We start from the raw sequence: 60,882 nt of genomic DNA, 5'->3' as shown, positions 1-60,882 counted from the left end.
GAACGGAAGCTTCCTTCAGGTGAGCGTAAATCATTTTTCGTAAAGCTAGTGGCGTAAGAATTGAGCGTTTTGTAAGCAGAAAACAATAACTTTCGTCTTTGCCATAGGCGAGAGCTTGCAGCAGTCACGAAGGCGTGGCGCTGAAATTCAAACGTTCCGCAGCGCATGCGGGTCCCGTCGGAAGTTGTGACATTTAGTTCAACTAGTTTCAGGAGGAATTTGATCCAGTGGTTTATTCATTTGTGTCGTTGATAAACCATTAAACTCGCTCCCTGCAGCAACTATTTCTTTTAAGTATCACAAATAAGTACTTCCTTTTAAGAAAAGGTATCTCAATAGTATAGCTTGCTTCTTTCAAGCTTGCACATTCTTAATTACGCATCTTTATTTATACCTGTCTTATTGATTACTGATGCCTAGAGACCGATAGTATACGAGCAGTAGTTTCATGCATTTTGGTACCAGATAAAATAGTGCCAATAAAGGGTGATCAAAACCAATCGGTACATATTTGTTAAAATTAGATGCTGAGGGAAACGTCAAATCGACCTTTGCACATATGTTGTACGGCCACGGCGACATGAAGTGAGATAATAATTGTTACCATCTGGGCTGTAATTAACAAAAATCTAAAAGTGAGTTTTACTGACTGAAGTAAACTGCAATATTTATATTGGAAGCTTAGAGACTGCCGTATTCCTGCATAATTACTTTTGGTAGAATTCGAATACGCGTGTGTTCGATGATATTCGCGCCAAACGTTTCAGCTCGATTTGTGTAATTGCGCATGCAAGGTAGCGACGACTGGGGCGGAAATCTTCCCGGCGTGCCGAGGCGTTTCACTTACCAAAGGCATGGAGCGGTTGGATCAATTGATACCTGTTTTGCTTTCACTTTCGCCTGACGAAACGGAAGACGTGCCCGACGTAACAGTTGGTTCATACAAGGCAGGCTCTTAGCGCCGACTGCCACCGCCCTGCTTGCGTAATTACGCGAAGTCAGTAAAAACTTAGGGGGCGAATATCTCGGAACTCGCGTGCTCTACCAGAAGAATTCTACCATATGTAGAAGTCTAGAAATGCAGCTACATCTCTGCTTCCAATATAAACATTCACGTTATCCTCTGTGACTAAAGAGTTTATTGTTATATCTCATTGATTTGGCTACTGACTGCAACAATTATCTCACTTTGGGTCCCCTGGCCGCATAACTTTTGCGCAAAGGTGGATTTTAGGTACCCCTCAGCGCCTAATTCTAAGAAATCTGTAAATCCTAATTTTGACACCCTGTATTTTATTTGAATAAATTTTGAGCATATCAGGTGGAGCTCATGAACAAAAATCCCTAATGCTGCACTTATCAGCTAACAGCGACCGATTCCCCCCCCCCCCCAAAAAAAAAAAATATTTTGCACACCTACGTATGCCCAAATGCCAAGAATATTTCGCGGCCAAAAAACACCTTCTTGGCTCCACATAGCTTCCTTGTCGCAATGAGCGTAATATTATGTTTTCTCATTCTTGCTTCATTATGACGACAGAGTTCTCAATGTTGACTCATCTTAAGCTCGATAACGCTAGTTTCCAAAACTAGTCATTTCTCCTTTCTGTGCGACTGCTCTCCTCCCCACATTCTATCAGCTCAACTTTTGTTGAATCCGTAGAAATGTTAATATATCACGCACGTTCCTTAGCAGGGCAGTAATCTGGACACTACTGCAATAAACTCAAACAAAGGTCACGAATGATGGTTCCTTGTTTTTGTTTGTTTCTTTGTTTGTGGGAATTTAACGCCCCAAATCAACTCATTTTGTTTTTATTACTGATTAATGTTTTTGTTTGTTATCATAGGTGCACAGGGGTATCTGGCTTTCGTTTTCAATCATGACCACAAGAAAGCTAACGGCAGGGATTGCACTGACAGCCTTGGCCGCGATTTGTGTTCTGGCTGCCCCTCCAAGTAAGTTTTAGTGGTTTTCCCGAGTGAAGACATGCTTCGCCCCGCAATGAAATGTGCCGATGTCTGTTCATTGTGTTCAGTTTACAACAAAATCTGCTGTAACCTCAGTACATAAGTATTGAATGCGTGTACTAGATGTCTGAGGTATGAGGTATGTCTTAGATGTCTAAGCTGAATGCCGACGGCGAATTTATTTACACGGCTTCTTTTAGGGACCGCGGTGGTGAGCTATCTTTTTTGGGTCATTTTTGGCGTGCATCAATCGCTGCTCTCTGTCTTTTCTCTCAGGCTACAATAGAGGCGAAATCTTATGTATCTGTATAAAGCAAGGGTCACTTTCACCAAGTATGCACGCGGACGACCTTAAATAACCGTGCTTCTTTTTGAACAACATTGGAAAGATAGCTATTTTCACGAACCTTTCTCGGCGCGTAATTGCCAGTGGGTAACATTGGTTATACTGGCTTACCGCTTATCTGCGACACTTTTGCAGATCATGCTAAAATTCAAACTTACTGCCAATGAACGCCTGACGGCAGTTAACTAGTTAACTCGTATCACTGTCAGTATTTTGAAACAACTTGGACGTTCATGCAACATGCTTCAGAGGCAGGAAAGAACTACCTTGTATATGGTGTCCGTGTCGAAGCTGAAGAAGCTGTCTCTTTGCGGATGCTAAAAAAGGGTTGGTACACAGCAAGGAGACAGTTTCAATACCGCTTATTCGTCCAAGCCAATATTTGCAAAATGATGTACAAGTGCGGTCGAAAGTAAGTGGGGCACGCTACTGCAGTGTAACATTTTTCAAATTGCCAGCAATGGTCTGCACATTATAGTTGGGGATGCAAGTGCGCTTTGTCATAGTCAAATAATGTTTCTTTATTTTCGATAAGGAAGACGTGATTACACTTAGAAGGCAATCCCGTGCTCCGTTTACTTATGTCCGCACCGTACACCGTATTGATACGATGACTTATCGATGTTACGTATTTTGTTACTTTTTTGCTTTTACTAACTGTGCTAGGCATTTTTAAGTTTTTGCCACTTGTTCATTTTCCTACAATTACACCCCCCCCCCCCCCCCCCCCTGCAATAACGCCCTTGTGGTGCTTCATGTTCTAGTATATATAAGTAAATTAATAAATAAGTAAAAAAATAAATGAATGAATAAATAAGTAAATAAAAATAATAAATTAAATAGATACTGAAAGCGAAGACGGCGGTAACCTAGTGCGCGTTGACAAAGCATTCGAACTCTGCTAGTGCTTTGGGGGCAGGCGTGACGCAGCCGCCCTAATTTTGTAGCATATTAGAAAGGCTCATATTATGGGTACTTATACTTTATTAGCAAGGGGAAGGCCTGCTAGTCATGTAATGTCTCCAGTCTCAGGTGGGACTGCTCTTTAACATCTTTTCTATAACCCATTGTTAAAGAAAGTGAGAAGAATGCTGCAGCCAGCACCCTCTTCATCTTAGTCTTTTCTTACCAAGGCAACAAAGAATATTTTTGCGCCCGAACAAACAAGGAAGGAAGAAACGAAATCAGCACTTGTTTTTTGTGCGTAAATACATCGCTGCGTTGTAGCGCGCCTCGCAGGTAACAATTCTAACTTAATATTCCAGAAATATGATAAAATATTGGGCAATGAATCGAGTTCTGTTGCTGAAAAGCCACGTATAACATACGACCTATATGGCCAAAATATGGCCAAAGCCGCCCTTGTGCCATAAAAATTCACAATCATCATCATCATACAAGAGACGACGATTGTTAGCTCTAAGTGAGCGTTACAAGTTTCTATTGTTATTTTAATCTGCTACTAAGGCATTAACCTTTTGTTTCTCTCTGTCCACGCTGGACCAAAGACTAACTAAAAGCGATGTTTAGTGAGTACGTCAGATAAATTTCTTTCTCGGACCATTCTTCAAGAGCAGTGGCGGAAAGTGGCTCAGCAGATTTTAGTGTATAACTAATTACTCTTTGTATATAAGTGCTGCCATAATTGCATAAAATGACCTGGGGAAGCAAGGACACCAAGACAAAGAAAACTAAATCGCTGGTTGTGCTGGGCTGTGACCTAGGATATTGTGCCGCTAATCGTGAACGTTGTTTTCAGGGCTGAAGTTCGGCAAATAATAACAAATTCTGTAAATAAGAGTGCAATGATGTGTACCGCAGGACGGAACTACGAGAGCTTTGGTGCAACCAAATTAGAGTTAACTGTTAATCACCTCTTAGCTTCTTGTTCGGCCAAGTTGGGTTCAAAACTTGCGCCAAATTCAAACATCAAGAAAATCATATGAATGTTTTTTGGATCGACGTAATAGTTAAAAACCCTTTCCAAGTTAACGTGCCTTCTCGTGTCGCCTAGTGCTCTTGCGTCTCGATGCAGTGAAAAACTGCTTCGAGGCGCAAAGTGCAGTGAGTATCTCACACTCAACCAATGCGCGAATTTTCGCAGAATTTTTGTTTTTGGTCTCTTCCAGGCATAAACTGAGCTGAATGGTTTATCAAGACTTATATTTTTATATCGCTGTGTGTCACTTGAGTCACTTGTGTTTTTTGCTGGTTTGACGTCTATATGAAGAAAAAGTTTTGAGTTTTTTTTCCTTCAACTAAGCTTGCACGAAACTTTCCGCTAACATTAAAAAAGAAACGGAGCCGCCGACGACTTTTGATATCATCAGCAGTGCAAATTTTTTAGAACTATTTGCAACAGGGTTGAAGTTATAACAGGAGACGTTACCTCTGATGGTCTCTTCGGCGGGGTGAAAACAACACGCAGTGATGTGAAAGAAAAGTGCAGTAACGCGTGGCTTGGTATCAGAGCATACAAGACGACGAGTTGTGACGTGTAGGAACTATTGGCGAAACGTCACCCTTTGCTCTATACATGATAATTGCTTCTGTCTACATCAAATCTTCAAGGTGACGCTGTCTGTGCAGGACCCGCACAAGTCTTTCTTTATAACTCCGGACATGAAGAAAGTAACTGTGCACAACTCTCCTGTAATGCATTAAAACACTTATTAAAGGAAAAGTGTATTAATTCGTATCGTCGTTATTTTAGCGCCTGTTCCAAAGAAACACGCGGGGATAAGCTCGCTATCTGTGGTCATGTTACACTCACCCCTCACACGCTAGAAAACCCCTTCAGGGTTTCCGTCTCCCGTTCAGGTAGCCACTGCGATCATATTTAGGCTTCTTCACACTTAGGTGCACACCGCTGTCGCGCTGTCTTTTTACAGAGCCATGCAACCCCGGCGAGCACGATGACTACGACGAGGAGAAGGAGGTGAACACGTGCCAGGGCTTCAGCCAGGAGAGCGACTGCCAGATGGTCCTCGAAGCCGACGGCTGCCGACGCTGCCACTGCCCACGCGCCTGCCCTTCCATCTACTGCGGGCTGCGCTGCCGCAGGGTGCTCAGGACGGGAGCCTGCCCCTACTGTGACTGCCGGCGGGGAAAGCAGGTCTACGTACTCGGCAAGAAGCCGAGCACGTAGACGGGCCGACCGGGCCGAGCGGGCCTTAAGACCTTCGGAGAACTTTCAGTGTTCTCACTCGATGCGTTTACAAGCTTGTGCAATTCTTTTTCGCAGTTTACAAGACGCATGCGTACTTTTTCTGCGGTTATTTTGGTCATTTTTCTATATATACGCTATAAACGTTTTCCTTTTGTGGGAATAACATTGCAGTCTAACAGCAGATTAAATGACGCCTCTCTGCTCCGGCGTTTCGAGGAAACTAAATCTAAACGACGCCGCAGAGACGGTAGCTGCTCTATTATAGATCACTGTTTTGCGGGAAAACTATGTATATATAAAGCACTGTCGTGACACGAAATGACCTGCTTGATGATCATGATGATGTCCTCATGCTTAATGCACATACCCGCGGCGGCGGATTCTTCTGTTTCCTTGATTCGCACCCACATTAAAAGGCTTCTACACCAGAAGTGAGCACGCTTTCGTGTGGAAATAATGGCGTTAGATGTTTTACCTCATTTAGTACTCTGTGCTCTATTTGTTGCACAAACATGAAATAAATTGTTTAAAGATAATTGAACCATAATTCTTGGAATCAAGAAGAATGAAATGACAGGTTATGCTCTGCAAGAGCAAGGTTCGACTGCGCTAGCAAGCAGTAGCATGTGATGTGGCGGTCCTGGCTGGTCCATGTTTTGTTTGGCGCGAGGCTAATGGGACTGGGTTGCGCACACAAATTTTATAGGAACGTGCGAGGTAGCTTTCCATGACGTCAACGCAGGTGGAGCTTGCATGCGCCATGCAACTTGTGTTTGCACAAGCCACCTAGAATGACGTCATAGAAAGTTCCGCCCCCCACTGCTGCTACCAATTCCTCTATCACCTCCTTACCTCTATCTCATCACCTGCTCTTAACTTTCAATCACCATCTGATCATCCGTCCGATCACCTTCCATCACCTTGATATCGTGATATTGCAATTCACTCACGAGCACAGACTTTGTCACCTCTGTCCACCAAGTAACACAGCACTCGTCGTGGCTGTGAAGTTCTGTACTCGTTTCCAACGTGAAATTCAGGGCTTCCAGAGTGACCCGCGGTTTTTTTTCTGTTTGCGTGACGCAGGAAAACAGAGATCGCCGAAATGCTAGCGCTAATGCTAATGCTAGCGCTTTAAAAAGCGCCAACACATATGTTGCTGTCTTTTTCGCCAACACGATGTGAAACTTCATTCATTTATATTGTGCAAGTGATGGCGTATTTCTTCGCCATAAATTTATACTCAAAACAATTGCGGCTGACATTTTGAGAGATTTTTTAGTCGAATGGATTAAACTACGCATCGTAGTTTCCCTAGACTACGTGTAAATACTCAAAGCTATCACATTTTCAGCACAGAGAATTTGTTATGAAGAGGGCTCAATGCAGAACAACATTCACTCACAGCTCACATAAAGTTCAATCAAAGCCCGCCCTTGCGAAGCCATTTTTACTGGCAACTACTCACGGAAAGCGTGAGAGCTAAATGTTAATGTTTCCAACCACCAAAAACCGGCAACAATGCCTACCTTGCTCTGACAAGCCAGCTACGTAAATCAGGATGAAAATCAGCAAAAACTGCGTCCCACGGAGTATGCTCAAGCAAGTAGCAAAATGCCGGTTTCTGGGCTTTCTCAGGGCAACTTTGGTGCCACTTATGCAGGGAAAGTCCTGCACGCTCAAAGCTAGAACTGTTCGCTGAACTGTAGTTGTATCCTACATTGAAACACTTTACAAGAGGTGTCCCGGAGAACCGGGTTTTGATATGAATCACAAGGTTTTGATAAGAATGAATAAAATGGCAAATGACACTTGCAGCTGCGGAAGTCACACTGCCAAAGGTGTACATCTAGTAATAACCTAGTAATAATGGATGCCAGTGTAAAAACAACAAGCCCAAGAGTTTGTTGTTCTCGAGTACTGAGCTGCCTTGACACAGCTGCTTATCGCGTCACAAAAAGGAACGTACACTTGAGGGTACAGTTTCACTAAAAAACAGAAGACGGAAGGAAGACTACGCAGGGCAGGTGCTTACTGGCATCCACAACTGTCTTCCAACCGTCTTTTCTTTCTTTGCGCTGCACTGACAACTAACAAGTGCAGATAACCGCGACTTCCTGTCCAGGTTCCAAAGTATGCCCTAACTGGAAGGAGGGGAGTGCATATGAACACAGTATGCTCATTGGTGATAAACATTTGAGCTGGTAGAATGCTGTTTTTTTTTACCCCTGCCCCTCTCTTCACAAGAAATTAAATAGAATAAATCATTATAAACGGCATCCGGCATTTCCATGAGCCATGGTTGCCACTCGCAGCTAGGTATGAATCGCACGCGAAGAAATTGTTCAACCCATGCTCTTAATATCGACTACCTCCTCAAGCGGCGCTGTACGAGTTCAAGTTCATGTTTATTTTTATCAGAATGTTTCTTTTGCTCTGTTGTAGCTCTTTCTAGATCGGCGCGATAATTTTTTTTTTCTCAATGCTTATGTTCGTGGAAAAAAAAAGCTTTCTGCTTTTCAGCTTACCGAATAGCTGGCTGCATGTTTTTTTCTTCGTGTACTAATTTTGCTTTTGCACAAGACTGTGCAATTTATGTGGCTCACTTTAGTGTGGTATGTGTTCTAAATTTGTCTAAGGTTAAAAGAAATTTCGTTTTCACTTCTCCAAAGCTTGCAAAGTGCACGGGAGCCACTAAGTCGCAGAAAACTATACCAAGAATGATCCTCACTATGCATTCTTTGGGGAAAGCCTTAACCAACTAAAAAATAGAGTCATTTCACGTGAAGACGTCCAAATGCAATCGAGATACGGTCAATCTAGAGCTGGGCAAGACAATACGACCGGACTGATAATTTAGGCGTTAAATAAGAAATACGTTATATACTCGTCAGACCTCTCGAGCACCGTAATACAGATTTTTGTTTTACTTACTTTTTTAACGAACGCATGACTTCTGGAGTCTAAGCTTTTGTAGAACTCAGAGAGTATTCTGTACACTCTCACATAGTCAGTTGTTCAAAACTGCGTAGCAACAGGGACACCACTGAGGAGCGTTCCCCAGCGGCCAAGCAAGTGCTAAGATTATTTTGAACCTAACAATGAAATTGTGCATAATTTTGACTTTCAGACGCGTTCTGTAGTGTATGCATTCAAGTAAAATAAGTCATAAAACATTGCTCCTTCTGTTCGAAGGCACAGAGGCGCTCAACATAGAGCATGGAGAAACCTCCTGGACGTATGTCGGTTGGGCCTGCGCCTGCAAAATTTTGCCGCACAGTAATGAGAAATTTGAGTAGAAATGAGTTCGAGCATTCATTTATTGGTTACAGCATATTTATGTGTGACAAGCACAGTATTTTCTGTTAAGTTTTCTTCATGGCGTATAATGTCAAAATGTCATTCTAAAATTTAGTGCAGAAATTACCAGAAAATTAGCATTTTTTCCAAACATGTTTCTTGCCACTCAAATTTCTTGCGACACTACAATCCTGGGAACACCAGGAATTCAGAAATTTTAAGGGTTAATGCTGGATAACCGACATATTGGTCGCATTTGACGAAAATGGGAAATTCAGTGCTCTGTGCATCTGTGTTAGCGTATGAGTGTGTAGTAATTAGACGTTAAACCGAGCTGCCCACACGGTAATTGTGCACACAGCAAAATGTTTAACACCAGTTCACTCGGCCAGCGCAGAAGCGTAAGGGAGAAAAGGGAGTAAACAAAAATATGGAAGGGGTAAATTTTCAGTCGTATCTATTCTTAGGCTAGATCATGAAATTAGCCTATGGCGCACAAGAAGTCTTCTTCTGGGCTCGGATGCCTGATTTGGATGCAGACCAAGCCCGTCCAAATTGCACAGCCTCTGCAATCAAAACGAATAAGGAAATCACCAGGTCATATATTTGTGTACCACAGAGGCGTACACATGTTTATTCCGTTAAAGATGTTTGATGCTCCTCGTTTACCATTTTGTTATTCCTTTTTTTCACGTATGATTTAAATTAAGGCAGCAGAGGAAGAGTCTGAAGGTCCTTATTATTAGCAAATGTGGATTGTTTTGAACCTATGTTATCGAGAGACAAGTCCGCCCTGTAATTTCCATCGTCCGACCAGTTCTTCTTCGCATGAGGGGTGCGGGAGGGTTCCATTAGCGTTTATCCACCATTCCGCGGGCCTTGCTTCATGAATCCTGCGGGTAAAAAAAAAACAAAAAAATCAAGCAAAATTTATCAGAGCCACTAAATTTTATTATGCTGAAGAGTATGGCCTATTTATGACTTGCGCGTGCTTTTAGAAGGTTTCACACGCACTTTCTTTCTTGAATAACCTCTCATACACCCCCCTCCTTTCCCCAGATGAAAGAAGTCAAGTTCTACTTCATGCATTTGTGGATTTCAGGCAACATGCTTTTTAGATGAAAAGCGAAAAAAAAAAAACTCAGAAAACGTACGGTATACTTTTTGGGATTTGAAGAAATGACGACAAAGCAACTGAAAAAATTACTGGCATATTCCCGTAAATAGTTGACAGGCTTTGTCACTTTTTACTGCAGAAATCGAAATCTAATAGGTATACACAATAACATGTGTTACCAATTTCCAAGTTTTCATTCTGATTAATTTGTTACTCTTTTACTGCTCCTTGGCATGCCAGACTTCGATTTCCCATTCTTACATAGTCAGATCTGAACAAAAAGAACGGTCCGCACAACGTGCTCCTTAGATGAAAGAGTAAAAAAAAACTTTAAAAATGTAAATTACACTTTTTGGAATTAAAGAAATGACGACAAAGCAACTGCCAAAATTACTGCCGGATTCTATAAGTCGCTGGAAGCATTTGACGCTTCTCCGAAGCGGCACTCATCACGACCCTCTTTCTTCTCCTCCTACCCTTCCCCAGTACAGGGTAGCAGGCCACATATCAATCTTCCTGTCCAACCTCTTTGCCTTCGTTTAATTAAATTTATCTATCGTCCGCAGCCTGCCGCTCGCACGAAGGATGCTCACCATTGCACATTGAAATTAGGCAGGGATATCTCTGATTTGTTTCACAAGCCAATTCGCTCGATAGCGAGGGTGAGGCGACTGAGCTGCAGTGACACTCCTTTCCTATGCAGTGCAGTCTCTTGTAGAAAAAGTCACGAGATGCGATGCATGCAAATAAAATTATTCCTGGGTTGTTTTGCTAGCAATCCCGCTGGCATGCATTAGGTGGACGAACGCTGCATATTCTCAAATTATTTCAGGATTTTTCAATGAACTAACCTGCCTGATCGCGTGCAAAAGTTTTTTTCCCCCCCTTTTTTTTTTGCAGAGCGGCATCCCGCAAGCGTTTCTCTATTACGGTACACGTCGAGCAACAGAGTTTGATTACAAACAGGAGACCTTCCTAGGATTCTATTTATCCAGATGTTCTTGAAATAAGCAGAGAATAGTGGATGATCACTGTTGAGAAGTAGACTAATTCAGTTGAGCAATGTTAGAAAAAAGTGGTAGGGTTTTAATGTAGCTAAATCGAGTAGACGTGAGAAAGCATGTGTTCAACCTGATTGGCTCAAGGTTTTGTTTTGCTGGGTAGCCGGCCCGTCTGGCGACGATATTAGACTAAGGTTAAGCACTGATTGAGATTAAGCAGATCGTATCTGTTCGCGCTGCAGACGGAAGAAGGTGAAAACGGTGATGTGCAATGCACAGCGGGCGAGTGTGTTGCATTTTAAACCCAGGCCTGATTCTATCGTGCAGTGCGAAGCCGATCTTTTCGCCCCGCCGCGGGTTTGAAACACAGCCCCAGCAACGTTTATTTTATTTCTTAACCCTCAAGGCCGCGGACGGCACAAAATTATTGGCTGTGTTTGACCCCGTGAAGTAGTGCTGTTGCACTAAATTAGAGGACGTAATGCGAGAAGTGCATTCGACAGCGGCTGAATGGTTCTAGCACGGCTATTCAAAAGGCTGCACTGCATTACAGTAAATTGCTCTAGGGTGCCTCGATGCCAGCGCAGGTTGGCATCGAGGCACCCTAAATTGCTTTGCAACACTGCGCCATCTGTGGGTCGCACGGAAAACGCGGTGCGGGGTCTTCTGGGACTCAGCGACAGTGGGCGCTTCGCTCGCAACTCTAGTAGTCTGGTCTGCAGGGCTGCGCGCAATGCGGCGCTACTATTAAACCGGTTCCGACTGGGTATGGGTATATTTCGGGCCTCACGTACGCGTCAGCCCTCTGAGCTCTGTGGCTTCTTTCCGCGCAATTTGAATAGCGCTATTCAGCTACTTATTAAAAAAACGCCGCCATCGTGCCGATTGTTTCCATGACCTGCGTCGTTAACATGTGCCAAGCTGTGCTAAAGGCCGAGAACGGTCGTGTACTATAGGCTTGTCGAGTCCTTGGCTCTGAGCTGCGGTAGAGGCAGCGGCCCATCGTGCATGTTTCGCTCTCCGAAAGGCAAAGCGAGATACTAAAGAGAAAAAATTCGGGGCTCACAGAAGAACGTTTAAAAAAGTAGGGAAACGATTACTTGTATGTCTAATGTTTTTATGTGTCCAAAAGACTGAGGTCGAGGAGTTCGGCGTGTCGTCATGTCGTCGGACTTTCTTCGTTGGACTGACGTATGCTTAGACAGCAGGTGTAGCTATAGGCAGGGATACAAGTCATAAATTCACGCCACCGCATCCCGGAGAGATGCAAGATATATAACTGGTGGTCCGAATATAACATCGCTTAGAAAAGCTGTTAAGTGAGGCAAAATGAACGTCGGTTGGCAATTCTTTCCAATCGCGAATTCATTGATTAGTGACAACCTGTAAGTTACGTTACATTTGTTTAGAGCAACGAATTTGGAACAATTCCTTACGACAGCCTAATTCAAAGGAGGCAAGAGAAGGAAATTGGAACCGTGAGGGTCATGAATAATTGGTAGTAGCATATCGCTGATGCGTGTAACGGGAGAGTATTCACAAGCTGCTCACACCAACTTTTGTTGACTGAACAGTGCATGTTCGGGTGACTTGCGAAGAAACAGAGGAACTGTCTTGATTTTACTCATTTATAGAAAGAGCAGATGACCTCGTAAAAAGGCGCTGAGGGTCTGCACATCCAACCACGCCAGAATTCCTCGCAAAAAAAAACAACAAAACACTGAAACTTAAACCTCAGCGTTGAAAGAACGTCTAAATTATCCTATATATCAGACAAGCAGAGCTGCATGCATACACGTTTAGTCCTGTAAATCATAATGAATGGACATGAACTTTAATCTCGATTTCATGATTACTTATTAAATGGAACCTGTCCGAATACCGGTGTCTGTCTATAGTAAGGCTGGCGTTAAAAAAGGCCTTATTTCCGCGCGGTTCTTTTGCGCAACCAGATAATACAAACAAGCACTGGCATCGCTTTGAAATCCAGCCAGCCTCGCGTTACTGTGATCGCAGCTGTTTGGCGTAAAACCTTTTGTTTTATGTATTGCTGCTCCGGGCCGATATTTGAAGACATCCTACTTAGAACAAGGAAGAAACGGCCGTGCGCAGGGCAAGTAATACGAAGGCTGGACAATTGATGGTACTGTTATTAAGGGTGATGGACCGGATTCCAGTACATGGCAGGCGTAGCAGGGGTCGTCACATAGTAAGGTGATAAGGGGATATTGGAAAGTTTGTTGGAATAAGGTGGCCGCAGCTTGCACAGGACAGGGTTAATTGGAGAGATATAGGAGAGGCACTTGTACTCCCGTGGACGTAGCTAGCCTGCTAATGAAGATGAATGATGATGACTCAATGCAAGAGGTCTTTGCGTCAGTTAAGCCACCAGGCGAAGCAACTACAGCTGGTCATTAGTGGTACTAAGATTTTAGGATTACATTTAGTCCTCTCTTCAAGACGTATTTTCAATGCGAGCGTTGTCTGGAATAAAAAATAGAAATCGAGAAAAAGTAAAGTCTAGAGTAAAGTCTAGCGTCTAGACGGAACGCACTATGAGCGCTTCTTTGCCTTCGTGGCACCGCTGGTCGTTTCCTTGCTTACGCATATTTTTAGACTTCACATGCATCCAAAAATATCCTAATAACCACAATTTCGCCGTCTCCGCAAGGTGTTCAAGGTGGCAGGATGGCAGGGGCCATTTTTTTTCTTCTATCCACGGGTCCGTTCCGCGGGCACTTGTCTGTGCAATTTTTGGGCTCCAACGGTGCGTCATGCGACGAATGCGGCTGGAGGGCGGATAAAAAGGCCACGAGTAGAACGATGAATAGAAGCGTCTGTTCCTCCTCGCATCGCCCCTGCGATTCTGCACGCAGGGATGGGAATGGCGTAATGGCCGCCGCCGCTGGCGGCTCGAGGTGTACATCGTTCGTGGTGGTGACCGATTAGAGCTGGCGCGCGCTGTCAGGCTTCCGGGGCGCTATTTGGAAAGTTGTTTGGGCAGGTGGGTCCGGCTGCTTGGGATGCGTCGGTGAAAGCAGTTCGCCTCCGGCGCTGGTCTCTCGATGCCCACGGCCTCGCCGCCGCTAACCATCATAGTTGCGTGCTGGCGGAGACTGGCGCTTTCGCCACGCCTGAGGAATACTGCGCAAGGCTGTCCCATGAGAAAGCATTTCTGTTTGTAGTTTTATTTTACATCTCTGATTGATCGCCTCAATCAAGGCCGGGTGGAAAGTGCTTGCACTTGCAATCGAAGGAAAACATTCAGTTCAATACATTCGGCTGTTGTTTCACAAACAGAGCTGACCCAGAAATGTTCAATAAAACATGTAATCGGCATTTACTTTCTTGCAACATTCATATCTATGGTGGAAAGTTATGAACAGTTCGTTCTTTCCTCTAGACATTCACAGGGAAACGACTAGCCTGGGTCACAAAGCGCAGTGCAGGGCAACGTTATTTCAGTCTTAGAACTTCGCTACACTGCGAAGGTGAGGTTCCATTTTATATAGCGTGTCGGGCCGTGAGTGCTAGTTTCCACCTTTCTTCTTTATTGTGACCAAATGCATGCAATCTGTGGCCCACAAAACTTTCCCCATTATAAGGCAGTGTAAAAGTGGTAGGATTTTTTCTTGATTTTATTTTTTTACTAGAGTAGACAAAACTAATAAAATGAGTAATCAACTCATGTCCTCGTTTGATATCATTTTTATGCGTACCTAAGTCAGAGCTTCCAGTTCGCGTATCGGTCAGGCAGCTTGACTTTGAGTAAAGGCGCAGTCCTAGAACGGGCCTCTGGGTCAGCCTGATTCTGAAAATTAGCATGTTCCGCTGCCCAATCTGCTGGTTTGCTGAAGACATTTTTCGAAATTTTAAAAATATTAACAGTGCCCATAAGTTACAATACAGATTTTTTGTTTTAAACACAAAACAATACCAGTACTCTTAACCTCGAATCCAGAACAAAAGGCTTTTCTATTTATCTCCAAGTAGTTCTGTCCTAGAACTACCTTTGGAAAGCTGGCCATTGTCTCCGCTGTTAAGCACCAAATCATCGCCGTAAAAGCTATCGACAAGGTTGGAAGGGCGAAATATATTTCCGATCATGGTACAGAGTTTGCACGAAGCGTAATAGGCTCTGATCGGTCATTCAGCCTGGGGTGAACAAACCAAGGGTGCGGTAATGTGAAAATATAATTCAAATACTCTTCCATCTTTAAACTCGTGGCCCTCGGTCTTTGGCTAAAACCACGCCACGCACTCGCCTTCGCCTCTATTTCTTAGTGGTGCGATCGAGGAAGGAAATGAATATTGCAGAAGGGAAATAATCACGGTATAACACTAACCATGCGTGATATGGTATAAGCGAAGTTGCTTTTAAATACAGTCGGGTAAAAGTCAAGAACCGGCGGACGCCCTTGGCTGGAAGGAGGTCCTTTGATGGGCCGAGGCATTCTTGACTTGTATCCGACTCTACTGTCTCTGATGCGTTGTCAAGCACTGGCTACTCTCATACAGACGTTTAATTTCGTTACTCTGCACTTCCCTTGGTGCTGCCAGGGTATTTACGCACCATATGCGAAAACCATGGCAAGGGTATGTGCTTCGGTTTACCCGGCCATAGTCTATGTGAGACGACACCCTAAATATTGCCAGGACGTACCGCACTTGCAGTAGGGGCATTTCCCTGTTCTTTGGCGAACCAGGCATCCGTACTCCTCCGGACAGTTGCCAATCGGGGGGCACTTGTTGCCGGTCACCAACGCTGCGACGGGATAAAATGGAAAACAGACTGTGCTATGCACTCCGATAAATCGTACCATCACATGGCGGCACTGCAAAGGCAAGCTATAGTGAACTAAAAAGCCGAGCAGGTTCTGACCAAACTTAAAAGACGAGATGACTGAAATGTGGCAAGCAAAGCCAGGACATAGGAGGTAGAGTTTGTTTGTTTCCTTAAAGATTAAAAGAGGGCCCACAAAGAAGCGCGAAGCCAGCATATCTGCAGATTATGTGAATCCGCTTTTTCATGATGGAAATGTACAGCGCAAATAAAGATGAGGACACAAGGAAGACACATGGATTACACGAGCGCTCGTGTGTTCCATGTGTCTTCCTTGTGTCCTCATCTTTATTTGCGCTGTACATTGCCATTACGAATCGCCATGTGACCAACGCAACAACAACAACAACTACAACAACGAATCACCAACATACCCAGAGTGCCACCTTACTGCTCTTTCAACAAAGCTTATGCATGATCTTGAACCAATTCACCAAACTTTCTTTAAACCTTTCTTGCTGCTTGCATTTAGTTACTTTCCTCTGCCATTTTGTTGCTTGTAATGGTTAATTAGATTTAAGCGTGTCATCCTGTCCCGCTTATAACAGGCACGGGTGTGCAGAATATGATCAGCACGCTGGTGCCCTGTCGAGAGGCCTTGGAAATAACTGTCGGTGGTAGGCTGGTATTCCTGGAATTGCTAATTAAGTACTAACAAGACGCACATCCATCGATCAAGACTTCGTTTACTCAGGAAGTGTGCTACTACGTTTTGCCGGCACCTATGACCTCCGGATTAGCCTAGACAAGGCGGGAAGCATAAACACTGTCTCTTTAACACACAGCTGCACACTTTTATCCCACACTGCAATTAGTCTGAAAGTGGCATTATTTACTCGACAGGTTAGAGTTGTGCCCAAACGCGACCATCAAAAAAGAACTCTTCCCAGTGCTTTTTGTTTTTTTTATACAGTAAAAACGACAATGCCTTGGACTTCAACTTCATTAGCTTCAAAGCGCACAATGGCATTAATAATTCTTTTTTCTTTGAAGCGCACACTTAGGCAAAAGCATATAAAGCCTAGAGAGTTATAGAATCTCCGCTCTCCCATATCGGGCAACCCTAATGACCAAACGTTGCGGAAAACCGATAGTTGTACTCCTGGTAAGACAGCAGTGGCAGTAAAAGGCCGAAACGTCTTCGTTGCAAGCGCACAAACTCCACGGCGTGAGGCCTCGAACGAAGCAACAGTCGAAACGATTGCAACAATCGCTATTGTCAGACTTAGTGGACAAAGCTCTGTCTCACTACCGTCAGTACAGGTCATACGCACGAGTTCTACCGTCAGGCTTGCAGGCGGCTGTACGTAACACTTATAACTGTGGCCAGATACACCAGGAAGTGCTGTACAGCCATGTAGTGGGTAGTCTGCGGCAGCTGTGTCACGCGAACCCTCGTTGATGAGCGAAGCGAGTAGTTGCCTTAACCTTCCGCTTCAGCCGTTTCATAAATGCCCAGTAGTACAACACGGCTAGCTGATAATCTGCGCTTGGTTCATTTGAGCAGTGTGATGTAGTTCGCTCATTATAGCAGTGTTTATAGGCAGGCTCGCAAGAAATCTTAAAAACTGCAAATCAGCCACATCCTTTTGAAGTACTCACCGCATTTGCAGTAGGGGCATTTCCCTCGCCTCTGTAGAACATAGCAACCGGTCTCCGATGGACACCGTAGCCGGGGACACTCTAAGTGGTCGTCTATGATTACTTGGTCCGCATAATGAGGAACAAAGGAATCAAAACACACTGTGAGCATCGCGTGAGCACTGTGAGCAGGAGGAGTACGCGCTGAGCTATCAAGGTAGCCAAGTTTATTTCAGAGGTGAGAGGGCTCTTAGCTATGGTATCATGGTTGAACTGTCGAACAAAACACAGGTTCCGTTGAGGAAAATGAGGTCGGAGAACGGATTTGAGAACTGACCACATTCTTGCATTGCCATTTTAAAGCTGTGAACGTTTAAGATGGTCTTTCAGATTTTTTTCAGCTGCTGCTCAAACATCAATGTCCCTGTATACTTTTTTGTATCACTAATGTTTTAAAGAATCGGGTGCAATAAACACCTCGTATCACACCAGAGGTTTCCGATTTTTTTACATCTTACAGCTCGTACAGCATTAGGATTGTTACCGTGACCTTCTTAGAGTTATGAGAGACCTTGTGTAAGGCACTAGATCTGCTCTGTGGTCACTGGATTTGCGAGTTATAATGTGATCAGCTACAGCAGAAACGCTGCTAAACTCGGAAACGGCCCATAAAACGCAACGCTCTAAATATCTAAGCGTGCGATTCAAAGTACGATGTCGAGCGCGAAAGAATGATATTTGTGTAAAACGTGCGTCTCTGTGCATATCTTTAAAATTATAGAGCCAATTAACTTTCCGCCGCGGTATCAAGACAGCCTTTGGTTCACTGGAAAAAGAAGAATAATGCAAGGCTTTCGCTTACGCATATTTCGCGCAGACAAAATATATACGGGGGTTTACAAGTGCAGTTACCCAGCGGCAAAGGTTTAAAGGGCTGCAATTGGGCTCCAATTTATACGAAGTAGGCGCGCATGCGCGAATGTTTCCAAAAATTAGGTTAATGCTAAATGAGGTGCTCCTAGTTACACATAGTATGTGTTGCAAACATGAAAGGAGGGTGAACTGAAGTTAAAATTGGCGAATCGGCCTTGAGATGCAATGTAAACTAGTTTCCTGACTCGGAAAACAGTGCCGAAATGTTCTTCAGCGCCTTCGAGCTTTATATGAACAACTTTTTACGTAAATGCGCAAGAATTTTATAATAAACGAAATTGCACCCGCGGTTAAACTGTGTTCCAGTACTTCCTTTTTTTTTTTCGTGACAACTGAAAATCGATTGGAAATGCATGTTGACGTCACTAGCCTTCCTTCTATGCAGCAATAATTGAACCGTAAGCATTCGCCTTACTTCAGAGAAGTAAGTAAATCAGAATTGCGTCCTCCGGCGTGTCCGACGCCGCAATTTTTTTCTGGCTTACAATACTGACAGCCAACAGCTCTGCGCTGATTAAAAGATAATACGAACCGTGTGCACGCTGGGTTTTGTATTCGTTAGACAAAAAATAATAATTTAGTAAAAAATACTCATATTGCTCCAATAGAACCATATATCAGAATAACCTGGATTACGCTCAATTTGAGAGTAAAATGACATTTCTGTTCGTGTAGCAATTTGTGCTAGGTTCAGGCGTAAGCAATTTCTCATGTCTGAGAAATTAGTTTGACTAAAAAAATTAGGACTTCGCCAACCACGAACTCTTGCCCCCTTTGGGTGAAAGCACCACTGCTACAAACAGCAACTGCAGCGGTGCACAAACATGACATCAAACTATAACGATATTGAACTGCAATACTTTAAATTAGTATTTGGCAAAAGCTCACCGGGAGGCAGCTTAGTACGCCTTGAAACGGGCGAGAAAAAAGGTAGGGGCTTACATGGTCTCCTCTCCCGATCGCTGTCGCTCGTCGCACTGTTGATATGCCCGCAGTGGCAGTGTGGGCACCCCGTGAATGGTTCTCGCGTCACGCGGCATCCCAGATCTGTCGGGCACTCGAAGCTCGGGCAAAATGTCTTGGGCTCTGCACATGTGCAACATGATTTGAACAGGCGAGGACTAAGCATTTTACCTATATTAAGATACAGAACATCATGAAGGATGTAATGCATGGTGCATTCGTATGTCAAACGGTGCAAATGGCAAGCACGGTGTCAGTTGAAGGAGCCAACAGTAGAGTGATTACAGCCGTCGTTCTCGAATGTAAAGACAAGTGAAGGTGTGATAATGATACGACACATACAAAGAATTCTTTGAAGGATTACACAAGTATTTGCTCGGTGCGTGCATAGCGACCTAAGTTACATATTTCTCGCTATTTGCGCGTACAGCAGTCTCGGGCATTATTTCACAAAAGAAACAGTATGACCTGCCGCGCGGGCAGATGGTGAGTGCCAAAAGGCAGCGTCCTTGCGCCGATCTCTAGAACGGCCGACCCGAAAAGGAACAATGTCCCGCACCACATTCGCGCCCCTCTGCTTCGCCCGAAACCTTCGCACAGCATCGACGGCGTTTTCTGACACACTCACAGGGCGTTGGAGCAAGCTTACGGCCGAAGATGACACTTACTCCAGCCCTCCACCGTGATACAGCAGAGCGCGGTCGGCAGGTAGCGGGCGAAGTCCGTCAGTTTCCACACCACGAGGGAACAATGAGACGCACTGCCCGGCTACTCCGACCGGGCGGCTAATGGCGTGCCCACCGCGGTCGCCTGGTAAGGTAGGGGTCGACGATCCCATTCACCCTACCTCTCGCCCCCCCCCCCCACGGTCTTGGAAGACCAATTGTGTCCGCGGCGACAACCAGTGTCTGGAGGTGGCGTAAGGTCATCTCAGCCGCCGGCAAAAATCGGGCTGCTACACATGTCCCTTCTTTTTTGTTTTGCTTTTTCTTTTGTTGTGCCTTGATTGGCGGCGTTTAATGGCCGGACATATGCGCTCGTGCACATGTCTGCACTTCTGGCCAGCACAAACACGGTAACGGTGACACAGAGCAAGATCTTAAAATTGGTGTCTACTTCTGTTGTATCCTGTTTCTAAGTTTATTTGCACCTCAGTAGGATAATTACGGCTACCGCCACTATATTAGGGGCTAACTAAACAACGCGCATGCGACATATGAATACCTGTGAAGTGGTTCGCGCAGATAACTGAGGCAGTAGTGATAGGCTGACATACGACCGCAGAATTTCCGACCAATCACGTATCAAGAAATAGAAAATTCGAAGAAATTTTGAAAGCTCGAAGAAAGTTTGTCTCCTTTCTTTTTTCCCAGAATATGAAAGTAACGAAAAAAATGAGAGCCCCAGTTTTGTTAAGCGCATTTATGTTGTATCCGAGAACAAAATTAGAGAACAATATATTTTTGCTGCAAAACAAAGATGTTGCAAAGCCCTTTTTAGGAAAAGATGGATATATACTTCATATAATGAAATCGACGCAAAGCATTATATTTGACTAACTTGCCACTGCTGGGTAGGGGAATGCTTGGTTATCTGCAGTTTGCTTCGTTGAGGTTCGAGTGCACATACACAAGTTTTTGCACGCGCGCTCCCGCAAGCCTGTCGAGCATCTTCGAATGCACATTCCCGAACTGCGACCAATTTCTTTCATTTCACGCAGTCGATGGGGGAATTCGGAGCAACAGTCGTGTGCCTGATGTCCGGAGTTGGTGGTTGTAAACGCCTTGCGACTGCATGGATGGCTCCAGATGTTTAGCGTACTCCCAAACAGCCTTATAAACCAAAATTTACAGTGCGTACTGAGATCTTATGATACATAAAACTGCGTATGAATATTTCTAATGTTTTCTACATTCAGCTGGAAGTGACAAGAACGAAGAAAAAATTTATTTTTGCTCTAAATTCTCTAGGCTACTTTCGGGTACTTGCATTTCTAGTTCCAACATGTAAACAAGATTCACAACCATGGTTGATTTGCAAGCACCACCTATGTAACTACCACTTGAGCAGCAAATTTACAATCTCTGGTGCCACGTACGTTGCCGCTGCAGTCGCAGTGAGAGTTTTTCTTGCATGCATTTAAAACGTCAAAAACAGGTGAACTAAACTGGACCGACACGCCTATCAGTACTTGCTATGCTGTAATAAAAACGCTTCGAAGCTTTGCAGTCTTGTTTTTTTCTGTGTCCGCTTATCGAGTACTGAAACGTGATCCTAAGAGATATTTTCAGTATGCTAAATTTCTCTGTGCATTGCGACATAGTCTTCCTCCGTGATTGCGGTGTACGGCGCTTCGATTGTATTTTCCTCTTGTTCTCCTCGATACTTGTTTCTCATGCATGTGTGCTTCTTCTTACCTCTCGTTCACCTTTCTGCTCTCTTTGAAAGTGGACACGTGTTGTTTTGACTGTTTGTTTTTATTTGGTTTATGACTGCTTCTTATTTTACTATTTTATGTGAATGCCACGTGTGTTTGGCTCCTTATATTTCTACTAACTCCTGCCTTTCAACACCGAAGAGCAGCAAGCAGTATTTGAAAAATAAATAATCCTTCAGGGGATATTATAACTGTGTCAAGTTTTACATGAGCCCCATGCCGTGTGTTAATTTTAACGCACTGGATCACATCGCATTCTCATCACGATGATAACTTATTCGACGTTGCCCTTCCATCTTCTAGCCATTAAGGTTGCCTAAGTATATAGAGAGCGTGTGGCGTCAGCCCTAAACAAAGATAATTCTTTTTTTCTTCGACGCAATCTCGCTAAGTATTTGCACCACTGTCCTAGAACCCTGTTGTTTTGGTCAAGTGGACGTAACATGAGAAAAGCGGCTGTAGCGTACTCAGTGACACTGTGGATTGTGAGATATGTATGTTTCTTTGCGCTCACTCACTCCTGGTACTGCAGTTTTGGTCAGTGGAGCACCACAGGCAGGACGATTCAATGGTGCCCGCGGCATGAAAACTTGTATTATAAGAGCGGGCTCATTTCTTCCTGCTCCTCACTTAGAAAAAAAGGTGCGTGCACCATGAGCCACTGGAGAATGCGGGCGATAACAGCCTAGCAAAGAAACCATACACTGTGCCCACAATGCAGGAGGCATGCCACGTGCACTTCAATGAGTACTCCACCGCACGCCACTCATTTCACATAAAGTTTTGGTGCAAAAGCACCGTAGTCAATGTAGTAGGAAACGCATGCCATCACGCCTGACATAGAAAGCGTTCAGTTCCCGTGAGGGAGGCTTTTATCATTAATGTTATGTGCTCTTTGCTCAAAGGTTATACCACCCACCATCGTCACAATGTTTTCTATATCTTTATTGGGCGCTGGCAGACAAAGATCACGGTCGGCAAACTTCCGCCATGATGGTGTTGCCGCGATTTCAAGCACCGGGAACACTCTCATCTTCAATAACCTCAATTTCGGAGAAGCTTATTAGATTGCAAAAAGACTACGAATGACTCAAAAAGAGCGAGTGTGCGGCATCGTCAGAACGGAACATGAAGATCACCTCAGCAAATTGGACCACCAAAGACTGCGAGCGGAAGGGAAAGATGGAGCACAAGCGCTTATCGGCTGGAGCATTGAATATTCGTGAACGCAAACGAAAGTCGGAAATGGAGCATGGTGGTAATCAAGGCTCATTAATAGAGATGAATCCTCACGAAAAAGGACGCTTTAGATGCTGCCTCTTCTTGAATAATGTAGATACCTTCATGAGGGCTACTTGGTCATCGCAATGCTTGGCCGTTCGCTTTCAGGTCTCTAAGGATTGTTTTCTAGGCACAGGTTGACAAAGGAAAGACTGGCGTATTGGAAGAGGTCACACTTAACATAATGAGAGCACTTCGAGTGAGCGGGCGCCAGTAATGGGGCTATGACGATCGCAGATGTGAGCCCCCCAAAAACAGTTGTTCCCCAAAGTACAGTGTGTAAGCTTGTACGAGTACTCTTAGCTATGGCGATTTACTCCCTCCAATGGTAAATGACACCGATACCACGACGCCATTCAGTGTTTCTTTTTCTTCTAATGTTAGTTGCACTTGAATTGATCATATTTTATCACAAGCTCTTGCTTCGGGTGATGGTCCTTAGTACTTGCAGGAAGACAACTTCTGGATTGATTTCATGATCGGATTTAATTCTTACTTGAAAAAAAAGCAGCTTTTAGTGGTGGGAATGAAATGTATATATTGGCCTGCCTGGCGCCAGCCCGAAGAAGACATTTTGCCATGTTTTCTTCGCTTTCAAATAATGCTTAAGTTATCAACACCTTTTTTTTTAGACATTTCGCCTCACGATGAACAATGTAGTATAGTATCTGTCCCTTTTTTCGCACATCAGCTTTCGTCGCGAAATATCACTTTTAAAGTGCCTATTGCAAATTGCATCTCTGAGAATCGGGAAAAGAAAAACCTCCATTATAAGACCTGTAATCTCCCAGTATTTACGTGTAGATGAAAGATAGCACAAATAAGGGACGGTATACAGCATTACTCATTCCCCAGCCAACGAGGCTCACAGCCATTTCTATTTTTACTCTCACGCACGCTGTTGAACCACCTTTCTGCTGCTGACGTTCCAACGGCAAATAATTAGTCCTAACGGCCGCGAAGACCAATTACAAATGCCGGGAAGAAGCATCACAGATCCATGCAAATACTTTGACTTTCTTAGAGGTCGGGTACCCTGGCCTTCCTGAAATTCCATTTTGCACCGTGTTCAGAGTTATTCCTTAGCTCGTAACCGTGCTCAAACCATGAAATTGCTGTGAACTCGTTTTAGAAGTTTAAGACCTAAACTGAGACCCCATGAACTCAAACGCCTGCCACGGCTTTTGATTTTTTTTTTGGCTGTCACCCCTCCGATCGAAAAAATGTAAAACATCCATCGTGTTTAAAGTGGCTTTTCGCACGCGCTCTTCCAACAGCAATGGGCAACCACGAAGCAAAAGCAGCATGCACATATTTGTGGAACCATCACGAAACATTAGCAGGGAATCAATGTGTAGTGTTGCTCAGTGCTGATGTCGAGCACTAGCCTTGAGACCGCTGATGAATAAAAAAACGAAGTCAAATACCAGTGAATCACACGGCGAAAGAGAATAATTCGCATAGTTGTGTTGGATCCTAATGCAGTCCTTGTGGTCAATGTGTTCGAGAAATTATTATCACATATAAAGAATTCTCGCGCGTGGCATTGCTTTTGTGCACTTGTCGAATGCAGTATATGTCTATGCTGTAGTGTGCATTACCAAAGAGCAATACTTCTCTCCTAAGCACTTTCATCACTCTGTAATCCCTGGAGCGGATCAGTGCTCTGTGCAACCGGTCTACGTTGCAAATCAAAGAGGCGCGTTACAGGAAGGCGACTTATTCTTGTGGGTCCCTGTCAGGTCATCTGGACCATTTATAAATTTACCGTAAATAGCAAAACTTCCGTTACACCAAGATAGTAACATTATTTTTGCCTCCGAGTGGCGCAGTTATCAAACCAGCTCGTGCATGCTTTTCCTGCAACTTCAAGCGCCGCAATAAAAAAAGTAAATACTGCATTTAAAAATGCTCCAGGAAGATGTGCCTTGTCTGTGGGTAGAAGGCACTTGATACAATTCAGTAGCAGAGTGGGATGATGCTCGTGCATAATTTCTTCGGCGCATTTAGGATCTCATTATGACTATCTTTTGGAGCTCCCTACGGCAGTGCGAGCCTTGCATCTATTAGCGGTAAGGTGCATCACTCTTACTATTTCCACGCGTGGTTTGGTTAGCAGCTCCTCAGTTTCTCTACAAGACATGCGGCTATAATTATCCCGTTGGCAACAAGATGACTGCACTACTGCTTTATATAAACGCGCTCGTCTTCTGCGCATGACCAGCCTCGTTTTTAAGCTGCGAGTCACATGAATGAGCAACCCTCCGGGCAGCATATAATTATTCCGCCCAGCAGAGGTCAAAAGCCACGCGCAATCACGCCCAGAAGTGGGCAGGCCGTGGGCAGTATTTGAGAAAGATTAATCTGAAGGCCCGACTTTAATTGGCCCCTTCCAAAGCGGAAGTACTTTGGGATGCGCCCGCGCTTTACGGTGTGTGTGTGTGTAGAGATGAACGTCAGTAAAAAAATAACTGGCCAAATAGGGGACATTCTGAAGGAGCCCGAAGAGGAGTGCACGAACTCTAATTTGCAACGATCATTTAGACTTCCATCAAGTCTACACACTCAGTCATCGCAGGTTTTAATTGTGTGCCCCGCGGAACTACCCCTATTTGCGGCATAACACTCCTGACGCGTTCATCACAGTGATTGATGTAACAATTTCCAGGAGCATGTGGTGCCTAGAGGTAATATCCTACTTTACAATGTGAGAAAACACAATACGAAAGGTAGATCGGGGCCGTTTGGGTGAGGGGCGCAATTTCTCGACTTAGAAAGCGGAAATCTAATTCGTACTTTTTGTGTACACTAAAGATAATTATGTGGAGAAGCATGAAATAACTTCCCTTCTTGTTTCCGACTGTCATTAGTGCAGCACTTTTGACTACGCCTAACGCGTTGAATGTCGTGTACCGTCTGTTAGGCTTAAGAGCGAACTTTCAGGGATAATAGAGTCTACAGAACCTCATGGGACAGAGAACGCTTAGTAACCACGCAACCTGGAACGCACGTAGTTTTCACACGTTATGTTGTTCTATGAGAATCTGGAAATTACAATTAATTAAACGTTTATTACACGACAGCTGAACCGATCGGGATGTACAGTTTCTCGTGTAGAGTTCTTGTTTAGTGAAGGATGATGATGATGGCTTTTTATGGCGCAAGGGCAGCTTAGGAAAAATAGCGCCATGACACAAGGTAGTTCTCTTTGCACACGGTGGGGTCAAAGACCCATTTCTCAAGCATTTCACCCTAAAGAAGCCGAGCACCAGGCAGGTTAAAGCTTGTGCCCATTGTATCACTGGTCGCTACCCGGCGGTACAGGGGATCGAACCCCGCACCTCCCGCATGCGAGGAGGATGCTCAAACCACTAGGCCATGGCTGCGATTGTTTAGTGAAGGGAAACATACTTTTTTTTTCAGAGAAGAAACTTACGACTGGTGAGCTGGCAAGACGTGAAGGGAAGCAGACTTTTACGTCTTGCCAGCTCAACAGTCATAAGTTTCTTCTCTTAAAATTTGTTTTTTTCTTGTTGTAAAATATGCAAAAGATTGAGCAGTGTGAGAGGCGCTATCAAAAGGAAATAAATCAAAGAAAATAAAAAATGGCGCGCACCTAGTCAGCCGCAATTTCAATGTTGAAATGCTCTGTTCTCAAATTCCTAATTTCTCATGCTGAGGCAGAGCCAGTGAAAGCAAATGAATGACTTCCGGTAATTGCGGACGTTGCTTCGAAGAGCCGTGAGAATTCAAGCGAAGACGATATTCGATTTCAATCTTAATTAATTCCTTCGCGAGCACGTGCGGCAACTCAGCGGAAGACTCGACTAAGATCTTCCTGATTCAGGGACAGAAGGGCCACTCCTGCAATAATTTGTGACCAGCGGAAGCCCTGCAGTCACACTGTGGCAGCACGGCGGTAGCAGTTGGTGTCTTGGAAGCCAGCAGGTAATCCTGAAGCCGTGAGACGAACTGCGTGCAATTAGTGCTCCCACGAGAACGCGCGCTTGACCGTATTACGCCATAGAGAAGGGCATTGTGTTCTCGTGCGCGTGGCGCCTAATCAAACTATACGATCAGTGCTCTGAGCGCTGGTGTGTACTAGCGCAGCGAGAAGATAAAAGCGATGTGTTCTTTGTGGAAATTATTAACGCCAGCCCGAACTGTGCCGCTAAATGCAAGGAACGGAAATGCAGTTGCTGAGACACTTAATAAACAGAAGAGATAACCGGCGTTCTGTAGCTGATTGAGAATGGATACCGAAATATAGAGAGTGTCTCGAGCACGACAGAGAGTCAGCTGGAGACGAAATACTAAATGTGCGAAGATAACGTTGGTGGGACTCGCTCAAGGTAGAGTAATTTGAAAATATATGTAGAGGCATTCTTGATGCAGTTGAGTCTACCAAGGGATATGATATTAACAGTCGTGATGATGGAAATATTCTCAACACTTCCACTGCGATGCAGGCTGCGGATGAAAATTGAGGCGAATAATATAATGTTCATTGAACCTATTTTCTTAAGCGCACTTTTTGACTCGCCTTCTTCCATTAAGTAAGCTGCTCCCGTATTCGAGTAAATATGCTCCAGCTTTATCATCCCAAACATTGTTCGTCGTTAAGGCGTGGTATGGCTTGCATAGTTAACTCGCTGATTTCGTGAAGCTGCAAGGTGGTGGACGGAGTGCAAGCCATTATAACCCAGTGGAGCTACTTCACACTGTGGCAGCATGCTACACGTAGCCTCAAGAAAAGTTTTGGTCCCAGAGCCAGCGTACGTAAGAAACGCGCACTGCTTTGCATGGAGACAATGTTGTTCGCCACTTGCTCCGACCTTCGGCGTGAAGAAACACCAAGCTCTCGGCGTAGAAACAATGCGAGTTTCGACATAAAGAGAGCCACAAAGTGGAGCTAACGTGAACTTATGCTACAACTATCTAAATGATTTAAACGACGCGCAAACTTGTTTCGATTCATGCAAGCTCTCTCGCTCTCCCTATTGTGTCTAGAGCCGGGGCACTCTCGCTTACAGGCTTACACTAACCGCCTCCGGCCTATTGTCAGACTTCAGTGCCGCGCGTTTGTGAAAGCTTGCCGCGTTTAAAACGAGACGCTACAGCTCACTGAGCAGTCTGGAAGCGCATTCAGTCTCGCAGAAGCACCATCGATGCTATTTGCAAGCTACACCTGTCGCATTCTGGCAGCGTCCTAGAGAACAGTGTGCTTCAGCTTGGCCAACTCATTACAAAATTTTAGGCTTTCGTAGCTTATAGTTCAAGTTTGTACAACTACATGCGCCACAGGGCAGAGTTTTTGAAATCCTGTAACCAATAGCTGACAGAAAATTATTGAATAAAACCACCTTTGGTTGAGCGATAACATAAAATATCAGTTATGTTCGTGCCTAGATTCATTTTTTTGTTGAAAGTGGAGTCACAAATGTCACATACATCATGTATTTCATATTACTGTCTTTTGCGTGGGAAGCTCGGATACTATTGAGTGTTTTTTTTTTTGGGGGGGGGGGGGGCGGAGTGGGGAGGGGCGGGTTGTGAAGCAAACCATAATTTGCAGTGTTCTCTCTTCAGCCAGTTCTTCGTACTTCCTCTGCTAGATCCATAACCACCACTGACCATAATTAGCCTATATGTATCCCTTGATAATGTTATGGTGTTTCAGCGACAGTATAGTTGTAACTTCAGTCTGGCATTTAATTTGGCAGAGAAGCCCGGTTATCAATACCTGGCCCCGACTTTAGACATGGGGTGACTGTATCCTGAAAATTTGACGTAGACTGAACTTTGAGCCCTTTTTACGGGCTTAAAGGCAATCATTTCGGCGCCATGAGGGGCAGGTGGTGTCACAATCTATGGACCGTTCTGGCATGGCCGCTGCGCAGAACATTCAAGGTGCTTCAAGAGCTGAACTCTTTTGGCAGTAATGAACTGGCGGTATTTTCATCAAACAAAGATATCCAAAACTTCCTAAAGAAATACACACTGGTTGCGACATTCGCGTGCAAGCTGGCGCAATCTTTCCTAAGCCTCCGATTTATTGCTTCCTTCCATCATTTACATTGACAATGTACAAAAGCGCGAGCGCTCATAAATGCAGCTTTAACATTTCCAAGAGGAGCGAACTCTCCTGAAGTACATTACGCAAAGGCCGTTAGAAGGGAACAAAAGACTAACGCCGACCGTCGCGCGGAATGTGGGCTGATGTGAACGGATGGCCGCTCCACGAATCCCTCTTTCTTTCTCGCAGATTGAACAGCGCGCGGAGCTTATAACGCGCGCGGCGGCGCACGTGCACGCATGCGGCGCTGGCAGGGCATCGCCGCGGGTCATCTTTGAGAACGTATTCAGGTTTCGAGCGCAAGCGGCTTGGGCAAATACTGCGCGTGTCTTTTAGCGCCACCCAACCTTGGAAGAGCCGAGCCACGAAGCCCGTGAGGCGGAATGGAGGAGCGGGAAGGGGGGAAAGGAGAAAACGTGCTGCCTGATCAGTCACAATCATTCGCCGGTCGTTGCCTGGTTAACGCGAACGCAAGGGCGTTTGTCGAGCGCAACTCTGAGTGACCTCGTCCACACGGTTTCAGCTTGGATAGAGCACCGCTTTTACGCTTACGCTGCTTGTATGCGAGTGCATCAAGGGAAACCTTAGCGTACCTAATGGACAGGTGGGTGCATACGAGGAGCGTCTACTATTAAATGAGGCGGTGGCAGGAGCAACTCGGCTTAGTATTCAGTTCTCATATTTTTGAACGAATTACTTCATTCAGAAACAACGAATAAATTTTGAAATTTGCTAATTGTTATTATTTCTCAGCAACGTTACAGCTGTCCGACCGCGGCTGGTGCCCACAACGTGTCGTGTTCGTTTTGCCGCTTTGGACCTCTATGGAAGCGTCACTAATACTGGTTTGTCATCAGTACGCTGTAAATTCGCGCTGACGGAAATGGTTCCTAAAGCCTCGTGAATTTTTTTCCTAACCAATTTGGGCGCCCTTTTCCACGCACTTATTACGTGTTCTGCCTAGGCTCGCTGGTGTTCCTCTATATTAACGTTAGCAAAATGTCGCGACGTCGGATTTTGATAGTGCCCTTGATCAATACTTGGGGTGGCTGATCGCTTTGGCGTGTATGGGCGGCTGAACGATAGTGTGTAGTAAACGGACTAACACGTATTGATTAGGCACACCATTTCAGGCTACAACGAAGAAAGCATTTCTTGTTGGCTTAGCGAAAAATGTTCAACGCTGAAATAAAATGTGCGCCGAAAACTAAAATAGAGGCGTAATAAAAGCTGCCGAACCCCATTGCCCTCACGCGACAAACAAAACAAATAACGTCATAAGACAGTTTCTGAACAACCAGAAACCTTGTAGAACACGACTGTGCCGAAATCAGTGCCTTTAGGATACCTTCCTACATCTGTGAACAGCTGGGTGTCACTGAGCACTAATGACAGATGAGTTAACTGATACAAAGAAGGTGAAGAGCAGAGGTTAAGAAATTGAAACTGATTATGCGCATGCGCATTGCGCATGCGTCCGCCTGTATACGTTGGTAACTCGCGATTTCGCTTTTACCATTGAATTGTTCGACCCAGAATCGACAATGCTTCTAGCGATATGGTGCCCCTCATATTCAACACACTCACCTATTTAGATTGTCAATGGGACATAGATGCCTACTACTACTCCAAAATGAAGTCAATGGGACATAGATGCCTACTACTACTCCAAAATGAAATACACAATGTTCCGACTTCTGTGCATTCATTGGCTCTAAACTATAAATGAACACCACTTGACGTGCACCATGGCCCGGATAGCCAACCCGAATGACACTGCTTTCTGTCAAAGCAAATAGAAACCTACAAAGTCTTCCATCTTCTTAGATATTGGTCCATACGAGCTTCTGCGTGTACTCGTCGAAGCATATTCTCTAGTTTGTTGCGAAGTCAACACCAGTCCAGGAATTTCTGAAAAATTGCCCGAGAATGTTTCGAAGACCATCCGACGCGTTCAGTGTAGGCCTGATTTTGCTTGCCTCTTAACACCACTACCATCACCACATGGTTGTTTGCAGCAAGCGGAGATGACAAATTGGAAGACCGCGATAGTAGGGCACAAGCTCTGCACTGATGCAGCTTTCACAAGGGCTCCGAGGGAAGCGTTTCAGCGAGAAATTTAAGAATGTAAAGTTTTGGAAGAAAGGTTTAAAGACAGGAAAAAATTCCAGTGAAAAAAGGAGGCATTTACCGCATATTTACGCGCAAAACATGTCATGTTAAACGTCCGTTCACCTGCAGGAGAGTGGTTTGACGCAGCCACTACGAGATTCAAAGGTAACAGCGACGCTGATGTCGCTGCGATCTATATCGCCGATCAAAAGATTGAACGCCACTGGCCGCCGGTAGCATTGCATAACTGGCTTGGTGCGAAATCCGCCGTTCATTTCAGCAGCACAAGTCAAGGCTAGGCAAGCTTTCTGAACACCCCGAGGTGAGTGTTCTGCACTCGCCTCGGGACCTAGCTGTTTCCGACCTGTCTGCATGAAGCGACGACAGAAAAATGTCGCATTCGTTTGCGGCACGCGCTGGATAGAATGCGCAAATAAGATGCGAAAGTAATGTGAAAGAATAGAATCGTTAACGAGATGCCGCACTATCAATGACTTTGCAGTTCTACACATTTCATCTTTCCCTGCACTTGAATCTACCCACTTAAATGCCGTTGCCTTGTATTGCGCATGAATATTTATTAGCATAAGTGCGTGAGATATAGACTATCGCAGACGACTAGCACCCTTTCTTGCTACGATCTCCATTGACAATGATAAAAAATTGCATCACATCGGCAAAACAAATACAAATATCCGTACTAAAGACAGCTGCTCTCTCCCTTGAACCTGCATGGGGTGTGTGAACAGAAAATTTGGAAGGCATTGTGATCTCAGGAACACCGAAAACTGAAGTGCTGAAGATTGTTTGTTTATAAATATATTGTAATATCAGCAACAAATGTAACGCGAACTAGGGAACTGAGCCACGAACAGCAAAAATAAGAAGCTCTAGGCCAGGGAAGCTCAATAGTAGCAGAGGCACTCTTCTTCAGAAGTGTTAATCAACCACTCTTGTATATTCTCTCCAGGAGCTAACATATTGGTGTTTTTGCGTTGCCTTCTCAGATTTCTTGCTCGAATTACATTCTTTCTGACAGCAGGTGCACGTCTTTCATTGAGCTTAGCAGCATGCGAGCACTGGCTTAAAGAGGGACTATCCTCCAGTGACCTGATTGAAGGCACTACAAGCCATGTGAAGTAGGCTGGTTTCTCATTGAAACCATCAATGCAACAGACGTATTGAAAATGAAGTGATTTTAGATGGTTAAGTTCGGTAAGTGATACTTAAGTGAGAACATTGTTCCGATGAAACCTTTTCTTGCTGACCGAATAGCACAGGCTGTGATTAAAGAGGTATAGCCTTTGAGAAAGCCAATATGACATGCACATTAACAAAAGGACTTCCACTCCCGTTTCGGGTTCAGCTCATTCTGGTATGCGCTCCTGTCGGATCAAAGATCGCACCGTGCATAATACGCTAGGCGCGTATAATATTCAATACACTCTTGCGAATGGAACGGTCCGCGGGAGGCAATTAGGTGCACGCCTTCTCGGCGATAACGGCGGCGCCCGTCCGGCGTCCGTCGAACTCCCCCTTGTAATCAGGCGACCTTGCGCCGATTTCAGACAGCACGCGAAACACGCGAGCCCACCGGGCATGTAAGCCGTCGTACCTTGTTCGACTTGACAGCAGCAAGCCGCAGCGCGCAGCAATCGCGGCTAACCGACATGCCGTATAAACGAAGCTGGAAATCTGCGCAGTGGCTCGCTATAGTTCTGTGCACTGATGCGCGAGAAGTTCGAGTAGCGAGTCATCCGTGCGGAATCACTGATAACACTGAGTCATTGAGAGAACGACACAAGGTCGCTCCTTGAGCCACTTACAGAGCTTCTTTGTCTCTGTGCATTACGTGAGGTACAGCCGTCGGCTAAAGAGTAGAGGCGAAGGCGTTTGCTTCGAAGCGGTGTGGTCAGACTCCAGTAGCATATGTGTCAAGGCGCGTTCACACTTCTCCGACAATCTGACGTGAAGAACTAGGAACTGTTCTCATCTGCGGACGCCCGAGCAAGGCGGAATCCCACACCTCTGCTGTTTCTTGCTTTTCCATACACTTCCCGGCCAACACGTCGGCGCTAGCGGCATGCACAAGTATGGTTAGAAAAAAACATAAATCGACGCCGTGTGTATCATAACTGTATCCATGCTTACGTACGTACGTTAAATCGCAGGCACATTCCCACTTCTAGTTCAGCGTAAGCAAACACACTCGCCACGATAAGCCCATATAAGGAGCTATCTGGTGGTCAGGACGCGAACCATTATTCTCAGCAAACCTAGGCTTCTCTTAAGCCTAGTAGTGACAGAATTGTCACTCTATATAAAAGATAAAGGAAATTTATCACTTTTACGTTTTCTCTATGGGTGAGGTGAGACGAAGCGAAAAAGCGGTTCCCCATTTATGGCCAGTGAGCGCGCTCAAAAATGCAGCAACAACGACGATTTCGGTCCGAAGCGAGGGGTCCTGCTTCGAAGGGCGCCGCCATGTTTGTCGTCGCGGAATTTTTCCGGCGCCGCTTTCCGCCCTGGTCGGCGACAAAGGCGGCTGAATCCCCTTCGCTCGCCGGATTTTTGGACAAGTGTGAACGCGCCCTTAGTCTTTAAAGTTTGAACCGAATGCTCTCAGCTATGCACAACGCGCATGTCCAAAAAGCAAACCACTCTGGCTCTATACTGTTGACGAAGGGTGTACTTAATGTAGGATCATGGACGCAGCAATCTTTCAGTGTTGCAAAAAAATCGCCTAGATGGCGCCGAGGCGAAATGCGCCCGCAATGTAGATACAACCTTTGTCCGTAAAGTTTCGAGACTGAATTATTTTATTCTCTAGAAATGACTCCGAAAAACAAATGGTGGTGCGTATGAGTAGCGCCATCTTTCCGGGATAACCTGAACTATTTATGTTAATTGCTGTCACAGCCGCTAGATGGAACTACATGTAGAAAATACGTTGTCACTAGTCGTCTCCGCATTACACTGTGAGTGAATGTGGAGGGATGGGTGTCCACCTCGAACAGCGTGTAAACATAAAATTCTACGTGAAGTTTGGCAAGACACCCACACAGACGTATGAGCTCCTTCAGGACGCTTACGGCAACGAGACATTATCGCGGCTGCGAGTTTTCAAGTGGCAGAAGAGGTTCGTTTCGGGGAGAACGTCGGTGGAAGACACAAGGCAGGGGCTCCCTTCAACCTCACGTAATGAAAACAAAGTCGCTCGGAACAGGGAAATCGTACAGCAAGACCACACCATTGCAGTCCGCATGCTATCAGATACTGTCGGCATTAGTAAAACAGCATGCCACCAAATTTTGAGTCAGAACTTGGGGAAATGAACGCGGAATGCCGGACTTGTGTAGCAGTTCCTCACATAGGACCAGAAGGACACGCGGGCATCATGAGCGCTGATTTGCTCTCCGAGGCTGAGAAGGACGCTGCATTCGTTGACAGCACCATTGCTGAAGAAGGAACGTGGTGTTTCCAATACGATCCTCAAAGAGGCAGAGCGCCGAATGGCTGCCCATAAGCTCTCGTGCATCGAGAGAGGTGCGGCGACAGAAGACCAAAACAAAGACGGTGCTGATCGTTTTTTTTATGCCAGAGGTGTCATACACCACGATTTCGTCCCACCAGGGCAGACGCTGAATCAGGAGTTTTATATAAGCATGCTCCAACACACGCGCGCTCCAACACGCCGTCGCCTTAATTTATGGGCATATAGACAATGAAGCATTCTCCGCCGCACACTGCTCTCAGCGTGACAAAATTTCTCTGCAAGCACAACATTACTGTACTTCCCCATCCGCCATACTCGCCTGACCTCTCCCCATGCGATTTTTCCGTGTTTCTTCGTGTGATGAGAGCCCTGAAAGGTCGCTGTATGGGGAACGTGGAGGCCATTCAAGACACCACGACTAAGAAGCTGGCAGTCCTACCAAAAGAAGCGTGTGCAGCTGTTTCCAAGACCTCAAGAAGCGTTGGAAGCTGTGTGTAGACTGCAAGAGAGACTATTTCGAAGGGGTGCTGCGCAAGTGATTTCAATGTTAAACGCATTTTTTAGTGGACTCAGTCTCGGAACTTTACGGACAAAGGTATACACCGCAGCATGTACGGCTGTTCTGCCTATATTTGGCTGAAGTGCTGCTGTTATAGGGCGCGCGCCCAATTAGCCTGGCTCAGGAAATCAGTTTTAGAAGGCTTGTGCATCCTCACATAGCACGGAACTCATGTCACAAGGCGAAGCCGGTGCTGAAGTTCCGTGTATTAGCAGTCAAGGCTGCTAATTATATATGCAGCTAACGATGCGGTCGCGTGTGAACGGGATATGAAGTTGGAGAGAAACGTTAGCAGGTTATCGCTTAAGGTAATCGTTGTAGCAGAAAGGAAAGCATTCGCTAGAAGCGTGACTGTGCAGCACGTATTATATCCTTTGCGTGGTAAACCACCACTGTACCATTTCCTTCACGCTGAAGGGTGCGCTCAAATACCGCCTGTTCCCGATGTTTTAGTATCGTAGTAAGTGTTTGTAAGCTGAACATTGGCCTTTTTAACAGCAAACTACCATCATCTTAGAAATTTCTTAGCGAGAGCGCGCCATGCAGTCTTCGGCCTGTCTTTGAGGAACTTTGTCAGGTGTTACATTCTCCTGGTTTGAAAGCATGCTCTTCTGAATACCCACTTGTGAGCAAAAATGTGGCACTCATTTTTAAAAATTGATCAAATGCGAGCTGTCATTCGCATATTACAAAATATCACTCTTTCATATGTAAGGACCGGTAATTGTGCACGAATATATTACATTTTAATGCTTACATAAGGGCCCACACTAAACTTACAATTGTCATAAAATGAATGGAAATCAAATGCTGCGGCTGCAAGACATTTTTTTGGTCACACCTTCGTTTGAAGAGGTCTCTTTTATCTTCGCAAACTAATCCACTTTGCGAGTTTTACATTTACGCGTCGTGTGCCGCACTTCATAGCAGTGCAGTGGTTGTAGGCTGATATCGCTGCACCCAGGCATATGCTACGCCTCGTAACCAGAGTAGGCCTACTTACTGAACGCACCAAATCAGTAGAATCATAATAAAGTTATGAAAGAGAAGAGAAAAAAAGTAATTGAAGTAAAAGCAGCATATTTTCATTGTGGGATAAGCGATGGAGAAAAAGTGTAACCGCGTAAGCATAGTGTGTGGTGAGTGATCATCACTAGCCGGTTTGCAGCATCGCACAGTAACAGCCGTGGTTGCTTATAAGTAGCAGAGTGGATTTGTGGCTGCGAGATAGTGTAGTCAGGATGATAGTTCGGGCTAGCGCTTCCGATTTGATTCGGTTTCCCTAAGATGTTCTCGCAGGAGGATGCAGACGACGACTACGAACTAGCGAAACTTAGGGAACTAGGCTAATACACCTAACATTATAATAACATCGTACAACCTCACACAGCTTCACATTAGTACGTTAGTGCAGCTTCACATTAGTGCAGCTAATACGTTCTGCAGTGTTCTATTTAACCTGAGGAGCATCCAACGTTTTACCCCTGTACTTCAGGCATAGCTTTGTGAAAGGACAAATAAGAATTTTGACGACGTTGTGGCGCGCATCACGTGTGCAGTTTAGCACAAATGGAATGTCTTTCATGACTTTCGTTTTCCCCGGGCAGGAAATGTGCCAGTTATAATTTCACAGTGCCCTCCTTACTCCCGAAGGCAGACAACCAAAAAGAGACTATTGCAAGGGCACTCATCACTCTCTTCGTTTATGTATCGTTGCTGTAAGCTAGCGACCAGAACTCACCAGAACTGCCGCTTTCAGGGGAAGCCGGTATGTTTATTTGCAAGAAGAGGCTGCTGAAGGTGTTTTGGTAAAGCCAAATTGGCTTTTCTATTGCTGATTTCGAATGGGGGATCTCTCATCACGAAATTACACCTATTGCTACAGGCCGTGTCAACTGATCAGCGCGAGGCCGCCTTAGGTGAGCGTCTAATGAGTGCTAGAGGCGCGTATCGAGTGAAGAAGGTAACCCTGCTCTGCACGCTGGTCGGTGCTATCATGTGGCGCTGTCCTCAATACGCTGCGCGCGGCACGCACGGGAATCTTGCGAGCGAGTTTTAAATGAGATGCGCAAACACACGTGCACGGGTTTGAAGGTGAGCCGACCTGATTGCGCCGCAGAAATGCGAGAACAAGAGTTAACGAGATTGCAGTGCCAACGCGTGAGTAATAAAGTGAAATTGGAGCACACAGGCAGAGGACGCTCCACGCACGACAAGGAACGCGCACGAACAAGGAAACCAAACGGTTAGAGCCAAGCACGAACAGCCTCAAGCGAGCTTCACGCAGAGTGCGAAGGAGCTGTCGGCGAATAATTGGGTCCCAGAGACTGCGCCGGACAAAGTTTATCATAATAATAATAATTGGTTTTTGGGGAAAGGAAATGGCGCAGTATCTGTCTCATATATCTTAGGACACCTGAACCGCGCCGTAAGGGAAGGGATAAAGGAGGGGGGGGGGAAGAAGAAAGGAAGAAGAGGTGCCGTAGTGGAGGGCTCCGGGATAATTTCGACCACCTGGGGATCTTTAACGTGCACTGACATCGCACAGTACACGGGCGCCTTAGTGTTGTTCCTCCATAAAAACGCAGCCGCCGCTATCGGGTTAGAACCCGGGAACTCCGGATCAGTAGTTCCCGGCTTTGAACCCGACCGCGGCGGCTGCGTAGAGAGAAATCGGGGTCAAACTCTATGAGCAACGATGTGGTTAAGCAGTTCTAGAGCTTATAGTGCCAGCTCTATGAAAAAAAAACACAACAGAAAGCGTTCTGTTGTAACAGATTGTGTTGCAGCACTTTGAAAAAAGAAATGATTGTTGTAACAACACGATTTTGTGTAATATTATGCGGTCACATGCCCAAAAATTACTGACATAAGCATTTATGAGCCGAAAACCGTTTATGAACGCAATTTTTCCTGCAATATAACCTTTCACTGCAACAGTCAATATATCCGCAGATCACCCGACGGCAGTCTTGCATTTTTTTCTACTAGCGTTTTTGTTATCGTCAAAAGCATTCCGGGTTCTAAGGCAATCGTAACTGTTCGACGCAATTGATGGAAACACTTTAAAAGAAAGATTTTGCTTCATAGCAGAAGAATGGGGTAATACCTTCAATATTTCCGCTACAATATCTTGCAAGTTTCTAGTTTACAAATTTTTGCCCGAGAATGTTGGACATGCTTGTGGCTATCGCGTAGCGAGTTCTGTCGAAACAGCAGACGTCTCGATAGTACACGGGCAGCTGCTGTAACGACAGGACGAAGTATAAGTTTGTCGTATTTTGCGACTGGCTCTGTAGTTACTTTAGAGCGGGAGATCTCAGATCAACCATTAGAGAATTAAGTAGGTAAGTTAAATCTCATTTCTTGAGGAACATCATCTCATTACAACTGAGGAACATCAGAAACACTGATCAGAAGGAATTTCTGCAGATATCATATACTTTTTAGAAAAAAAAGCTGGTTTGAATAGACTGCTTTACGATGTAGCTGAAATACTAGTATACAAGCCTGAGGGAAGCATTACTCTCATCTTGGAACCAGTGGTATGGCGTGTGTATATTCCTTCATTTAAAATTGACTGCATTATTGAGAATAAAGGAGAAAAATGTGCAGAAAATAAATAAATGGATACAGCTGAAAAATATTCCTTTACCAACATTAGCCAAATTGATGCTATTGTTCATCCCCAGCGTTGCACACATCCTGGATTGTACAGACATGAGAGCGCCTGTCAGAAGACGCAAGCCCTGATATACAGAATCGATCATTTAGTGAACCGAATCAGGTATGTGGCGTGTTGACAAGGTGCTCCCTTTTGGACGTGCCGCCTTGACCACGACAAAGAGTTGCTTTCATTGTGTAAGTCAAAATGAAGGCTTTCCTCAACTCCTCGTTAAAAAAAAAATAAGAACACGCAAGCGTGTAGACACTTGTCAGGACTCATCAGTGAACAGCAGGCGCTCAAAACTCGTCCGACTTATCTACTGCGGAATTTCTCATGGTCACCTACAGCGTTTACCAAACATTACGGTAACCTTACGTTAAACTCAGGATACAGAATTCACAAAGAACTATGCAAGCTCAAAGCGAATGCGCCCATTTCGTGAAGTAGTGAACGGAATACTGCCATGCCCAACGCGTAGTTACTTTTTTTCCGACTTGACTGCGACGTACATCTTGCCGCAACAGAAGATAACTCTTCGAAAAAGAAGATCCAAAGCCGGTTTTCAATCGTCAAACAAATTCCGCGCAAACAAAGCAGGCAGAGAAAATGGGGTCAGCCGTCAAAAACAACAACGAAACTCCGGGCATCCATGCATTCTCTGCGCGTTCTTGGGCTCGATCCTTCCGCCTCGGTTTATCGAGCTTTCACCGAACGCCGGATTGTTGCATAACGCTCGGCGTTCCTTTGTTTTTTGCTCTTTACTAGGCCTAAATCCTCCTCAAGGCTATGCGTGTCCGAGAGCGAGTGTGGTTATCGATTCGATCGAGTCTGTTACGCGGGCTGTTACGTCCGGACAGAAACGCTAGCGGGGTGTCCACAGTTCTACGAGCGAAGCACGGCTCGCCATCGGGGCTTGGCTCATTAATCAGGACCGGAACCTTGAAACCCCGTCGGAAGCATCGCCTGCAGGGCGGCGCACCCACATTATCTTTACAGCGTAGTTGCAAGCTGCACGAGGGAGCCAAACATGAAACTAGCACGGCCAATTATCGATAAAGCCTCCTGTATGGCAAATGCATCCGGAGTTTTGTGGCTCGAGTTCCTGGCAAACACCCTTTGACTGCCTGCGAGTTGATTCTCTCGTATCCTGACCACTGTAACCTGGCATTGGCTTAGGCGAGCTTCCGATTGGTATTAAAAGCTTTACGATCCAGTGCTCATAGCCTGATGCCCGATAGAGGGCTTGGCTCACACAAACAGCTAGATGAATCTGGTCTGTCTCAACCGAAGTAGTGTTAAGAGATGTTTCATTCCGGTACCCACAGTTTTACAACCTCGTCTGTAAGCTTCGCTTAAACTGCTTCGAGAGTACTTTCACGCGAAATGGGAGCTTAGAAAGGGGAGCACAGGCGCACGCTAATTAGTTGAGGTTGCAGGCACTTCTCGAATCCGACAATGATAAAGGAAAGCTCTCGACTGTTCAAACGAAAGCTCTTGAAAGGTACTTTGGAGCAGCATTCTCATTCACAGCCATTGTACCACTGCGGTAGGGGGTCTGTGGATGTTAGCAGTGGAACAAAGTCGAATCAACTATTCATAAAGGAAGAGCCAACCACAGGTGTTTCACGGGAGCCTTAAACTACTGTTTGTCTAATCTGCTGGAGCACAGTTTTCAGCAATGTTTAAATATCGGTATATCATGTCGCCATTCTCAGTGAAGGCATTTATATCCTGTAGTTCACCTCAGTACCTGTTTTCTTCAGCTCTGCACATGTAGCTGCTCCTCTGTGTCTGCTTGGTACAAGAAGAAGGAAGAAACGAAGTATCTTCTACGCCTAACACATAACCCGACTCCATGCCTGTGGGATCAGTCGCACTGGTATACTTGTTTACGCAGTAGAGCAAAACGAACTATTATGCGCGCAAATTTAAGTGGACTAATTTCGGCTTCTTTGTGAAAGCCTACATACCGGACTTCTATGTTCAGCACTAGATTCTATCGGAGCTTAACGTTGTCTTCTGTACCGCTATATTCTATCGGAGACAAAAGTAGCCTTAAGCAGTCAGACGGCAAGAACGACAGTTTCCTGGCGAATAAAAATTGAAGAGTTTGCATCGCATTTTGCCTTGGGGGCCTCAAAAATGATGCCCTAGGGGATGTTTATCAACTGTTCATGAAAGGAACCAGCGAAAATATTTAAGCCAAATAACACCTCAAGTATATTTCCCTCTGTATTCGAAGCGTGCTCGGGGTTCTGGCTGCATTAAAAGATTATGGCTGTTGAAAGCACGTCATTAGTGACGTGGGCATGATGCTCTAGGGACTGTGATTCGCCTGAAACTTCATTTGAGGCTTTTATCAAGGAAAGTGATCCAAATGACGCCTTACGCACAAAGACGTACGCAGAAAACAAGACAGCTACAATGCACCTAATACAGCACCATGTAACAATCCTTTCATGCAGTATCGTTAGGGAGGACTCCACACAGTATTTGAACCTTGCAAATGCCGCTCGGGCCACAATATCCTGTGGTTTTCCTCAGGATGCATCTCTTCTTCGTGTGCAGTCCTATACACAAAGATGGAACCTCCTCACGAAGTAGAGCAACCTAAAAACCTTTATGACTGTGTATGATGCCATTTGATATTGTTCATTCGTCATTACCATGCTCACTCGCGTCGTGTGTGGGCAATGCCTTTTTGCACCTAAACTTTGCAAACTACCGGTCCTTCAATGTCCGTCATCTCGGCTGAACCCTTCAGACGGAAGAAAATTTGCATTGTGCATGCAGAAAGCCCGTTGTCATATCCGACATAAAAGGGCCTCTCGCGGAACACAGAGGCCAGAAGTGACCAAGAAACAGAAAAAGAGGCAAAATTGCATACAAATGAGGTTTACACGTTCCACAAACGCAACTTTTGATGAATGTCGGGCCGTCAAAACTCGGACCACACACCAGAAGGAACAGGACATGGCATCCACAACGACAGCTTGAAAGACCTACCGGAATGGCCAGTTCTCTTTTTCTCGTTTATACTTTAAACGCGGACCTCGACGGCGGCGATAGTTATTTTTTCGTGCTTGCTTCTTATTCAAGATCGCATTTCATATCGACGCTTCACACGCTTCTTTCTCGACGTGAAGCTGTCCCACATATCAGCCACGTATGATGGCAGCGGCGCAGGAGTTCTGAAAGCTCAATCATTTCTCGGAGCGCAGAGGAAAACTGGGAGTTTGCAAGCGGATCGCGCAACTCGATTGAGGCCTTGGTCGAAGATCTGCAGTTTGACGTCTCCATTGGCTAACCGCTTAAGATCCCGCACGTCAGCGACTATCCGATGTTTCATTTCTTTTTGACTCGCCTGTCTGTCTACCTATACGCTAATGGTATTGGCATCCTTTGTCTTGAGCGACTTCCAGTTCTTGTTCTCAATATCTCCGTGGCTGGAATGGCTTTTTTTTTTCTCGAGCATCCGCATCCTTAGGCAACGACGTGTGCGAAACGCTTGCCTTTCTCAAATACCAGCGACGCATCCGCTTCAAAGCGCTTCCCTTCTATTCGTGCGTGGATTTAGCTTTCGTTGCAAAGCGTGCCTCCGCTGCGGGGATGAATCACGCTCCGGCCATTACGAAGCCGGGTCGAGTACCGTGTTTGCCGTTCTTGTTCTCGGCCACGTCATGCGCGCGTGTGCGGTCGCTCGGTTTGCGTGAGGAGACCATCTTGGCTGCCCCAGCTTAACCTTCTTCTCCAAGAGTGGCCTGACTCTTGTGTAAGTCACCGTAGCCAAACAAAGAAAAAAAATGTAGGCGAACCGTAGTGTGTTTATGAGAGGCACGGACGCTTCTGGTATCAACACCTATTCACGTTTGCAAAAAAAAGGAATAGATATAATTTAAAATTTAATGATGCAATTAGAAAAAAATCAGTATCTTAGTTCCAGTAAACACAACTATACAGGGCTTGTGTTTTCTCTACGTATTTGAGACATGCCCAACTTTCTTGGAAAAAAATTTTGAATATTATAAAATTGTATGGTGCTGTTACGGAAACATTGAAGTTAATGGTTCATTCTTCCATGTGCAGCAAAACCTTTCTTGTAAAGTTTTTCTGTCGCTCGCATCGAGCAGTTAAGACTGCCATAGAAAATGAATGGCCAACGTTTTTGACGATATTAAAAACGCCAATGGCAAAAAAATGAAAGCCTGCCTTGTGCAGATCTGCCGATATATTGATTTGTGCAGTGGAATCTTACTATAGATGAAAAAAAAATGCGTTCATAAACAATCTCTATTTGAAAAATGCGCTCGTCCAGAATTTCTGGCTATGCCACGGCGATTTTGCTCTTCCTTGATGAATGCTTGTTAATAATTCCGTGTGCGCTTATACTTCTACGTCTTTGAATGTAACAACTTATAAACATCTGCGTGGACACACAGTTAATTTTGCGAGTGGCGTTAGGCAAACTGGATTACAGCTAGTAGAGTGTAGAAAAGTTAACTAGAAGCTCATACGTCGAAGGCGTTAGGGAAAAGCAAATCCCTTCGCACAGATACACAAAAAGAACAAGCACGCAGATGAAGAAGGCATTGACCTGCTCACCTTAGCGCCAAAATGTGAACGAAAACAGAGGGTCGAAAGTTGAGTCTCGCCACAACCGAACAAATAAATCCCACACTGAAAATTGGCCAAGGTCTCATCGCATGCGTATCGTGTCTTGAAAGCAAAGTAGGCTTAATGTCTTCCTAATGACCCCTGCATTGCAATGCATCTCAAAGAAGGCTTTGAAAGATGACGGGTAAAAACGCAAACAAGGACGCGCGATGGAATGGAGAAAGGGAACTACAAGGACTTCTTGAGGTGAGGATCAAGTACAGTATGCCCGCCATCGGACAACTCGGATCTCAAGATCCTTTGTATGGACAAGGGTTTGGGTGTTCAATGCGGTTCTTGCCCAATATTTGCATCAATTGCCAGACTGGCGCCGACGTCTAGCTAAAGCGCAGCTCAGACCCACACGCCATGACCGAAGTCTCACTAATGGGCAGGCATGCGTCACGGTTTTGCTGTTCCCGCGGTGGCCGACACGATAGCGGCACGGCGCTAATGTTTACGACTGCACTATGGCTGAAGATCCTTCTTCCGAGCGTGACCTCCGACATTTGCGGCACCCTCGCTGACCTTTGACACGGAACTTCCTCAAAATCCCTGCTTATCATAACCATCTGGCTGCGCAGAATTGTCCTTGCTTCTTTTCGTGGCGCCTCCGCTGCTGTACGAAGGAGAACTGGTGCTACGATAGATGACGCTGCTAAAAATAGAAGCAAAGCGTCTGGCTCGCAAGTATGCATCTCATCTTGTTGGGAGCTAGCATGCGTCACTTTTATCTGCTCTAAGACTATGATTTGCATAATTCACCCAAACTTTTCACCTCTACAAGCTTTAATTTTATTCTGAAAGTCTTGCTATATGTTTTTATTTGCAATTATATATACCATAATTTTTTACCTCAAAAAAAGAAATTCAGTATTTTATGCACTGATTTCGAGGCTGATATGTAATATGGTAAATGCGTCAACAGTTTTCAGTGCCTTACGAATTTGCAAACAATCATACAGTGGATCAAGTAAGTGGCCCAATATTAAATTGCATGTACGTGCCGTTTTATTTGGAAATAAATAATAATCAATGAGTTAATTCTAACTTGCCTCACCCGCACACGTTTGAATTATATCAATATAAGAACCAAAGTAGCTGGTGCGTAGCTTCGGGGCATGAGTGTGCTGGCGTCCAAGGTGTCGACAATTGTACGCAATAGTTTGTTTGCGCACTGATGCGGGATTAACGAGCTCCGAAATTATCGCGCATAGCTTCTAATATGCACAAGCGTGCCGTCAGTTAGTTTCTGTACAACATTGGATGCTTTATGATGCGGAACACTGTAAGGCAGGATGCAGCTGACATTTTTCTGAAGCTAAGATACACAAAAATTGGCCACACGATTCATTAATGCTAAAAGTCTGTGTACTGGTGCAGTCACACCTTAAATTGCCGGGCTTCATTGAAAAGTGTCAACCTCATTCGCGTCCTTTAGTACTGTCTTTATCTGCCCTCTATTCAAGCATTTTTGCAGAGTTATTTTCCTTTACGGATTCGTAGAGTTTAGGGACGCCAACCAAACATATATCCGGTTAACCTACCTGATTTTCCTCTCTCTGGGCTCACTCCCTGTACCAGTATTACTCAGTTGCAATCACGTCATACCGAAAGCACGCACCTTTGCTTCCAGTGCGTCCGCCAACAGAAGCGTCATCACTTGATCAGCTCGCTATACCTAGTAAGCAAGACACCACGTGTTTCACCTTTGCAGCATAGCGCTGGAAACAGCGGTGCACGTTTTCATTTTTGCTACACGCTGACTCGCACAGAGAAGCACGCGTACAGCAACCGTGTGAAGGGCCCCGGCGGCGGAGCGCTGCCATCGCTGGCCGGCTTGACCTTTTTTGTGCCCCAGTGCCATCGCGAGGTGGGGTAATCCCCGGTGGCCTGCTTTTCCGCACGTGCGGCTTTCATAGCCCGTAATAGATCACCTACTGTCGGATAGCGAGTCGGAAGTCTTTGCGCCTGCATGAGAGCATTTTGAACCGACACTAGAAGCAGTGCTACTTATGGCAGCTATTACATAATTGCTTGAAATTGTGATGTTCCTTTCAGAGAGGGACTTCGCGCCTAGCGACTTTCCTATGATCTGGAATAGAGCAAAGGTCCTCGCCCCGATGTATGTCGTAACAAAAAAAAACTTCCGCGTGTACCTACTGTCCAAAAGGATTGCCGTCTTGTGGTCCTGATGTATGTGTATGTGAAACATATGGACCTAGGACATACGTGCATCAGGCCAGTGGGGCTGACGCATGTGGCCCTGAAGAAAGAAGACTTGAGCCAAGAGCCATGTGGACCGTGATGTGGATGTTCTCTAGAAAGTGTGCACCCGTGTCGACAATCACACATTGCACCAGAAAGTGGAGTGCGGCATAGATATATTTACAACTCGTTCGCCAAGGGAACATGTGAAAAGACTGCGGGTTTTCTGAGCCATAGCTTTGTGAGGTGCGCTATATTCATTTGCCATCTCCGTCAGGGTGGTTCTACTAGTAGCACGTTGTCTTCAAGGAAAAAAGCGAATAAAAGGCCCTTTTATTGTCATTCGATTGCCACTCATAAAATTAGGTAGGAGCTCCTCTAAGCTCAGCTGCTGACGAATTGGAGTTCGTTCGTGAAGACGTTCTTGTTCCGACCAGGACGTGGGCCCCATAGGCGCTGATGGGGAATCAGGGCTGTCGTTGATGGTATTGTTGGAGCTTTGTTTAAAAACGGTGGCCGGTTCGTCAGAATCGGATTCAAGACAAGGTGTTCATAGAAATAATTAAGGGGCCAGCTACCGATAAGCACGCCAAAACTGTCGCACAGTGCTGAAAATTCTATACTCCGCTAAGAAAGTTAGCGCTTCGACGCGGTCAGCCGCTGCCGACGGTGGCATGCACTCTTCCAAGCCAGTGAATTTGTCCTGGTGCCTCCACCCAGGATCCGCGATAGTAGAGCACTTTCAACGGAATTGCTTAATTCATGGTGAGGTCCCTTTTTTTGGAAGTGTAGGAGTTAGTTTATATCGGAGCATAAGATGCCACAGGCTCTTTCAGAAGTAATCACCTGTATTTGTGGGCATCAGGAAAGAATAATTTTTTTTGGAGGGGGCAAGGGGGGAGGGGGGAATTCAGATGCAGGAGGTCAAAATTTTCGCGTTTCCTGTTACATCTATTACGCGAGCTTCGACATTTGACGGTTTGCTCAGTTGTGATTGTCTGTAAGTGCGCCGAGCCTCGAATACATTTGTGAGAACCTAGTGCAGAGTCAACACAAAGTCAACAAGACGCTGTGATGAATCGGGAAATTTTTCTGCAGAGAGGCTCTAACGAGGTATGCGTTTTAACAGCGGCAGTTGTCCAGACTAAGTTTCCCAAAAACAAGAAATATTAACTTTATAGATGCATTTTCCGAATGCAAAAGTTCGGTGCTGCCAAAATCGTCGTAAGTAGGAAGTGCACAACTACAGACAAAACTGCGTGAGGAGGGATTGTGAGAGAGATAAAGAATACAGTGTTGGCAGATGACGCGGACATATTGCAAACCAAAAGTGAAACTGGAAACTGGAACTGGTTCTAGCACATCGGGCTTTGCGGGAGGGAAGATGAAGAGACACTAGGAAGTCGCGTTGAAGACCCATTACAAAATATTTACACATGTTTCCGGCGGCACTAGGCTAATCCAGAAATCTACAAAAGGCATGTCATGGAAGTAGCTGGCCGAATTCAATTTATATGAGATCACAAGTCCGGGTCAGTGCCGAAAGGAAAAAGGACACGTGCAGCGTCCGCTTAAAAAGTTTCGCCTGTCGTGCAACAGAGTAGCAGCTAGCCCCACATGACTTTTTGACCCGACAACATCGGTCAAGTGCCTCCGTGGCTGCCAAAGTGGCTACGGTCCTTGCTCTGCGCCCTCAACAGCTTCCCGCTTCCTCTCTCTCTTTAGAATTCCGCCAGGCGGCAGCACAACAAGCGAGCACGGCCGGTCGCTTACCTCATGAGCGAAAGGGAAAGTCGATGGCCTTGTCGCCTCGTATACGCGCGACACTCGCGTCTCGGCTTCTTTTTCTTCTTCGCTCTCGTATCTCTGGCGGTAAGTCTTCTAGCCCGTCTAGCTGGCCTGTCCTTCGTCTCTGCCTCGTCTGCCTCTCATTTCCTGGGGGCGTCTTGCCGGTACATCTCGCGGTGTGCCACTTTATGCTGCTTGTGCGTACTCTACCGCCATAGCCAGGCTAATAGTTTTCTCTGTTTGTTCTACTTCAATGTCTGAGTTGCATTTCAGCAGCTATAAAACGCAGCTAGCCGGGTGCGGCATGTCAAGTACATAAAATAACTGTTTCTGTATCAGGAATGTCGCACTTTCATAAGTCGTCGATGTATAGTAATTGGTTTTTGGGGAAAGGAAATGGCGCAGTATCTGTCTCATATATCTTTGGACACCTGAACTGCGCCGTAAGGGAAGGGACAAGGGAGGGAGTGAAAGAAGAAAGGAAGAAGGAGGTGCCGTAGTGGAGGGCTGCGGAATAATTTCGACCACCTGGGGATCTTTAACGTGCACTGACATCGCACAGCACACGGGTGCCTTAGCGTTTCGCCTCCATAAAATCACAGCCGCCGCGGTCGGGTTCGAACCCGGGTCGTCGTCGATGTATCTTTTTCGTATTTCTACTCCCCCCCCCCCCCCCCCCCCCCTCCACATCTTCCTGCATTACTCCGCTCCTTCATCACCTTCTTTAGGTTGAGACAAATTCTTATGGGGTGATCCTACCCTTACACTTTGCCTGCTGGGTGTTTAGAATGAAGTCTTTCTAACAAACTATTAATTTTCGAAAACCTTCACTGAAAGGAATTTTTGAGCCAGGTAGACACGTACTTTGTCGTCGATTATTGTGTTCATGAAACGGATTTCGCTGCATGCTTCGGTGATAATTTCAGGGCAAATATTGCCATAGTAAAGGGACATTGGCGCGTTACCGCCGCAAAATTGGCACTTGTGTTTTTTTTCTTGGGTCCGTTGCGCACTGATTATCCTGTCGACATTACACCAATGAGCCGAACTTTGGAACTTCAAATACAAGTGGTAGAAAATGCTGCGCTCGACTACAAAACTGCCGAAGTAATAAGAGTTCGAATTATTGGCAAACAAAACAAAGGGTTTCCTCCACTCATCGATTTTACCCCCAATGATAACAAATATTGGTAACAGTTCTGGAGCGCGATTAATCTAAAACGCTCTCAACTATTTGAGCTTTGCGATCACCACAACCTTCCGAATTCGTATGATAAAACAGCTGAAAATCTTAATTGTAGTTTCTGCTGAGCATTTACTACATATAACCTGGGAGCAGTTTACCAGATTCTCCCCGTAGTGATCGGCAGATATAACCAATATTACTTTTAATGCTACCTGTATGGTGACAATAACTGATCAGACATGGATGATGTCAGCTATAACAACGAAAACACACAAAAGACGTAGTGAGCGTGATTTCATGCTATTATTTTCAGCAGCCCATGTCATCAGGAGTAGTGCTCTAAGTGTGGAAAATACGCATTGTTGTTCCGGTTCAGGAAAAAAGGTCCTCCGCTTTATGTTATAGTTATCGTCTCATTCCTTTCAGAAGCGTTTCTTCGAACCTAATATAATAAGTTCTCTATTCTCTTATTAAAAATCCAGATATCTGCAAATATCTTTCATCTAAACAACACGGCGTTCCTAAAAGGCTATCATGTGACACTCAGGAACGCCATAGCTAGCATTGTATGAGTAGACACATCTGTAACCGTTTGTTAACACCTGCCCCGTTCCATTTTGTTCTCGTTGCTTTTCCTGGTACGCCTGTACCCACTCCCCTCTCTTATGCCATTGGCCCTTGTGGTGCATAAATAAATAAATAAATAAATAAATAAATAAATAAATAAATAAATAAATAAATAAATAAATGGCTTTATTTGTTAAAGGCTTCAGTCGAAATATTTATTTAAACACACTAGTCGAGGCTGTCTGATTTTGAAACAATTTTTTGTAAAGTTCCTCATCAACGACTTCTAGTGAAAATTTCAAGACTGAACCTTAACGGACCTGTCTTGGAATGAAAGTGCTATTTCCTTACTAACCGGCTACAATTTCTATACCCTAATAGTTAGAGGTCAAGTTGCTTTTCAGTAAACTCCGGTGTCCATGATGAAACCGTACACCGATGCTTACTCTTTATTATCTACATTAACCACCTCTCTAACATTATTTGTTCTCAAAACCGCCTATTCGCAGACGATTGAATATGCGGCCACATCAAATACAATTCGGAGCCTCGCCTAGATCAAGACGACCATCAGCGTTTTGAAGCCTCCTGCATAAATAGTTAATGCCTTAGAACGGTAAAAAAACCTCAATAATCTCTTTTCGTTATCGGCAACACTAGCGATCTTCAAGATATACCTTATGAGCCTCTGATATATATTCTGCTAATTCATATAAATACTTCGGAGTCACCCTTTCTAATACACTCAAGTGGTTATCAGCACACGCCATGAACTTTACTAAAGAAGCCAATCGCGTTCTTGGTTACCTCCATCGATTCTTATGCGACTCGCCTTTTCTCGATAAAAACTTCAACTCGCCTTACATTTCTGGGGCCAAATTTCAATACGGATGCTCAGTTTGGAACCGTCGTCAATATAACATTTCAGCTCCTCTCTAACACCTTCGAACAGATTAAAAATCGTGCAGCCATATCTATTTCTTTGGGACCAGTTTTATTATTCCAGGCTCACCACGATTAAATCCCAGGATAACACTGCTCATCTCATATCGAGATGTGCCATCTTTAGGCCCTGCCTTAATGACAAATTTTGATTATGCACCAATCGATATTCCAGTCACTTTACGTGCTCATCGCCTATAAAGCCGCAGCAGCCATCCTAAAGCCGTATAACCTGCTCTAGCACAGACTACCTCGCATTTCGGTTCATTCTTTGTAGAAACTGCTCGTGTCTCGAGCAGTTTGCCCTCTGACGCAGTGTACCTCTGCGATCCACTTCAGTTCTGGGCTGCTATCGAATCTCATTTCGCTTTAATGTTCGGCCAATCCTTATAGAATGCTGATTTTCTCGGGCATTTGATGTTTAATTAAGACAAACACAATAAATACATAAACATATCGATAAAAAGTGGCAACGTACTATGGTGTGACGCAGCTGACCAGCAATAACACTCGCGAGATTTTCGAAGCAAAGGACGCGTGGCGTCTCTTACAAGAAACACTGAAATTAAAGTTTGTTTGGGTTGGTTTGGTTTCTTTTATGGAGGTTTAACGTCCCAAAGTGACTATGGCTATGATGGACGCCGTAGTGAAGGGCTCCGGAAATGTCGACCACCTGGGGTTCTTTAACGTGCACTGACATCGCACAGTACACGGACCTCTAGAATTTCGCCTCCATCGAAATTCGACCGCCGCGGCCGGGATCGAACCCGCGTCTTTCGGGTCAGCAGCCGAGCGCAATAACCACTAAGCCACCGCTGCGGCCGTAAACTAAAATTTTTGTTTGATTTCTAGTTGCTTTTATTCTCTCTATGAGCAGCCCGCCAATGGAAGCGGTAACCCGCGTTACTGCTCTTGTGTGACGGTGCACGGTACGACGCCTTTAGAGTCAGGAAATGCCTGCTTTGACGCCGCAACGACCCGTGCAGGCCAGTTCTGGGAGGACTGTGCTCCAGTAATGCACGAGTGGAATTCAATGGCGTCTCTAGTTGCGCAATTATTACCTTCCGGGACCGAACATTTCCTCGCTTGAGGGTTTTCCGGAAACGTTTATCGTGGCGTTGCGATAGGGCATGGTACATGGCGCCCGGAGCGAGGAGCATAAGCCAGCCTCACGCACGATGTACATAGAACACGTGCATTCGCGGGCGCTGAGTGTTTTAGACCACTTATCTCCAGCAATGGCGATAATATTGTGACCCCCGTGCACAATTGTGCCCAGTTAGAGAGTAGAGTGCTTTAACCAGCTACTGTCCTAAAGAAAAATGTACAACGATCGGGTTCACGCGATAAAATTTTTCGGTTACGTCTATAATAGACCACTAGTGTTGATTGCAATACAGGAACATGCATGCATGGTCATGCTTCCAAGATGAAAAGTCAAGTGTATTGTGCAACCACAGAGAATTTTTTTTTCCCGGGAAACTACGCCAGCAAACCTTTGTGCAGACTGTGTATGCTCCTCTGGTATAAAACTAAAGGCCAATGTCACATGTCACAGCCAAGCTTGACCATGCTTGCTCATCGCTGAAGTGATGTAAGGGGTCCTGTATTTATTTTCACGTGAAAAGCAGCGTGTGGGACAGCCTTTAGGGGATTCTCTGGGTGGTTTTTTTTGTCATCACCGTTAATCGTAAAAGTACTCATTCGTTTCTTCAAAGGCCAATAAACGTTTTCATCGAAAATGGTTTTGTACTTCTTTTCGCTTTCTTCCCAGGAACTTTCTTTAATTGTGTGTTATTTGCTCCCCGTGCCGTCCAAGATCACTCCAGCAAGACCTCCACGGGGAGAAATCATAGGAACAGGTTACTTGGGTCGGTGACACTAATCGCCTGAAGCACCTAATGGAGCGAAATTAGGGACATCGATCACAAAACGCCTAAACCTTATCTACATTCCATTCTGCCGATTTAATGACCCTGATTCAGCCTTGGATTAGTTTCTCGATTCTTACTTTGCGCTAGTGTACAAAAGGCGTAGTTTGATTTTAAAGTAGGCACCTCTTTGAAAAGGGGGGTTTGCAAGACCACAATAGTGACACGCACAAATTTAAGCCATGTTCGGCTCCCCATAAGTCTAGTTTCAAAACAGGAGCAGGATTAAAACGTTACGCTTCAAGCGTGTTTACGAAATCGCTGAGTACTTCATTTCCGGCTCCGAATGAATATGTGTGGGCGGAAAAAAATAAACTCGAAAGCACGCCCCGAAGACTGGGTATTATCGAACTCCTTGTCCATCCCACAGGAATCTCGGCTGGAGGTCCAACGACACTGTTGAGAGAACGGTGAGTGGAAGGACAATTTGTTTTCTCACGCGCTACTGCGTAAGCGTCAACTTCCGACGTGACATGTCCGGCGCTGACCTGCCCCCCTCATTCCCCCTCATCATACTTTCAGCAGGACCCTTTTCCTGGCTCGGTTAATAGCGCATGCAAGCGCCTTGCGATGAGGTTCCGTGCGTTCCCGGAACGGGCTCCCCTGCTCGCCCTAAGTGACCCGAAGCAAGCGGAGCGCGGCGAACAGTCGGTCACGCGCCCATCACAAAATCCTCTGGGGGCCTCCAGGAACCAGGAGGCCTCTGGGGGCTTCAACACTGCACACGTGCGCCTTTCGCGCCGGCACCTGCTCGCGAACAGCTGCGAGCCCTACTATATTTGTGCCCCCTCGAAAGATCAACACTCCCACCTGCTTGCAGTGCTCTTTGCACCGATCAAACGCCAGGCATTCATCCCGCTTTGCATCAAAAGCGAGCCGAAGTGTCAGGGAATGCACAGTCCGGAACTGACTGCTTACACATCCACCTATTAAGTCTGAGGCCCGTGGAAAATCGCTTCACTAACATTTACGAAGGCGCGAAGAGACCTTAGAAGGCAGCGAAGGCTCACGGTGTCCACTCTTGTCGTCGCTTAGCGTTGCGAAATATTTGTTCGTACGAGCGTGAGTTAGCTAAGAGCTGTTTGCCATGCGCCATTTGTGACTGTAAATACCTTGCGTTTGTACAGAAGTTGCCCGTGTAGACACTCTAGCACTAGAAGAACCGACGTTTTATAAAGTGCGCGGCTTCCCCTGATAATCGTGTCAGCCAGCCACTGCTATCTTTCGAACCAGCCAGGCGTGTCATCCGTACTTCCTGTTCTACAGGGTGGCGAAAAAGTCGCCACGCACATGATAACCCCCCCCCCCCCCCCTAAAATTCATAACCATGCCCTGATTAACAGGTGAATAACAAGCATCAACACTGAACTACACATCGTGTTTCCAGGAGACCAATGAGCACCGCCGTAATAAATCGCTGTTTATTATCCTGTTTATTGGGAGGAGGGAAGAGGCGAGGCAGAGACGAGGGGCGCGCGAGAATACGCAGGGTTTCACACATAACTCTACAGGTGAGAAATAGGCAGTATCGAATACAAGCATTTTTAAGGATAACTGTTTATGTTGAACAAGGTTATTGGTTTTGCGAATGATGATGTCCAGGATCCAATGTTGCTTGCTGCGTAAGCTGTCTTCTACTTCGAATTGAATGTAACCAGCCTTTTATAGAGGGCCAAGAAAGGTCAAAATATGTACGTTGACGCATACACTCATTAAGGAATCGAGAAAAACGGCCGGCTGGACAATTTGGCGCTGTGAAATTCTTGTCGAGATGAAAGTCTAATCTGTCTCCAGTGGTTGTTTGTTTAGCTCGGGACCTCGGAGGGCACCAGATCCTAAGCTTCTAACACTTCTTTTTTGCTTCAACGATACAAAATGAGCGCTGTACAGAGGGAAAAGTATGTCCCAAATCTCCATTCCTAAGCCACCGCGATGGCTGCTGACCCGAAAGACGCGGGGTTGACCGCGGCCGCTGCGGTCCAGTTTCGATGGAGACGAAATCCTAGAGACCCGTGTACTGTGCGAGGTCAGTGCATGTTAAAGAACCCCAGATGATGTAAATTTCTGAAGCCCTTCACTACGGCGTCGCTCATAGGCTGAGTCGCTTTGGGACGTTAAACCCACATATACCATAAACCAAATATCCATTCCTTCGCCTCGGTATTACGAAAAATAAAAAAAACCTGCAGTGCACGCCATTCTTAAGTGGATATAGGACTCCCTTAAGAGCTTTGGCGCGCAGAAAATTTTTAGTTAACTGTTGCCAACATGTCTTTGGCGTACTACGTTCTCTGGCATGCGCTTCTGAGTTTCTGTTATTAAAATGCAGCACTTCGTTAATTACCTTGCCTCCATTAACGGATTGTGTGACATGAGGCGGTGTTTCCGCCCACCGCAAAATGAAACAGAAGCAAACATATTTGTTTGCTCAATGATAGATTGCGGAACACATATCGGCCTATCACTCAACTGCTATCAGTGGACACTTCTCAGTGTGGCCGTTTCCAACGAGATTGGTGCGACAACAATGCGATCAAAATTTTTTTACTTGGGGTGAGGCTGTTATATAGTGCACAGGAAGAGTTAAAATAGCGCATAACGCCCCTAAAGCGTAAGTAGCGCTGTGTTTTTTTTTTAGAAACTGCCATCCTATTTATTTAATCGTACGCAATTGATTAGACAATAGGCAAACCCGAAACGAGGTGCCAAGTGGTCGATGGAGCTCAAGTGGTGCTGGTATCTCCGCAACATCATGACACGGCTTCCCTCTTGACATTTATGATTAAAACATGACCAGAATGAGAATAGGCATTGTCGCTTGCTTCCCTGCAGAACTGTTGTTCGCCTGCGGACTACAATAGATTGCTCATTCGACCCACATGGCGTTTTGCTTGCAAAACAGCCAGGCTATGCGGGACTGCTTCCGAAGGAAATGTCGCTCAAACTGGCTTTTGGGGCCAGAAACCGGCCGTTGCTCTCGTTTGCCGTCATTCAGTGCGGGGCGGCCACGGGACATTCAGAGAGCGCGTCGGTTTGTTTCTTTTCCCCTTACAACGCATTGTGAGCAGAGTTCGAAGTGAACCCGGTTTCGACTCAATACATAGTACCGATTGCCAAACAAGTTAATCTACTCGCCGTAGTTGAAGTCAGAGACCGGTTTTTTGGAAACACTTGGAAGGATGCTGTGCGTATGTGTTATCGATTCTGCGTTCATTTATTTCATCTTCTACAGCACAGCGAAAAGTAGACCCGGTAGAAGAGTTTCTTTGAAGGTTTCCATTTCTGTTCTCCACCCGAACGGTACAAATTTTAATAGTGGAAATTCTGGCAGATTCACTCGTGAAGAGAGTTCCATTTATAGTTACATTCAAAGGATCCTTTGACAAAAATAAAACATTACTTAAGCGGCTCTTGCTAAGCAAGGCAAAATTAGAAACTCGTTGCAAAGCCAAGTGTTTGCATTGATTATCATCCATTCTCAAATGAAGGAAGTATGCACCGCGAAAACATTTTATGTTGGCCACGTTTGCAAAGAATCTGTGATAATACAAAGGTGAAACATGCCTTGCATAATATATCTTTGGGGCCCAAAAATTATTAGTTATGAAATATCTGGCCAAGGTAACCTCTAGTGCACTTGTGTCCACTGTACCAGAAGAGAAACTTCTTCCATGTGACAGTACGTACCGTTATAACATTTCACTTAATCCCTGCTTCAGAAGATTTTTAGAAGGTCATCAGCTCACATCTCTTTCACACAGCAGTCTTCGGTTCCTTTACAACATGCATAACCTTATGCAAACTTCATCAGTGGTTTGCACAATAAACATTGAGTTGCTGATTCCGACCGGGCTTATACTCTCTAAAAAGTTGTGTTGATGAGTGAAATACATTATCAGACGCTATGCGAGCGGCTGGAACAAGGCATGTCTTCGAAAGGCGTGAAGAATAAGACAAGATTTCGTCTTAGATGTTTTCAATACATCCTAGTCATTCTTATTGAGGAAAGCAGAAAATGCATCATGCAGACTGCTCCAAAATAAGGCAAGAAAGTGAAAAATATTGGTGCTGGTTTTTTACAATTAACGTCGCCAAGAAACTCATGCTCTATTATCTAACGGCTCCGGGTAAATTTACAACCCCTGGGTTTGTTACACATGCGGTGACATCGCATACACGAGCATTTTTGCATTCCTCCTTAATCAAAATGCGGCCGCCGTGACCAGAAATCTATGCCGCGACCTTGGAATCAGCGGCCGAACGTCAACTGTACTAGAAATTCCACTAGAAAGGCGGGTAGAAATTCAAGATAGGAATATATATATATATATATATATATATATATATATATATATATATATATATATATATATATATATATATATATATATATATATATATATTTATTCCTGAGAAGTTTGCTTCAAATAAAAATTGAAAGCAGCGAAGAATGGGCACAGAACAATTAATGCGAGTACACGCTGTTCGCACGTTGTTTCAGACAGAAGAAACAGGTCAGACATGTACACTGATCTCCTAGTGTACGGATTAAACTCGTAATTACGGGATCTACTTAAGTCAATATTCCATTGATGTTTTGAGGGTAAGCAAAATTTGTGGAGTCGTGACTTCTCCAGTGGCGAGGAGAGAATTGCCTCATCACAGCATTATTTCAAAGTATAGCTCTTTAACACCTCACATTTGTTCTGAGCATCACGCCTAGCGCATGGCAACTCTAGCTTTGTATTAGTTATTTTATCCCTAAAGACAGGGGCTAAATCCCGGCCACGGCGGTCGCATTTAGATGGAGGCGAAATGCGAGCGGCCCGTATAGTGTGCGATGTTAGTGTTCGTTAAAGAATCCCAGGTGGCTTCATAGCCTGAGTCGCATTGGGGCGTTAAATCCCCGTAACACCTTAGTTATTTTATAGGAGGCTGACCCGCCGACTAGTACAGATGTTTCCCTTGACGGTGGTAGAGACCAAGGTTGCCTGTCATGTCTGTGAGCATACATGTTTAAACAGTACGTCTTCTATTAGCTCGTACAAAACAAATCAATGGGAACAGGCTGAAACCATTATCGCTAATATAAGAGAGCATGCAACTTTAAAAAAAAATCACTTCGTCTTGCATTGGGAGAAAGCACAAGGAGACTTACCTTCTAACATGAGCAAGAGCCACAATCCCATACGTGCCCGCAGTAAGCTATAAACCATGCCGTCTGCTGTTCCGGTCAGCGCAAGAAAAGAACTCGACGGGAAATCCGAAGCACAGGCTAATAAAACCAAACGCCGCTGAATGCGACGACGAGAAGCGGCAGGACGGCGAAGACACACTCTGGTCGACCCCTCCCGTTCCCTTCATGACCGCGGGCAGAAACTCTCCGGAGCAAGATCACTCTTCTTCCGCCGTAGGAGCTGCATCATCGCCTCTCTCCTTTTCGTTGCTTCGCAAATCCCTCCACTCCTGCTGAATATGACCCTCACGGATGAAGGCGGGGTGGGGGGGCTGGAGGCTCGCACAGGGAGGTTGGTCGCAACGGTCGAGTGTGGCGGCGGCGACGACGTGCACAGCGGGGTAACCGGTCGCGCACGAGGACAGTTCCCAGCTCCCGCTCTTTTTGCCCGCGCACCGGTGCCGGCGGCAACGCGAGAGCGGCGGTAGTGACCCGTCATTGGCCGCCACCGTTGCCGGTGAAAGTCGGCCCGGCGAGGAGGGAGGGGAAAGCGGTGCCGTTGCTCTCGCTGTAATTTAGGGTCCCTATCCGGCCTGCATGCGTGCGTGTGCGACGCGCGGCATACAACGCGCGTGAGCGTTTGCTGCGGAGGCACAGGCGAGCGAGGGCTGTGAGAAACTTGTTGCCGCGGGGACAGTGCTTTCCGCTTTCCGGTGGCATGCGGGAGTAAGTGGAGTGGCAGTGTTTCTTGGGTTGCGGCGTTGGCTACACGGAAATGCAGCGTTCGAAAAATGTCGTGTAATGGCTCTAGTATCGTCGATGGAATCTAAAAAAAAAATCAAGCGTATTTCCCTCTTCCCTCCTAACGGAGGTAGAGCTGAAGCTGCGGATTTTTAGCTACCGCCTTAAAGGCATCGTTCGGCGCAGGATTGTAAGCAGGCCTTAGTGAAACCATGTCTAAGTAATAAAGTTTGGTTTGGTTTATTGGGGTTTAAGGTCTTAACCGACTCAGGCTATGAGGGACGCCTTAGTGGAGGGCTCCGGAAATTTCGACAACCTAGGGTTCTTTAACGTGCAGTGACATCGCACAGTACACGGGCCTCTAGAATTTCGCCTCCGCCAAAAATCGACCGCCGCGGCTTTGTGTTTAGTTATCGTGACATGATCGTGAAGCTAATGGGACGAAAGCAACTGCAGTTGACGAAGCAAACCACCAATCATGACACGGCCTGTTTCATCCTGTAATCGCCGCTTCCTACCCGTGTACTCCGGCTAAACGATATGGACTATGCTTCGACAATTTTTCGATCTACCACTGCGCAGTTTATCTCCTGATACGGAATTATATCCAACAGATCTGTCTAAGCAGGTCAAACGCGTCACCGTACTTCGCCAACCGCCGACATCTGCACCGGTTCGCCACTGCGGCATGGGTGTGAGGTGCATTTTCTTAGTGACATCATAGGCATGTTCCTGGGGGACCGGCATGTAGTACATCCCCATGGCTCTACGTCACCATCAGCGCAGACCAATTGTCGATTACTTTATGAAATTCAAAAACACCGCCCCTGAGTGGCATTTTGATCAACCACCTGCTGTGAACACGTGCGTGGACAGGACCTTCAAGAACACAAAATTTACAGGAAGTGGGACTAACGGTGACAAGGGATGAGGAGTTCTCCAAGCGGCTGACCGACAGCAATAAAAGCAGGAGGCTTCTTCGGTTCCTGCATGAAACCGCCTTACATGATTTCGTTTGATTAGTATGCTGAGAACCCAAATTAAGTCTCGATTGCAAGTGTGCGAAATAAAAAAAAGAGGGTTACGCCTGATTAGGTTTTGGTATGCTACAGCGCAGACGCCGCTTTCTTCCCGAAGAAGGTACCACCCTTACCTGCCGATACGACGGCCAACAATGCAACACGAAGGGTTGGTTTGGCTGACAGGCGGAAGGTAGGACATAACGGCCTGAGTGCTTTACGAGTGACTGTGCAATGCCCCTTATGAGGCACTTATTGAATGGCGCATCACCAAGAGGGGCTGCGGAAGTACCCTGCCGCACCCGTTAAGCACATGTGAAGCGTGGTCAGAAATTATACGGTCAGTGGTCGGACTGACAGAGACACCATAACTAAGGCCTAATATGTGGCTGATATTTTCATTACGAGAGCTTAGCCCCTATTAATATGTTGGAAATATGAGCAACATATGAAACCATTTACTTTCGTCAGTTTTATTTACTCTGAGAGCCCGGGATTATAGAACATTGAAGTGTTTTTCCTTCACAGCTTCGAAAAATATTATTATACTTTAAGATTTGATTCGTTTTAGCTGCTTATCAGACGTAGTTTACTGAGCATGATGTTTATAATCTTGCTTTCAGTGACGTAAACCAAAAATTCTCTATCTATAATCTCCAATAATTTGGTACAAATTAATTGAGAGGCAGGCCAGGAGAATGGTTCTCATGAACTCCGCTATTGAATATACCTCAGCAAATGATTTTCGCAAGAATCATAAGCTTACCTGCAAAACCGCCGAATCACCCCATTTTTGGGGCAGGGTACGCACTGCTTCGGTTAAATGTCTGTCCTATATGGATTACTCACTAAATAATTGGGGTTAACATGGATTTTGTTATTATTAATTTTATTTGGGCCACTAAACTGCCTCATATCGAACAGTTCTGGACAAAGGCACTTTCAAGAAGGAAACCGCTATGCCCTCAATTTTTGATATAATGTAAGAGTTCACTATAACAATCCATATATAAGCTGATCACCCTACGTCTGTCTTGCATTTTTTTCTCTTTACTCTTTTGCTGTTGCCAAAAGCGTTCCCCGTTGGTTTTCTATGACAGTCTCAACTGTTCGATGCGATCACTGGAAACACTTTAAAAGATTTTGCTACATATCACTAGAATGGACCATTAGCTTCAATATTTCCATAGCAGTATATTAAAATTTTCGAATTTTGAAAATTTTTGTCACTCAATGTTGTACATCCAAGTGTGAGTCACGGAAAGAAAAGTTTATCATTCTTCTCACGGGGTCCCGTTCCTGTTGGAAGCCAAATCATTATTCAGTGTATGGAGTAAAATAATGTGCTCAATAAAAGGAACATTCGAGGACAAAAGTCACGCTGGATCTTTTTGTCACGATAGTGATTAAAACACGTTTGCTTTTCTGGCCGAACAAGAGTCTGGTCGATGCGATAGAATCTGCCCACTGCTTCCGGAGAAGGGTGGCCGCTCCTTCTGAGCGCACAAACCTACATGCACTAAGCGCGACGCTAGCACAGGAAACGTTTACACATTCTGCAGCCGAAGATGTCGTGCGCAAGCTTTGATACAATAAATTGTTTTTCTAACTTAAATGAGGACTTAAATTAAATTGCTAGAGTTACGGAGCGAAAACGCGGTGTCCACCATACAAAACTACAGAACACTAGGAATAAATAGTTTAACAAAAAACGAACAATTGACGAAATAACTTTACTCACAAGAGGGCCTCAACGTGTATAAAAAAAATTGTGTAATCAGTGACGCCAAAACAAAGAGAAAAATCTTACTTCTTGATA

General features: G+C 45.3%; 1 protein-coding gene across 1 annotated transcript; it reads right to left on the bottom strand.

Annotated features, from left to right (window-relative positions):
- Window positions 1-9,384: 9,384 nt before the first annotated feature.
- Window positions 9,385-57,910, bottom strand: LOC144132873 (uncharacterized). The gene is made up of 5 exons (XM_077665587.1): window positions 57,286-57,910; window positions 19,204-19,347; window positions 17,350-17,451; window positions 15,568-15,669; window positions 9,385-9,679 (listed from the first exon to the last, which is right to left on the bottom strand). Exons 1-5 carry the CDS (start codon window positions 57,341-57,343, stop codon window positions 9,645-9,647), a joined length of 441 nt encoding a protein of 146 aa, XP_077521713.1. The 5' UTR covers window positions 57,344-57,910; the 3' UTR covers window positions 9,385-9,644.
- Window positions 57,911-60,882: the final 2,972 nt, after the last annotated feature.

This window comes from Amblyomma americanum, chromosome 5, assembly GCF_052857255.1.
Source record: "Amblyomma americanum isolate KBUSLIRL-KWMA chromosome 5, ASM5285725v1, whole genome shotgun sequence".
In the NCBI taxonomy this organism is placed as follows: Eukaryota; Metazoa; Arthropoda; class Arachnida; order Ixodida; family Ixodidae; genus Amblyomma; species Amblyomma americanum.
Note: the sequence above shows the minus strand (reverse complement) of the source record. Positions and strands in the feature narration are given on the sequence as shown.

Coding starts and splice junctions, on each gene's coding strand:
- LOC144132873 (XM_077665587.1), bottom strand. CDS start 57,343: ATGGTTTATAGCTTACTGCGGGCACGTATGGGATTGTGGCTCTTGCTC. Junction 15,670..17,349: donor ATGCCCCTACTGCAAATGCG/GTGAGTACTTCA, acceptor ATCCCGTCGCAG/CGTTGGTGACCGGCAACAAG. Junction 9,680..15,567: donor ATGCCCCTACTGCAAGTGCG/GTACGTCCTGGC, acceptor TTTTACCCGCAG/GATTCATGAAGCAAGGCCCG.